The sequence below is a fragment of the Lycium barbarum genome, chromosome 6 (assembly GCF_019175385.1).
Source record: "Lycium barbarum isolate Lr01 chromosome 6, ASM1917538v2, whole genome shotgun sequence".
Classification (NCBI taxonomy): domain Eukaryota; kingdom Viridiplantae; phylum Streptophyta; class Magnoliopsida; order Solanales; family Solanaceae; genus Lycium; species Lycium barbarum.
Genome location: NC_083342.1, coordinates 75966542 through 76038630, shown reverse-complemented (window position 1 = coordinate 76038630; position 72089 = coordinate 75966542). Strand labels below are relative to the sequence as shown.

Here is a 72089-nt window from a genome sequence, read left to right as displayed (position 1 = left end):
GGTTTGAATGCGAACGAAACGTCGTTTAAATGTTAGAAAGGGATTGTGAGCGTCAAAATACGTATTGAATTCCCTTGTAGACTAGTTTTAGCTCTTCATATCTTGATATAGGATAAGTGTTTTTGGGCAGCAAGTACAAGTTAGAATACAACTAAACGCTAAAGGTATGTAAAGCCTATTCCTTCTTTCTTTTGGCATGTCCTAGACGTAAGTATGAAACGATATGAACCTTGGGGTAAATTCTATTCTCTAGTTCCATGCATGACTTATGATTCTATATTTCATTAAGGCTATTGTCGTGTGCCTACAATATGAGTGACTAATGAATAATGCATGAAAGTTCCTATTCTTAAAGAATTGCACAACTAGAGACATACTTGACTTTCAAAAGCTACACCATGTTAAAGTGATATACGTACATGAAATCTGAAACATTCCTTGTAATAGTTTGTTGTGAGACTTAAAATGAACTGAATATGAATATTATTTTGACACTTTAGAGTTGGTTAGTTGCTTATCCATTGAGTCTCAAAAAGATAAATTGCATATATGTGGTTGCCTGTTATTCTGCTCGTGCCTACCGCTATATCCTTCACTGAGTCCCGGGCCAGGATACGTTTTCATGCGCATGTTTACTATATTATTCACCGAGTCCCTCATTAAAGGGCCGGGACACGTTATATATATATAATATGATGGTATGATGATATGATAATGATATGATGACAAGATGATATGATGATAAGATGATGATATGATGATATGATGATATGGAGATGGTGGCTAGGAGGGCATATATTCCTTATTACCGAGTCCCTCATTAAAGGGCCGGGACACGTACATGTTTATGATTATGATGCTATGATTTTAATTACCGAGTCCCTCATTAAAGGGCCGGGACACGTAATATATGTTATATACAGAATGATTATGCTATGCAGCTTTGATTACAAAACTCTATAATGACATTGATATGAGAATGATACAGATGAAATATGTTCAAAGGCAAGTTTTATGAAATTTTGGTTGTTGCATTGAATCCTATATACCTCGTCTCAATATAAGTCTATTACTATGTTTCAAGCTTTACATGCTCAGTACATATTCCGTACTGACCCCCTTTCTTCGGGGGGCTGCGTTCATGCCCGCAGGTACAGACGCTCGTTTCGGAGATCCGCCAGCCTAGGACACTTATTCAGCTATTTTGGACTACTCCTTTGTTCCGGAGCTAGCTTGTGGTATAACTCCCTTATGTTGTACTCATATGTGTTTAATTGGGTAGGGCGGGGCCCTGTCCCGCCATATGATACAGCCATTACTCTTAGAGGTCTGTGGACATCTGTGTGGGTCTGTTTGTAGTTGTTGATGCGTTTTACGTGTTATATCCCGTATTTTTGAACCTCGGAGCATCTGCTGGGGTGGGGCCCACATACCGAGATTTTTTTTGGAACATCTGAAAGGTCATATGAATCACATATGTAAAGTTAAACACAACTCATGAAGTACCTTTGGACCAAATCAAAGTGGAAACCCTCCAAACGAATATTTTTGAGAAAACGTTTTCGGGTGACCTGAATTTGGGGGGCAAACACTGTATTGTAAGTTTGGAATTTCGAAAATACCTTGAAATAGAAGTTGTAGATAATTGAATTAGCTTTCCATCCATAGGTCGTGGGTTCCCAGGTGACGTCGGTACAAGGAGATATGAACGTTTTAAGGTCGAAAGGTCAGTGGGCTAGGCGCAACTCGGGACCAACCGAATTGGCCCAAAAAAATGAAAAAAAAAAAAATTCAGGCCCAAGTGAGGAGCCATTCGGCCATGGTCCATAAAAAGGATCCAAGCCCATGGAATTAAGTCATGTGGTCAATGAATAAAAGACCACTTAATCATCCAAATTCCATAGAACTTTCAAGAGAAAGAATAGGAGGAAAAACAAGAGAAAAACAAGAACAAAAAGAGGGCATTTCGGGTTTGGCCATAGAAAAATCACCCCTCAAAATCTTGCCTCTAAAATTATTTTCTTGTTGAATTCCTACTAAATTAAGTGTCCTCTACAACTTGGTGTAATTGTTTTGGAAGAAGGAGCACTTATTTCTTCAAGTTGACAACTTGTTCAAGTGAAGAAGTTTGTAGAAAAAGGTAAGAATCAATTCCTTTTTCTTATGTTATGAAGGTTTGTTTATGTTGTGGTATGTGGAAATGAGTAGAAATTATGGAAATAAGGAAGTTTGCAAAGTGGGTATGTATATATATATGTAGCCATGGGTGTATATATGTTGTATACATATATGAGTTGAATTTTATGTTGCATTCTAGTTGTGGTTATGATGGAAATTATATTGGGAATGAAAGTTGAATGAATTTTGGTTGAAGTTGGAATATAGATGATTATGTCACTTTAGAATAATTTTGTGATATTATGGAAATGAAGTTGTTAAGATGTGAATTATGATTATGGTTGATGAATTTGGAAGTTGGAAATTTGTTATGAAGTTGTATGCCAAAGATTTGATGTTTTGCATAAGTTATGATTTTGGCGGAAGATTGTATATCATGTATATCGAGTGTATATCTTAAGGAAAACGATATGAAATGTTTCTAGAACTATATGGTGATGATCATGATGGTTGTTGAATATGAAATTATTGATCTTAGTTGAAAGTTGGGTTGAATTGAAGATTATGTCAACTTGTGAGAAAAATGACTAGTTGAAGGATATTTGTGTTTTTAATGTTCATTGTTGATATTGTTGTTGTCGTTTGGGTTGTTGTTGATGATTTATAGCCGAGTTGAATTCTCGGGGTGTCATATGTATAGGGGAAGTGCTGCCGAAATTTCGGTAGCCAAATATGCTTAAAGTTGAAATAATGGCATTAATAATTCACAATTGGTAAACTTGACCAATTGCAGTTTTTCGACGAAACGGGAAGTGAGTTTGGAAAGGCTTAAGGAGCTCGAAAGGTATGTAAAGCAACCCCAATTCTTCCCTTGGCATGCCCCTAGTGTGTTAGGGTCGGATCCGGGCCTCGAAGGACCTCTTGGCCCTCGGAATCCGCAAGACAAAATTTCAGTTTTTCCTTCAGTAGAATTGAACTATTTTGATACGCTTTTTCTGAAATTATGCAATTTTGCTCTAAATTATTCAGAAAGTCATAGAATGTTTGTATAACCTTTTTAGGTGATACTATATGCTTAGAGGGCACAATTTGAGCCCGCCGCCTTGTTTGTCCCAAGGCGGGCCCGCTATTTACGGTTTTGCCCCTAATGTGTTAAAGCTTCCTTTTTAAGCGATTTTTGAAAGAAATGTTTTAATTACCCTACTAATCGCTTAACGAATATTATTTTAAATATTCTGTTAAATATTATAAATTATTTTGACACTCGGAATGACTTCGGGAAAGTTATACTTCTGTAATTTATTATGATATCCGAAATACATTTATTATGATTCCGTCCGACCCCATTGGATTTGTTTGTCGTTGATACGCTTCATCGAGTCTTTGAAAACATTTATTATATTTTTAAATTGCATTAGTCTCTCACTACTCCATTCGTGGATGTCCCAATGTTTCCCACACTGAGCCCGGGCCAGGATATGTTGTCAAGCGTAATTCTCTGCATTGTTCGCCGCGCCCCGATGTGAGGGGGCAGGTATACGCGTACATGGGTCTGTGGAGTATGATGTGCCATGTCCGCCTATTCTGATCTGATCTGTTATGGCCATTCTGATATGACATTTTATGATACGGGGCCACGCCCCCTTTTCTGATTCCTCTGTATTGTGGCACCAGTGTCGGGAGGGTGACCACGTTCTGTCTGCCGAGTCCCGTGGCAGGGATCGGATATGATATGACATATGTTTCTGTACACATTCTGTCTGATTTGGAAATATGCATTTGACACTCTGGATTTTGTACCCATTTTCTGTAATCATTATGATTTGACTTCTGTGATTCCGCTTTACATATTCAGTACATATTTCGTACTGACCCCCTTTCTTCGGGGGCTGCGTTTTCATGCCACGCAGGTACGGACGACAGGTTTGCTGATCCGCACGTTTAGGATCCCATTTCTGCTATTTTAGGGCGCTCTCTTCTACAGAGCCCATCTTTTGGTACAGTCTGTCACTGTTATCTGGATATGTACTTTGTTCAGGGTATGACGGGGCCCTGTCCCGTCTTATGATTATGATATGTTCTGTAGAGGTCTGTGGATACATCTGTGTGGGTTCTGTACATATGTTTGGGATACTTTGTTCTATGATGGCCTTATCGGCCTATGTGTGCCAAGTCTGCTTTTTGTGATAAATTCTGTGGCATCCACTAATATTATTATAATATTATTCTGATAATATGCTAATTTGGGTATCGGGTACGTATAGGTGCCCAGCTAGGGCACTGGTCGCGGCCCACGGGGTTGGGTCGTGACATTACGACTATGACTTATGTTTGGGGCGTACCCATTCGTAATGGCAGCCTTGTCGGCTTGCATATATATGTATGTTTGGTATTTTGCATATCGTGGCAGCCTTGTCGGCTTGCGTAGGAATATATACATGTTGTTGTTTAAAAAGTGCAACTCCTCAGGAGACAGGTGCCTAAGACATACAAAACTTGGCAGCTTTAAAATAACACTCTACCTTTTTATACAAATGAGATCATGACATGCTGATTATAAATTATTATAGTTAACAGATAATATGAGTGTCCAACTCGGGCACTAGTCATTGCCTACGGGGTTGGGTCGTGACACCTCAGGTGTGGGATTAGGATGCGTATTGATGCAGAATGGAAAAGTTATTGCATATGCTTTGAGACAGTTGCGAAAACGTGAACAGAATTATCCCACTCATGATCTTGAGCTAGCTGCGGTTATTCATGCATTGAAAATATGGAGACACTACTTAGATGGTGTGCACGTGGACATCTTTACGGATCAAAAAAGCCTTCAATATATTTTCAAACAGAAAGAGTTGAACCTGCGGCAAAGGAGATGGTTAGAATTACTGAAGGATTATGATGTGAACATCCTATATCATCCAGAAAAGGCGAATATAGTAGCAGATGCATTTAGCCGCCGATCGATGGGTAGTTTATGTGGAGTTCCTTCGGAAAAGCGAGAAATGGTTCGTGAGGTCCATCGGTTAGCAAGTCTCGTCGTACGGCCCATTGATTCAGGAGATGCAAGTATTAGCATCAATAACCCCACAGTTTCTTCATTGAATCTAGAAGTGAAGGAACAACAATATGAAGATCCTCAGTTAAGCCACTATCGAGATCTATCTCAGGAAAAGGAAAAGTCTCCATTCGAAGTTTCCATAGAAGGGGTTCTTAGATATCGAGGTCGGCTATGTGTACCGAATGTGGCAAACTTGCGCCAACGGATTTTAGAGGAAGCACACTATTCCCGGTATTCTATTCATCCAGGTGCAACTAAGATGTACCATGATCTTAAATCGATATATTAGTGGGATGGCATGAAGCGAGACATAGCAGAATTTGTAGCACAATGCCCAAATTGCCAGCAAGTGAAGGCTGAGCATCAAAAGCCAGGAGGCTTATTGCAAGCAATGGAAATTCCTACGTGGAAATGGGAAGAAATTAACATGGATTTTGTGGTAGGATTACCCCGTACGCGAGGGAAGTGTGACTCTATATGGGTGATCGTGGATAGACTCACGAAAGCAGCTCATTTTCTCCTCGTTAGAACCACATATTCAGCGGAAGATTATGCTAAATTGTATCTCAAGGAGATTGTACGACTTCACGGTATTCCTTTGGCCATTATCACAGACAGAGGGGCACAGTTCACAGCCAAGTTCTGGAAGTCCTTTCAAGAAGGTCTAGGTACTCAAGTTAAGCTCAGCACGGCATTCCATCCGCAGACCGACGGACAAGCCGAGCGTACTATTCAGACCTTGGAAGATATGCTACAAGCGTGTGTGCTGGACTTTGGTGGTAGCTGGGATGAGAATTTGCCTCTTATTGAATTTGCCTATAATAACAGCTATCATTCCAGTATTCAAATGGCCCCGTATTAAGCCTTATATGGAAGGAAATGCAGATCTCCAATTGGATGGTTTGAAACCGGAGAAGTACAATTGATAGGCCCCGACTTCATCCAACAAGCAGTTGAAAAGTTTAAGGTGATTCGAGACCGACTGATAACAGCTCAAAGTCGCCAAAAGTCTTATGCAGATAATCGCCGACGAGACTTGGAATTTCAAGTGGGCGATTGGGTGTTCCTGAAGGTATCGCCGATGAGGGGAGTGATGAGATTTGGTAAAAGGGGGAAATTGAGTCCAAGATACGTCGGACCTTATAAAATTACCTGCAAGGTGGGTCGAGTAGCCTACGAATTGGACTTGCCTTCAGAGCTCGAATCCGTGCATCCAGTATTCCATGTTTCGATGCTCCGCAAGTGTATTGGAGACCCAACGAGAATAGTTCCGGTTGATGATGTGCAAGTAACAGAGACGCTAACATACGAGGAAATTCCCATTTCCATTTTGGATAGACAAGTACGAAGGCTTCGGAATAAAGAGGTTGCTTCAGTCAAAGTTCTATGGCGGAACAATAATCGGGAAGAAATGACTTGGGAAGCGGAGGAGAAGATGAAATCTATGTACCCCCATTTGTTCCAATCCCCAGAAGAGATTCAAGATGAGACGTCGATGGTGTAAGGTATGTATGTTTTAATTTTATGTTTTTGGTCGTGTGTGGCCATAAATGTGTTGATATTGTGATATAGCCCTGTGAGGCGAAGATATTGTGGGTTGTTGTAATGGAAAGGTAGTGTCCAAATTACAAAGGAAACTCTGGCAAAAAATTTCTAGAATTCCCAAGTGTCGAACATTCGAGGACGAATGTTCCAAAAGGGGGGGAGAATGTTACACCTCGGAAATTTCTCCGTACTTGTATGATGAGTGGAATGATGAAGAGTTTGAGTGAATGATGTTTTATTAAGTCGGGAATGGCTAATTAAGAATTTTTGGAAAATGAGAAAGTCGCGGAAATTTTTCTGTCCAGTGGTCGTATATGGCACTATACGGCCCGTAAAGTGATTTACGGACCGTATAGTGCAATCGTCCTCCAGCTTGTCAAAAATCACAACTTTCTGTAAATGTTGAATATGGTTAAATACGACCCAGTTTACGGCCCGTAAACTGGTTTACGGACCGTAAACTAGGTCGTGAACTGCCATGTTCCTCAGCCAAACTTTCTGTTTCTGGGATGATTAAAAATGACCATGGAGGACGGACTGTAAACCACAATACGGTCCGTAAACTGCAATTTACGACCACTGTTCATCCCGACAATTTTTCACTAAAGACCAGATTTTGAATTATTAAAAGAGAACTTAAGCCTCAATTCACGTCATTTCCTTCCACACAACTCAAGAACATTCTAGAACTCTCCAAATATTTCCTCCACAAGAATTCAAGAGAATCAAAGGAGATATCAAGATTATCAACACCAAATTCATAAAAATAAGTGTAAGAACACATCAAAGGATCATCTAAGTCAAGAAATCCCACAAAGGGTGGAACTAGGGTTTTGGTTAATTGAAGTATTTCAACTTAAGGATCTTTCAACCATCATCCAAGGTAAGTTTCATGATTATTCCATGTTTTTTGAAGTATTGGAAAGCTTCGACACTTGAAATGTAGAAGAACATAGAAATGGGTCATTATTGAGTGAATAGTGACATAAATGAATGATAGTGGAATTGAACTATGAATATTGAAGTGTTGTGAGTACTAATACATTATAAATGATGTTTATATCATGAAACAAGCATTAAATGCATGAAAACGCAAGGATGAGCTAGAAGTAGACATAAGGGAAAATTGGAGGAAAATGGTGGATTTTGCCAAATGTACGTAAATGACGATTGTCGATGACGATATTGCGAGTAATATTATGAATGTTGGGAGTTGATATAAAACATGAGAAAAATGGTATGAGCAAAGGAAGCGTTGTCCGACTTTTCCTAGAATTAGCGATGCTTTCTTGTAGTTAGTTTACTAATGTTGATACGGATTCTCTTATGAAGGTAACGACGTGAGATCGACGGAGAACAAGTGAGCGATATCTTAGCTAAACGACAAAGGTATGTGAGGCTAGTCCTTCTTTCTAATGGCATGAATCTTTTAGCTTGAATCCCTATTCCTTTCATGAGTTCTTACATTCTAAGAAGTTAAAAGCTTATGCCTATGAATGTCTATATGAGATAAGTATTTTATGATAAGCATATTACTATGAGCATTTACATTGAGCATGTCATGAGCATTTCACACCGGGCCTAGTTGGCCGGGCAGACACTGCTTCGGTAAGCGGCGATACGGATACACCACGACCTACGGGCGTGGGCAGACGCCACTAGTAGGCGGCATGAGATGGTACCCCGGACGCGGGAGGCCTGGACGCGGACTAATATTATTGATTATCACACTGTTCCGACATGGACGGGCAGCTTGCATATGATGCATACATGTCATGATGATGAGTATGAGTAAGATAGCATGCATTACTTCATTTATGATTATCAGTCAGATCCGGATGTCTCATGTTGACGTTACCCTCATATTATTGATGTTTCCTTTCATTAATTATGCCTCTCATACTCGGTACAATATTCGTACTGACGTCCTTTCTTCGGACGCTGTGTTCATGCCCACAGGTAGACAGGGAGGAGAGCTTGGCCCAGGTCCTCAGTAACTGTTAGCTGATAGATAGCACTCCATTGCTCGGAGGTGCTTATGGCTATTCTTTTGATGGACATTCATATATGCATATTTTGGGCATGACGGAGTCTTGTTCCGTCTATGTATTCATTATGTTAGTAGAGGCTCGTAGATACGCAGTGTGGGTTAGATGGTCTCACAAGAGGTTTTCATATGTATGTATATTATTTTGATGGCCAGGAGGCAAATGTATATAAAGTACTTATGTTTCGATTAAATATGATTTTCCTACAATTGGTATGTAAAATTGATAAAAGAGTATTAAATGAGCGAGACAAGCAGTAGAGTAAGCGGTGCTCGGTAATCGCTCTGGGTACCCGTCGCGGCCCCTAGCTGGGTCGTGACATATACGGATCGGGCTTCACGTTCCGCAACAATATATATATGGATCGGGCTGCACGTTTCGCAGCAATATATTTATAGATCGGGCCCGAACGTTCCTCGGCACTAATATATTATATTTATGGATCGGGCCAAACGTTCCTCGGTACTAATATATTATATTTGTGGATCGGGTCGAACGTTCCTCAGCACTAATATATTATATTTATGGATCGGGCCGAACGTTCCTCGGCACTAATATATTATATTTATGGATCGGGTCGTACGTTCCTCGGCACTATTATATTGATATATGGATCGGGTTGTACGTCCCACAGCACTATCAGTTATATGCATATATGATGTATGATGTCAGTATACATGACGACTCCATCCACCACGTCCCTCACTAGAGGGCCGGGATCTGTTATATGTATATGTATATGATGACATATGATGTCGGCACGCATGATCTGTGTTTGGAAAGTAAGTATTTTGGTACTCTGGAGGATTTACTCATTTTCTTTACCTCTTCTGACATATGACATCGGTATGCATTATTTACGTTCGGAAAATAAGCACCTTGGTATTCTGGCTAATGTACTTACTTTTTGTACGTTGTTCCGGTTATGTTTATGTTTTCTGTATTTCATGCCTTACATACTCAGTACATATTCCGTACTGACCCCCTTTCTTTGGGGGCTGCGTTTCATGCCACGCAGGTACATCCAGATGAGTAGAAGACTTTGCTAGAAGGTGTTTCAGCGGGATTGGCGAGCTCCATTTCCTTCAGGAGTGTTGCCGAGTCAGAGTATATGTGTTATGATTTCTGATTGATGTTAGAGACTTTGCAGACAGAGTCGTGGGTATAGAAAGTCAGTCTTGTAAGCGGCTCTGTAAGCCAACGTACCATTATGCATATTGTTACAGATTCTGTATGATTACAGATTTTGCTTGACTTGAGAACGACGGAAGGAATGTTTTTGAGAGCCTTTACTATGTAATTCAGTGTTATTTGATTTAAGAGTTCTAAGAGATTATATGTGTAATAAAGAGTCAGCGGGTTCGCTCGGCCCTAAATAAGGGTCGGGTGCCCATCATGCCCTGATCAAGATTAGGGTGTGACAAATTGGTATCAGAGCAGGTCGTCCTAGGGGTTGTCTGCAAAGTCGTGTCCAGTAGAGTCCTGTTTATGGGTGTAAAGTCGGCCACATTTATAAACAGGAGGCTGCAGGGCATCTAGGGATTGTTGACCTTCTTTCTGTCTTAGATCGTGCGATAGAGCCAAGTCTTAGGAAATGAGATTCCCTATATAAGCCTTACATACGACGGAAGAAGGTGAGTGATGATATGGAAAGTCATAGAGGTAAGTTTTGATATATTTGTTCTGTTACCTGAAATTGGGAGCCCTGGGTGGCTGGAATATGTCGTACACATATGTATGCCCTGTGAGGCATTGTTAGTATTTGTTGCGTGCAGATTTTGGATAGTGAGAATTGTAAAGGAGACTCCGCCAAAATTTGTCAAAATCGGGTCATTTAACTTGGTACACCTAACAGGAAGAAGCGTGGAAAGGAAATATCGTAAATAGACAATAAGTGGGATGCGTTGTTTTAGAGGAGTTATGGATTTGGCATGGCATGAAGAACGATTGCGAGAAAGACGATTAGCAGTCCGAAGGATTAGAATGGGTTACATTCGAGGTTTAGTAGGAGTAAGGTTTATTGGGCGATTCAAGGAAAGTCGACAATCAGTTTTGCCGTAGGTTATTATATAAGAGTGGCGAGCGGAAGTCCAAAGAGGTGGATAATCGAGTATTTATAAGTAATGGCGATGAAGGTGTGCTCCCTACTATCAGGAATCTGGAACTCTAGGACGAAAAGTAGTTATACACATAGTAAATGAAACGAAATAGTAAAATCTCGCACCCCCCTTCGGAGTGGTTTTGAAAATCTAAATAGTTAAATCTCGCACCCCCTTCGGAGTGGTTTTGAAAATCTAAATAGTAAAATCTCGCACCCCCCTTCGGAGTGGTTTTGAAAATCTAAATAGTAAAATCTCGCACCCCCCTTCGGAGTGGTTTTAAAAATCTAACTTTATGTTTCCTTTAGTATAAAACTGATTTTTCTCGAAATTATTAGTGAAACCATATGCACAACTCAATTGACATAACATAAACGGAGTCCATATGTTATATAGCACGCTCAGACATAAGTTGAGGCCATAGCACACTCAGAGATAAGCTGAGGCCATAGCACACTCGGACTTAAGCCGAGGCCATATGTTATATAGCACGCTCAGTCGCGTCATGAAATCATCTAAAAAAAACTATTATGGATGTCATGTATGAAATCAAACCCTTTTCATTTGTCTCCTTCGAGACTCACAAATTTAAATGTAAAATGCATAGGTAAGAGAAAGACCTTTTGAATGTCCCCTTCGGGATTTAGATCGCACTATGAAGTCGCACAACTTGAGAATGCCCCTTCGGGCATAAGAGGTCAAAGAACTCAGGATATCCTACATCTAGGAATGGATTCATTATGGATATCGGTACGCTACGTTTCCAAAACAATCCGAGTTAGCATATGAAAGTTAGGAACGATATTCATTATAGAAACCTCTACGAACGTTTTTAAAGCAATCCGAGACTGTCTACGAAAGTTAGGGACATTAATACTTATAGAACTCTTTTAAAAAAACAAGAACTCTTTATGCTTTGCTCGTTATTCAATCATATGATAATCTCGACTATACTAAGCATACTCACATCAAGAAGTGAATAAGAATCGTAAACAAGCTCGGAATCAAGAATAGAGTTACCCCAAGATACGTATCATAACTTACTTAGCTCTAGGACATGCCAAAAGAAAGAAAGGGTAAGCCTTACATACCTTGCCCGCTTCCTACGCTAATCCGAACTTAAGTCTTTGGCTTCACAAGATCTACAACAATATTGGTATATACCAAACATTAGCCATAAACACTTAAGAGTCCAATTCTAAACCAACACTTTATTTACAGAAATTTCGGCAGCATTTCCCCTGTAAATACAACTAACCCCGAGAATCCAACTCGGCTAAATCATCAACAACAAATCCGAGAATTCAACTCGGCCAAATTATCAACAACAATACCAACAGTCATTCTAACAATATCAACAATCAATTTAAAACGCATTCTAATATTAGTGACTTCTTTCTACAAACTTCGACGGCGTTTCATTTATGTTCAATTCATAATTGCTCACATATTTAAGTACTAATCCGAAACCATTCAAACAATATTCAAGAACACTTCAAACAATCTGCATAACATACAAGATAGTCTAACCAATATTCCACTCCACCCGAAACCTTCCAAATGCAACAAGAACAATAACAACACATTTCCTTCCTTCAAATTCATGAACTACACCAACAATTCACACACTAACAACACTATTTTCCATAAATACAAGAAACTACATTCAAATCACATTAGCTTCTAAAACAACTCTCCAACACTTACAACTTCAACTAGAATCATCAAACTTTCATTATCAACATAGAATCCACAACAACAACAACCAAAACACTAGATAAAATAATTGGTTCATCATTCCTACATAACACACATATGCACGGCCACCACTCCAACACACTAAATTCATGGTTTCCATCCATTTCCACACACTACAACATGTACAAAACATTCATAACATATGAAAAAGAAGATTACTTCACTTTGCTAGGGACCTTCCAATTGGTTGTTTAACTAGAAGAAATTATTTTTTTGTGATCAATTTTTCTTGCCCCTTGTTCGGCTAGGCCTTTGGCCGAATGCCTTCTCTTTTTTTTTTTTCAAGTTTCTTCTACAAGCTTCCTAATTGATGAAGATGATAAATATAATGAATTAGTCATCTTCTATTTAATTATATAATGGATCCATGTGGGCCAAGGCCCACTCCCTATTACACGGCCACTTGGCCCATTTATTTCAAGAATTTCAAGTTTCCTTAAATCACTCTTAACCCCAAACTTTCCTTAATATTTCCATGAGCCACCTTGTGAATTTCCCTTTTTACCCCTAGCCTTTCTTAATATTTCCACATCAAAAAAATTCATAAACAACTTGTGTATTAAACAAGATCAAAATATAGCCTTGTCCTTAACTTCTTACAATTGTCTTGATTTATCTGAATGTACAAAATGCGGGATATAACATCCTCCCCCCCTTTAGAACATTCGTCCTCGAATGTTCAACTGATCTTATGGGGTCTTATAACACTTCGGGTAGATCTCTTTTATAGCTATCGCATACAGCTCATTCGTCAATCCACATATCCGCTTTGGAAATTCAGATTACCTGTAGGCATAGGGAATAAGTGGGGGTACTTCTTCTTCATATTTTCTTCGGCTTTCCAGGTCATTTCCTCTCTATTATTGTTTCGCCACGGTATCTTAACTGAAGCCACGTCTTTGGTACGCAATCTTCACTTGTCGATCCAGTGTGGCTATAAGATACTCCTTTATTTTCATGTCCGCCTCGTCCTATGCGACCTCTTAAGGTTTCCAGCCATTCCGTATACTCTAATTTCCCTTAGACTACTCTAGCTTCCCATTTGTCTCTTATGTCTAAATCTATAGGATTTCTTGCACACTTCCCAGGGGGTCACCCATCCTAATATTTCTCTCAACTTAGCACGCTTAACCTCGAAACTTCGATGAAATTCAGTGCATTAATGCCGATATAATCGCATCCACCTCACCGCATGGCCTTCATTACATGATCTGGAGCAAGTCGAAGTCTTACAGATTCCGAGACATTTTCGTAATACGTCCTTCCCTTTACAATTACTATTTTACCCTTTTCAATCTTCAATATTCACTTTCACTTTCATCCCCCCAACTTGACATTTCAATCATATTTCAATATTCTTACCTTATCCAACATGCCTCTTCCGCACCGTTACTTACCACTGTACATTGTAACTGTTAATGTCATCGGTCGCTTTCTTCTGTCGATGTCGTCCTTTAGCTGAAATCAAAGGTTAGTACAAGGGACTTCATTTCCTACGACTGGGCTCTATCGCACGATCTTAGATATGAAAGAAAGAATAACACCCTATTAATGTCTCGTAGCCTCCTGTTTATAGATGTGGTGCACAACACACCGATAAGCAAGACTCTACTAGACACGACTTTGCAGACAACCCCTAGGACGTCCTGCTCTGATACCACTTTGTCACACCCTCATCTTGATAGGGCATGATAGGCACCCGACTCTCATCAGAGTCGAGCGAACCCTTAAACGTTCGCTTTACCAAAACCTGTCATTTCAAAAACTTTTAAAAACATGAAACTTTTTCACATAGAGATCCTTATCCTTATAACGATCATGTAAATTTCAATCAAATAAGTACTTTAACCCAATTGAAATCATCTAAAATACATGCTCTTTTAACGTACACAAATGATTCGCACTTCTTGATGCCCTATCCACAGGACACTGTCTGCAAAGTCTCTAACATATACAAAATACCATGACATAAGTACTTTGACCCGGCAACACTCCGAACTGAGATGGAGCTCGCCAATCCCGCGGGAACACCTTCTAGCAAAGTCTTCTACTCATCTGGGTGTACCTGCATGGCATGAAACACAGCCCCCGAAGAAAGGGGGTCAGTACGGAATATGTACTGAATATGTAAAGCATTACTGAATCACAAACAAGGAGAAGCATAACAGTAAACAAGTTTAGAAGCAACCCGGGAGTAACCTGGAACAGCATTCTGAACCAAGTCTTGTGGCCTTTACCCAAATTCTAGCATGCACAATATAATTACCGCATATGCAAATTCTAGAATACACAATATAAATTTGGTATCACAATAGTCCCTTCGGACGGCCGCTTCCGGCATAATAATGATGATGGCCCCTTCGGGCATGACGGTCCCGACATAATAATAATGCTGGCCCCTTCGGGCATGCCTCTTCCGACATAATAATAATGCTGGCCCCTTCGGGCATGCCGCTTCCGGCATAATAATGATGATGGCCCCTTCGGGAATGACGGTCCCGACATAATAATAATGATGGCCCCTTCGGGCATGCCTCTTCCGACATAATAATAATGATGGCCCCTTCGGGCATGCCGCTTCCGGCATAATAAAAATGATGGCCCCTTCGGGCATGCCGCTTTCGGCATAATAATAATGATGGCCCCTTCGGGCATAATAATAATGATGGCCCCTTCGGGCATGCCGTTTCCGACATAATAATAATGATGGCCCCTTTGGGCATGCCGCTTCCGGCATAATAATAATGATGGCGTCAACACAACCTAATCCACGAATATCAATACAAAGAAGTGATGTTATGGAGTGTAAACATAAATCGTAAATGAAACGAAATAGTAAAATCTCGCACCCCTCTTCGGAGTGGTTTTGAAAATCTAAATAGTAAAATCTCGCACCCCCTTCGGAGTGGTTTTGAAAATCTAAATAGTAAAATCTCGCACCCCCCTTCGGAGTGGTTTTGAAAATCTAAATAGTAAAATCTCGCACTCCCCTTCGGAGTAGTTTTAAAAATCTAACTTTATGTTTCCTTTAGTATAAAACTAATTTTTCTCGAAATTATTAGTGAAACCATATGCACAACTCAATTGGCGTAACATAAACTGAGGCCTAGCACGCTCAGACATAAGTTGAGGCCATAGCACACTCAGAGATAAACTGAGGCCATAGCACACTCGGACTTAAGCCGAGGCCATATGTTATATAGCACGCTCAGTCGCGTCATGAAATCATCTAAAAAAAAACTATTATGGACGTTGTCACGACCCAACCCCGTAGGCCGTGACTAGTGCCCGAATTGGACACTCATGTCACTTGTTAACTATAATCATTTATAACTAGTATGTCATGAACTTATTTGTATAAAAAGGTATGGTGTTGTTTTAAAGCTGTCAAAATATTTTTTTTGTATGTCGTAGGCACCTGTCTCCTGAGGAGTTACAATTTTTAAACAACAACATATATTTTTCTACGCAAGCCGACAAGGCTGCCACGATATGCAACATACCAAACATACATATATATGCAAGCCGACAAGGCTGCCATTACGAATGGGTACGCCCCAAACATATGTCATAATCATAAAACGCGTCAACAACCATAAACAGACCCACACAAATGTCCACAGACCTCTAAGAGTAATGACCGTATCATATGGCGGGACAGGGCCCCGCCGTACCCAAATAAACTCATATGAATTCAACATAAGGGAGTTATACCACAAGCTAGGCTCCGGAACAAAGGAGCAGTCAAAATAGCTGAATAAGTGTCCTAAGCTGGCGGATCTCCGAAATGAACGTCTGTACCTGCGGGCATGAACGCAGCCCCCCGAAGAAAGGGGGTCAGTACGGAATATGTACTGATCATGTAAAGCATGAAACATAGTGATAGACTCATACTGAGATAAGATGTATGGGACTCAATGCAACTAACAGAATTTCATAAAGACTTGCCTTTGAACATACTTCATCTGTATCATTCTCATATCAATGTCCATATAGTGTTTTGTAATCAAAGCTGCATAATCATTCTGTATATAACATATATACGTGTCCCGGCCCTCTAGTGAGGGGCTCGGTAATTAAAATCATAGTATCATAAACATGCACATAGACGTGTCCCGGCCCTTTCGTAAGGGACTCGGTAATAAGGAATATATATGCCCTCCTGGCCACCATCTCCATATCATCATATCATCACATCATCATATCATCATATATATATAACGTGTCCCGACCCTCTAGTGAGAGACTCGGTGAATATAGTCATAGCATCATAAACATAAACATGTACGTGTCCCGGCCCTTTAATGAGGGACTCGGTAATAATATGGTAGATGTGCGCACGAGAACGTGTCCTGGCCCGGGACTCAGTGAAGGATATAGCGATAAGCACGAGCAGAATAATAAGCAACCACATATATGCAATGCATCTTTTGAGACTCAATAGATAAGCAACTAACCAGCTCTAAAGTATTGGGATAATAATCATATTCAATTCTTTTCAACTCTCATTATAAGCCATAGCAAGGAATGTTTCAGCTTTCATGTACATGTATCAATTTTCATGATGTAGCTTTTGAAAATCAAGTATACTTCTATTCATGCCATTCTTTTAAGAGTAGGAACTTCTATACATCATTCATTAGTCAATCATGTAGTAGGCTCGTGACAATAGCATTAAGGAAATATAGAATCATAAGTCATGCATGGAACTAGAGAATAGAATTTACCCCAAGGTTCATATCGTTTCATACTTACGTCTAGGACATGCCAAGAAAAGAAGGAATAAGCTTTACATACCTTTAGCGTTTAGTCGTATAATAACTTGTACTTGCTGCCCAATGGTACTTATCCTATATCAAGATATCACAAGCTATGATTAGTTTACGAGGGAATTCGATACGTATTTTGACACTCACAATCCCTTTCTAACATTTAGACGACGTTTCGTTCGCATTCAAACCAACTAGTGCTACAAGCTAATATTGCTAGTCATTCTTTCATGTATCAATCCAAACTTGTATAAACATGATTTAAGGGACTTTGGACAGTCCATACATCATTCAAAACTGTCCCATACTCACGGCCAAACAGCACACACAACACTACAATTTCTATTTCGCAATTTTCCAACTTCAATTACAACGACAACAACACGTTTACAACATTACTTATGCGATTATCGGAACTGTTTCAGCATCATCTTTATTCTTATAACAGCCCACAAACCATTTCAATTTCAACTTGAATCATTAAACTTCACTTTCACTACACGTTCATAGCAACAATCAATATTCAACATTCACTAATTTGCTTCTAACCTTAAAACAGTCCACTGTTTTGGACTGCTTGCGTACTTCAATTTGATTTGTTTCTTTAACACCTAAATTCACATATTCAACATACATACAATATACCACAATGTTCATAACAACAACAATCAAAACTTGGCACAAAACAGTCCATAATTTCCCCTAAAACAGCCCCTTTACACGGCTTCAACACAACTATAACAACTTCATGATTTTCATCCATTCATCCAAACCACAACACATTCAATCCATTTCCAATACATGTACAAGGAGATTAAACATGATTCCATTAAAGCCTACAACACATGGCTCATTTAAACTTTTTAGAAAACAGTCCATTACCACAACATGTCCAAAACAGTCCAATAACATGTCCAAAACAGTCCCTAAACAATGTTCGGAATTCTTGCAAACATTTACGAACATACTAAGCAAACCACCTATGATTCTTACACATTATTTCATGCCTTCTTTTCATATATTTTCAGTAGGTTATGACCAGCTATCCACACGACAAATACAACATCAATTCGTACACAACTAAACTACATCGTCATTTCTATAATCCTTACAACAACTCACAAACGATTTTAGTTTCAACTCCAACCATTAAACACCTTCATTTCCATCATGAAATTCATGATAATAACAATCAAAATATCAAGTAAAAACAGTTCACTAACTCCCTCACAAAACAGTCCAATACCAACATACAACATCATAAACCAACTTCTACAATCTTTGTTCATTTACATATGTTGACACCCATTCAATTCACCAACAATACATACAAAATGAAACCAACCATGGCTTCCCCAACACTCACGGCTCACTCTCTACTTCAACTACAACAACAATCCAACAACAACCTTCATGAACTATACATTCAAATCATCATGCAACACAAGAACAATAAACATTCTTACCTTACAACTTGTTCTTCACTTTGGCCGAATCTTCAACCCTATTGAGGTGCTACACCCCCTTGTTTCTTTCCAACAACTACTACACGTTCTTGTACACTAGATGAGGAGTTGATTTGAGGAAGAAAACTGATTTTTTTTGGTGGTGGAGGAGCTGCCATAGCCGTGGCTCTCTTTCTCTAGTTGGAGAAGATGAGAGCTTCTCTCTCTTGTTCAATTTGTGGCATTGGGGAAAATGAGTTGGCATGCAACTTTTGGTCAACAAAGTTGGATATTTTTCTGCCCAAGGGGTCTTGCACGTTCCCCCAACTGAGCATGGGCAAAAATCTGATTTTTGCCTTGTGTTTGTGGGGCCCACACGGCCACAATTGAAAAATTGTGAACATTTAAGTCTTAATCCCCGCTCATCCAACTTGCATCGTCCATATCTCATACCCCGATATCGTTTTGACAAGCGGTTTGTTTCATTGAAAACTAGACTCGATGAACTTCATTTTAGGCTTTTGAAACACCTTAAAACTCCTCATATACTAGGAGATATGCCTCCTACAATATAGACTAAAATCGAGTCCGAGATTTTATTGAAGTTGTTCCGATTCATTTCGTTTAACTTCTAATCCTCTTCCACCCTCATGTAACCTCTTATGCATACATATACACACTTGTATACATCAATAAATATCCATATACACATCTCGAAAGGTCCAGAGAATCACAATAACCTTAAACATAATTAGAGAACTCACACAGCTTCGACGAAACTCCAATCGCAAAAGTATGTTCATATATTTTGTCCATCTTCTATATCATTACTAATAATCTCAAATACTTTAAAAGGTCACTCGCATTACCTCATATACATACTCATAACGCGATTTCAAATCCTTTAGGTTACCATGTCACCTCGAGATACTTAAGACAACCATATATATAACGATATTCTTACTAACTCGATTAACTTTCCTTGAACCTTCTTAACTCATTCTTTCTTGTTTTAACACAGTAGCACGGATTATTATGGAGTGTAACAGACGTCATGTATGAAATCAAACCCTTTTCATTTGTCTCCTTCGAGACTCGCAAATTTAAATGTAAAATGCATAGGTAAGAGAAAGACCATATGAATGTCCCCTTCGGGATTTAGACCGCACTATGAAGTCGCACAACTTGAGAATGCCCCTTCGGGCTTAAGAGGTCAAAGAACTCAGGATATCCTACATCTAGGAATGGATTCATTATGGATATCGTTACGCTACGTTTCCAAAACAATCCGAGTTAGCATATGAAAGTTAGGAACGATATTCATTATAGAAACCTCTACGAACGTTTTTAAAGCAATCCGAGACTGTCTACGAAAGTTAGGGACATTAATACTTATAGAACTCTTTTAAAAAACAAGAACTCTTTATGCTTTGCTCGTTATTCAATCATATGATAATCTCGACTATACTAAGCATACTCACATCAAGAAGTGAATAAGAATCGTAAACAAGCTCGGAATCAAGAATAGAGTTACCCCAAGATACGTATCATAACTTACTTAGCTCTAGGACATGCCAAAAGAAAGAAAGGGTAAGCCTTACATACCTTGCCCGCTTCCTACGCTAATCCGAACTTAAGTCTTTGGCTTCACAAGATCTACAACAATATTGGTATATACCAAACATTAGCCATAAACACTTAAGAGTCCAATTCTAAACCAACACTTTATTTACAGAAATTTCGGCAGCATTTCCCCTGTAAATACAACTAACCCCGAGAATCCAACTCGGCTAAATCATCAACAACAAATCCGAGAATTCAACTCGGCCAAATTATCAACAACAATACCAACAGTCATTCTAACAATATCAACAATCAATTCAAAACGCATTCTAATATTAGTGACTTCTTTCTACAAACTTCAACGGCGTTTCATTTATGTTCAATTCATAATTGCTCACATTTTCAAGTACTAATCTGAAACCATTCAAACAATATTCAAGAACACTTCAAACAATCCGCATAACATTCAAGATAGTCTAACCAATATTCCACTCCACCCGAAACCTTCCAAATGCAACAAGAACAATAACAACACATTTCCTTCCTTCAAATTCATGAACTACACCAACAATTCACACACTAACAACACTATTTTCCATAAATACAAGAAACTACATTCAAATCACATTAGCTTCTAAAACAACTCTCCAACACTTACAACTTCAACTAGAATCATCAAACTTTCATTATCAACATAGAATCCACAACAACAACAACTAAAACACTAGATAAAATAATTGGTTCATCATTCCTACATAACACACATATGCACGGCCACCACTCCAACACACTAAATTCATGGTTTCCATCCATTTCCACACACTACAACATGTACAAAACATTCATAACATATGAAAAAGAAGATTAAATCTTACCTCTTCCACTTAACTCCACACTTGGCTAGGATTTGTAGCTTGCAAGAATAGATGTTTTACTTGCTCCAATGACTACTTCACTTTGCTAGGGACCTTCCAATTGGTTGTTTAGCTAGAAGAAATTATTTTTTTGTGATCAATTTTTCTTGCCCCTTGTTCGGCTAGGCCTTTGGCCGAATGCCTTCTCTTTTTTTTTTTCAAGTTTCTTCTACAAGCTTCCTAATTGATGAAGATGATAAATATAATGAATTAGTCATCTTCTATTTAATTATATAATGGATCCATGTGGGCCAAGGCCCACTCCCTATTACACGGCCACTTGGCCCATTTATTTCAAGAATTTCAAGTTTCCATAAATCACACTTAACCCCAAACTTTCCTTAATGTTTCCACGAGCCACCTTGTGAATTTTCCTTTTTACCCCTAGTCTTTCTTAATATTTCCACATCAAAAAATTTCATAAACAACTTGTGTATTAAACACGATCAAAATATAGCCTTGTCCTTAACTTCTTGCAATTGTCTTGATTTATCTGAATGTACAAAATGCGGGATATAACAATCTTAATTGTTGACTTCCAAGTTCGAGAAGTAGAAGTGTGACGATTGGGTATACTTTAAGGTATGTTAAGGCTATCCTTTCTTTATTTTGGCATGACCTTATGACATGAACCGAACAAGTAAGCGAGCGTCCATATTAATCCACTCTTAGCAGCACTAGGAGTACTTCAGTCTTTGATGTTCCAGTATTCTGTCTATGATGGTTCCTTCTGTTCATGGGTCTTGAGATTTCTTATATTGACGATGTTAGCTCAAAGAAAGTTCATCGGAGATAGTACGACCTCATGTCATTGCGAGAGTTCTATGTATTCATTTCATTTATGCATTGCGTGCATATTCATATGCACATTGACCCGTGACCAGAAGGCGTTATATACACACTGTTATATTATTATATATGGATCGGGTCGTACGTTCCTCGGCACTATTATATTATTATATATGGATCGGGTCGTACGTTTCTCGGCACTATTATATTATTATATATGGATCGGGCCGTACGTTCCTCGGCACTATTATATGATATATGGATCGAGTTGTACGTTCCACAGCACTATCAGTTAAACTATGACCTATATATACATGAGCATGATTATCACTGAGAGCATGCATATTATACAGATACTTACAGATACTAGTTCATACAAATACATGCAGATAGCCATTTCAGTGTATGAGTTCAGACTTTATTCATGATTCTCATATATATACGTGTTATTCTTTTGCCTTCCATACTCAGTACATTATCTGTACTGTCTCCCCGTTGCTCGAGGGGCTGCGTTCATGCTCGCAGGTTCAGGTAGACTGACAGGTGGTCCAGCTTAGTGGGACTTCCATTCAGCAGTGGTCAGTACGCTCCATTGATCTGGAGTTGCAGTCTATTTTGGTATGCTAGCCCTTTTGAGATGTATAGGCATATGGGTATGACGGGGCCCTGTCCCGTGCTTTCTATAACTTTCATTCCAGTAGAGGTCTGTAGACAGTTGTATGTATTAGTCAGATGATGTAACCTTATCAGCTCCCATTCTTTTGTGTACAGTATATGTAGCGGCCTAGCTGGCTTGCACTGTTCTTCAGTATGTATGTGTGTATACAGATTGTACAGAGTGTTTGATGTTTCCTTTTTATGAGATCAGTTTATGCCATTTATGGGCCCTTGATGTTCAATATGGTTCAAATATGTGTTTAGGGGTGTTTGGTCGCTAGAGGTCAGACACTCGTCACGACTCATTGGTTTGGGTCGTTACATGTACTTATAGATCGAGTAACCTAGGTCTCTGATACCAACTTGTCACGTCCCAAATCGGTAACGTACGGGCACCTACCATTTCCCACCTTGGTAGACGAACCCTTTCCCAAATAATTCATTCAACCACAATTAAGTAATTAAGACAATCGAAATATAAATCTCAAACGCAGATAATAATAAGGATAAGAAACTAAGTGCGGAAATAATACAACAAACCCATGGAATCTAGTCTAAGGCTATAAAAGAGCCACTACTACAAATACTACAAGTCTGAATGCGAATACAAGTCTGAAAATGGAATACTGTCTCAGAATATCAAAATAAGACAAGCAAATAAGAAAAGGCATCCAAGCTGCGGATCCGTCCATGTGCTCACTCTGGATGCTCGTCAGCAAAACCTCGGGAAATCAGCCACAAGGAGAGGAATTTGACCCTGTCATGTACCCTGCACTAATAAAAGAATGCAGTAAGGTAGTATCAGTACAAACACTATGTACTGGTAGGTATCATAGGCCGACAACAATTAGCAAACATATATAAAGAAAGAGACTAAAAGATACGCATGCTCACAATCAAGTATCAATCAACACAGTCCATGAAGTATCACAAGTACCGAAAGATCAACAACCGAATCATAGCCTATAGCGAAGCACCTAAACACAAATCTGCCAAGTTTCCCATAATTCCTCAAAGTAATCACAACCACAAGTACAATCCACAAATCCAATCAATAGATGCAAATGAGATGATAATGATGAATGCATATGCAATGCAATGATACACACACACTCCGGGCGGAATACCTCCACGCCTCGGTAGTCATAACCCATGAGGGGCCCGTGAAGTCCATGTACCTGCTGCGGCGCACAGCCCGATCCAATATATATATATATATATATATATATGACGGGCAACCCGATCCAATATATGCATAAAATATGTTGTGGCGACCAACCCGACCCAATATAAGTATAGTATATGTTACGGCTCGCAACCCGATCCAAATATATGAGTATGAATGCATGAATGATATCAATGCCAATGAGAATCTTTCAATATCAATGGTACCACACATGGACATGTATCACGAGAATCTATCAATATCAATGGTGCCACACATGGACACATATCACAATAATGCAACTCAACATCAAACCTAGTATCACAAACGTGGAAACAAGCCAATAGATCACAATAACGCAACAAGCCACAATCAAACAACAGTACCAACCTAAGTAATTCATCCTAACTTCATACCCGAAGGCGTAACATGCTTTCTCCAACAATCACTAACTCTGCATACGCTTCGCTAACCGAAGTCTAACCATCAGGTAAGTCGTAACCTACCTGGTAGCCGAGATGAGCCACGAACAATTACACCTTTTCTTTTCCTTTACGGAGCGCCTACAAATACTCGAATTCTAACCATAATCGAATTCTAAGTTAGAAAATAGGAATAAAAATACCCATATTGCTAGGCTATCCTTTGAATCAAAATCAACTATGGAAAAATGGGAAAACAGGCCACTAAAACGGGTATTTTGAAAGTGAAATTGGTGACCCAACGTTCTAGAAGTTCAATTCCACTATACAATTGCTAGATTAACTCAAGAATAGGTCAATTACATCATTCAAGTCAAAACCCCCAATTTGGGTATAAACCCTAACTTTCAAACCTTTAATCTCATCAACAATAATAGAAGATTCAAGCCTATTAGTTACGAAATCATCAAATTCCATACTTAGATTAGTCAAATCTACCAACAATTCTCATTAAGGAAGACTTTAACTCAAACAATGAAATAGACATCAAAACTGTCACGACCCGACTAGGGGCATGACGGGTACCCGAGGCTGACCACCGAGCACCACTCATTCTATTACTCATCATACTCATCCTGCATTCATTCATTATTCTCATGCTTTTAATCATAGGAAAGCCCTTTTTCACTTTGAAACATATTTACCTTTATATACATAAGCCTTTCGGCTTCCAAAATAGTATACATATACAATGAGGAAATCGTGAGACCATACTGCCCACACATACGTATCTACGAGCCTCTACTAGAGTACTAGACATCTGGATGGGACAGGACCCCATCGTGCCCAAAACATATATATATATATATATATATATATATATATATATATACAATAAATAACAAATTAATGGCACCTCCGGAACAATGGAGTGCTCTCAAAGTCTGCTGATAGCTCCTACGAATCTGGATCACCTCTCTGCCTACCTGTGGGCATGAACACAGCATCCAAGAAGAAAAGGACGTCAGTATGAGCATTGTACTGAGTATGTAAGGCATGCATAAAATGAGCATAATAAAGAAATCATGAAACTTAAGGTGAAGATATAACCTGCTTAGCTTTTAAGAGTAAATGCATTTTAAACATATCACATATATCAACATCATTAACCCGCGTCCGGGGAACCATCGTACGCCACCCACTAGTGGTGATCATGTCCGGCCTTCTAGGCTCGGTGTACTCACAAGCAGCCCGCATTAGAGGTGACATGCCCAACCATTCAGGCACGGTGGAACCATAAGCAACCCGCCTTAGCGGTGACATGTTCGTCCATCGAGGCACAGTGGAATTGTGTCATCATGAATTCATCATAAACTTATCATCATCAGACATTCGTTATAGAACATGCATTAGAGCTTAAAGACAATCTATAACTATATCCGGGTGACATAAGGTCGAGAACCCCCGATTACATTATGGAGTGATCATATTCATGACATATCTCTTATCTTTACCTCATAAGGAGCTTTTTATCGACGTAGACTCATAGTTCATGGAATATAAGAAAGTCATGGAGAGATTGGGGAATACATGTCATAGGGATCATGCCTTAGAAAAGAAGGGACTAGCCTTACATACCTCGTATCTCTTTAACTTGCGATTCTACCATCAAGAGAGTGTGTACTAACATTAGATAATCGATAGCTTAAGTACACTTGACTAAAGCTAGAGAAAATTGGGCAGCATTTCCTTTGTTTATACAAGTTTCTCCATATTATATATCAACTCTCAAACGTCTATAAGAACACTCATAATCCTCAATCTTCGTCAACCGTACATCATTCAATTCTCCTATTATGTTTCTCCCGTGTTCTTAATATCATTTATAACACGATTCTATTCATAATACATCAAGAGTCATGATTCATGTCAACTACTATTTAAGAATACCATTATTATCACATTTGAGCTCTATATTCTATTTTTTTCCCATAATCCAAGTCTTTCAACCCCTCAATATTCTCAATAATAGGAAATAAACATAAAACTCATCTTAAACACTTGGGAACAAGCCTTGAGTCACTCTACTCCATTAGAATGAAATTCTCCTCTTGCATGCCAAAGAAATTCTACTCTCCACAAACCCTAATAGGCTTCCTAGTATGTGAATCTCTGAAATAGTAGTTTTTTATCTTGATTTCTTGGTATAGATTGTTGCAGAAATAGAGAGAGGGTTTTTGAGGGTTCTAGAGAGATGTAGAGTCTGTTTTGGGGAGAAATAATGAATTAAAACGTGGGAGCTTATATTTATAACCAGGGCTGGAAACTTCCAGATCCCCGAGTCGACGAGTAGGGTCGACCGCTCGTCGACGTGTCGACGACCCGTCGACATGTGCCGTCGATTCTCTGCCTAAGATGTCTGATTGCATAACCTCATCGACGGTGCCAGGCGACGGCTCGTCAACGGTCCGTCCCTTGGGCCGTCGACGCTGACTAGTTTCACTAGTTTTCTGAGCTGCTTCGTTTTGCTCTGATTCGATTCGTTTCACTTCTAATTCCCTCATAATGTCAAGAATACATACTTATACTCCTATACACATACAAAGTAAAATATCTCGTGACCAAAGCTCTGGTGCAGACTACCGAACCGAAGGTGTACACCACCAATAAGCCAAAATCTTCTTGCAATAAAACGGGAGGTGTAACAAAAACCCATTTTTCCTCTTAAGTTCTATAGAGATTCTAGCATGGATTCAATCTTAGGGAAAGATAAATGAATGGATTAAAGGTTAGGGAACTTAGCCACAAGAGAAATTAGCCAAGAACTCTCCAAATCGCCTCAATGGATGTTTATAACCAAATAATGAAATGATAGGAAATGAAGGGTTTCAACTAAGCATTAAATAAGTAACTGGTCCCGTCACTCGCTGCAGCGGATGGACTGGCCGCTACAGCGGGCTCACCACAGCAGCCCTCGATTCGCTGCCACGAGTCCACCATAGCGGATCCCTGCCTGCTGTGGTGACTCACCACTTAACAATTACCCTCACCATAGAGGACCAAGGCCTCGCCACAGCGGGTCCGCTGCAGCGTATCTGGTGCCGCTACGGCGGACACCAGAAACCAGAAAATCCTGGTTTTCCACAAACCCAATCCTGAAATCCGATAATCACCCGAGACCTCACAGATACAAGTCAAACATGCAGACATACATAGAAACACGCTACGAGCTCACTCGCAATCTCAAAATTCCCAACGGAGGTCTGTTTGATCGGGTCAACACCCAATGGACAAATACTACTTTTCTAACCAATAATCTGAAACGCTCCCAAGTGCCTTGGGAACCGAACATCACACCAAGTCACAATCGACCATCCGGACCTCTTAGAATCGACAAATTCCCGAAAGAGGTCTGTTTACCCAAAAGTCAGCTATTGGTCAAATGTTTTTCACTTTAAGGCTCTATATTACAAAAGTCATCATAAATATCGCCCGACCACCTCGGGAACCCTATCACCCCTCCCCGCGGGTTAAAATCATACTAATGGGGCTTGGGAAAAGGTAAACAGGGGTAAATAGGTCAAAAGTGCTATAACGACCAAACGGTCATTACAAAAGGGGACAGGGGAAAAAGGAAATTACGGTTAGAGGGCATCTATGCTTAACAAATAAATTATCAACAAGCTCAAAGAGGAAATACAACCATGTATATAAACATACATACATATATATGTATCAAATGTATTCACTATACTCAGCAAAATAAATAAACAAAATCAAAGGCCCAAAACAAACAAGGGTTTAAGGAAAAAACAGGCCCAAATACGAGAGTCATAAAGAAACAAGCCCAGTCTGGGAATGACTAAAGGAGACAGACCCATTTTAGTGATAAGGGAAAGACGAAAAAGGGAAAGCAAGCCCAAAAACCATCACAGCAAACACTTAAGTCAAAATCACAACGAATAACTTGTCGATATACATGATATACCCTCCTATATATACTGAAGTATATGCAGGCCGTATATATCTTGTATATCCTGTATATACCAACATTAACACTAGCTTAGAACAAAGAAAAGGGGATGGGTAAAGTAAAGGAATACTGCACCAAATACAAATGACATGTATATATCATGGTGGGTTTTTCATATATTTTTGACCCACATATTCATTGAACAAAGGCATTTCAATATACTCTACATATATAGCAATGGCGTAAAGCAGCCTCTCATATATGGCATGTCTCTAGCAAGTTTTTGGTTAATGTTTAGTATCATAATGGGCATTTTATAGTTCCAGACCTCAACTAGCATGTTCATGTTATCCTAGGATGAATGCAGTAAAAGACATCTTTTTACATAACTTGTATCAACATGATCTCAACAGTACAATCAATAAGAAAGAAACAGAGAGGAATAACAAAAGAGGGATGTGGGATAAGCTTAGGGGGTAATGAACATTCTAAGTTACGCACAAAGTGATATTCAAGTAGGTGAAATGGACTTGCATTTCCTTCATAGGTGTATAAGACTCAAACAGCTTAGGCAACTAGTCAACAAGTCTAAATCATGTCATTCATTCAACATCTATGCAAAGCAGGTTGAGCCCTAATGAGACTCAATCATACAAGACTAATCAAAACAAAACACACATCAATCAAAATAAATGAAAGACACATATAGTCAGGGCAGAGATCACAACATAGTATACAGGTCAGCTTTCAAACATAAACAGACAACACAGGATCGTGGGGGAATGCCTAACCTTCCTCAAACAACATAACATCCTTACTAAATCCCTCTAACAGCATATATGCACATTCGAGAATAGGGGAGCCAAGTGAACCTAGGGACAGTCAACTAATGGGACCCACAATCTAGAAAAGGCATTTTAAAATTATGTCCAAGTTACTCCATTGTTAAATCATTTGAAGTGAGCATGTGATGAGTGTGGACTGAACTAAGCAAATACCAAAGATGCAACTATGACTCATGTCAAATAGGAATTAGTTAAGATAGGTATATAATATGCTCAAATAGGTTAAACAGATCCATAACCACATGAATAAGCATGATTAAGTGTAAAACAAATTCTAACCACAGCAATGGACCAACAAATATCCCTATATGCAAAGTCAGACAATATAGGGACTAGACAAGGCCCGTAATCATGCACGAGTAATCATGCAAGTAACACAAAGAATGGACTTAGCATATGCTTAGTTGACACAATAACTAAACAAGACTAAACAGCCTCTAAAAAAAGAGTTCAAGCCTATATGTTTGACTAAATCCCATCTGGATCTGAACAACATGCTCAAAGACTTGAACAAAACATACATGCTCATTCAAACAACCATTCTATTGTAGATAGTCCATATCAATCTAAACACACTTAATCATGGAATACAAAAACTACTAAAGAGTACATTAATCATCATATGATTGAAGTAAAATGGACAGACATAATGGACTGCATTGAAACCAGATTAGGCTGAAATCATCTAAAGGCAAACACTGGATAAGCATGATTGATCTAGGCAGGCTTACAACAGCAGAATTTTATATCCAAATAAGTATTCCATTTAAACAAGCCAATATCACTCCCCAAATCCAACAGTGAACACATACTAGATATAAAAATGGGTTAACAGGTCTGTTACATGTAATTATATGCATAAATGTAGTCTAAACAAGTATAGTTACCCTTTTAATCACATAGGTGAGTCGATATATGCATGACAATTAAGATTCAGGTCACATTTAAATCAGTCAAACTTCATAAACATGGAGGAAAACTACCTTAGATATGTTCCACATACACAAATTAGTCTACAGGGGCTACTGATTTATACTATAGGAGATTAACTAGACTATATCACACTGAAACTAAACTACAATCTAAAATCAAACTAGACTAATTAGACACAAATATCAGCAGGCACATACTAAACACATAACTAAAATAAACACATTAACTAGCTTAATACACATACGAAACATAAGAAAGCAGAAAAGAAAAAAAGGAGAAGTATTTACCTCTTCTTTGTGCAACCTTAGTCGAAAATGGATTTGGAAGACTTAGTCCCTCCACCTCCGATGCTCAGCCACAAAAGAAAATAAATTTTAGACTTTGAACCTAATTAGTTAAAGATTTCAGCAAATTGCTAAATTCCTAGTTAAATTAGGTGTTTTTGCTCTGAATTGACACTTGTGTGTGTGTGTGTATTGTGAATTGGGGGTTCTTTATATAGAATCCAAATTGGGATGAAACCCCAACTTAGTCGATGTGGGACTAAATGAATTTTGGGAATAATCCCTTCCTATCAACACTCAATGGTCACGATTTAAACAAAAACTACACAAAGGGTCAGATTTGAAGGGCTTTTGGTGAATCCCGTTGGTTTTGGATGAATCAATGGGAACTAAGAATTCAAATCGGTTGAGACAAATCCTATTAATGGATTTACTCACCTTGACCGTGAAATCAGAAAAAGTAGAAAAGGGGAAGGGTTTTACCTTGTTTTGGTTGAAACGCAGTGGAGAGGGGTGGTTTCAATTAATGCGTTACCACATTTGGCCATGCGAGGCCTGCGCAAAGCAAAAGCGCGTGAATCCCTTGCCATCCTTGGCCTTTGCTGATCGAAGCAAAGAGAAAATGGTGGCAGCTACCTAGGGTTTCATACCCTTTTCCCTAGTTAGACCAGATGAGGTCTGTTTGGGTTGAATTCACGCTTATATGCGTGATTGGGCCAGGTCAGCTCCTTTTGGACTGGGCCTGGCCGGAAAATTTAAGGGGAGGAGGGCTTGGACTGAATATACAAGTGTATACGCAGTATACATGTGTATACCTCGTATTCACATGCACATATAGAGGGGTAAAACGCAAGTTTATGAAATGGTCCAAATTGGAAGCAATGACAATTAAAAACTTTCAATTATAGCCGACTTAATATTAATTAATCAATTAATCATTTTTTAAGACACGACCAAATGTGTAAAAGAACTTAAATTGCAAATATAACCTTAATTAACTTAAATCACGAAATTGGCTATTTCAATCATGACCATAATTAACTAACAATTGATTATTTCAATTGCAGCCGCAACAAACCATATAACAGGCAATTTTCAAATATAACAACAATTGAGCACCTAATTAATCATGATTAATTTTAAATTGCAAATGCAAGCTATGATCATGTATAATTTGAATTGAGACGTAAAATGATTATTTATTTAATTAATGAAATTTCTTGAAATAAACGGAGTAAAATATTTTCCATTTTGATATTTGATAATTTAAACAATTAGTTGAGTAATTGTTTTGAATTATTTTCTAATTAATCTTGACAAATACTTTGATATTAATAGTAAAATATGTAAATTACTTTTAGATGAGTTACAATATATATTTGAAGTTATTTTTGCCAAATGAAATGGCAAAATATTATCGAAATAATTTCGTAAAAATCATTTTGGTTTATAAATTACATTTTCACTCCACTTGAGATCCAAGAACTCTGGGCAATTAAATAAAATTATTGGAGGTCAAAAATTAGGTGTCACACCCACATCTTGTCCTCTACCGATGCCACTCCCACTTTATCCCAGATATCTTCATTTCTAATCTTATCTCTCCTAGTGTGCCCACACATCCATCGCAGCATTCTGATTTCCGCAACTTTCATCTTATAAACGTGCCTCGCATTTTGCACCAAGCTTAAATCCTACCAAATACCGACCTAAATTCAATATATTTTCTAACAGTGTAGAATAAAATGTAACAATCTTTTGGTTTGGGTCCTATGACTTAAAGTGGTGCATGCTAATATTTCTCTCAAGGTTTTAACTAGATTAAGTCGTTAGAGCTACTGTACATGTTCATGATAATGTAGTCAAGTGGCCATGAGTTTGACATTTATCAAATACACTAGATCTTGTTAACACACTTATTTTTTATAATGTCAAAAAGGGGGAAATTCAGTTCAGATACAGATCACGTGCCAACATCAGATATATCAGGCACAGACATTACATTGACCACAAGAAGATTGAAGATGGGTCAAAGAATATTGAAAGCTGCTTATATACATACTCCAGTTGCCATTTAGGAATATATTGTAAAAGAATTGGTTCTTATTTATAATGAACTCAGTCCTATTAGAAGATACTGGATGAGGAGTTACAAGGGAGGAAAACAAATGGAGATATAAGGTTGAAAAACAAATGTCCTGAGCAAGAACCTGGTCCTTACGCATATTCATAGGACGTGTATCATTTTACACTTTCCATATAGCCTAGCCGCCTAAAAGGTTTCAAAGAGTGAAAGGTTAGTCCCTCAATGAAATTACATATGCCATCAAAAAATTACCTAGTCTTGCGGGTGAACTACAGTGAGCTTACACACCTCGTGTAGTGAGCCTTAGTTGTATCAACACGAAGTTGTAGTCTTAGAACAACATGGAGCTGGTTCTAAAGTGGAAGATTGTCAACATAGAAGCACAGCCCAAGGGGAAAGATTTGATCCAGAGCTGAAGAAGATTGAAGAAAGTCGATCAAAGGGCACATGAAGATATATGAAGCTGTTATGTGTTTGTCATCATCAAAGTGGGAGAAATTATTGACTAGTTGTTGGCTCAATGACAGATTATGAAGTTACAATGAAATTTTGATAATTTGACAAATAATGTACCCAATGACAATCAAGGGGGACATAAGGAAGGATTCATTAAAGAACAGATATCCAAACACAGCTCCAATGGATTCAGTCAAGCAGTCATATCAACTACGGAATTGTTCAAATGAACTGATCCTTACTATCACGCAACAGGAGACTGGAAAGCTATTTCATGCCAACGTTAGAGAAGATAGAATATTGACTGACTCCTATTTGATGAAGAGTTGGATTTCAAGTAATGGTAATATTTTCATAAAGTACCATAAGTTGATCAACATGGAATTAGCATTGAAGTAGAAGACTTCGCCGACGCGGATACAAGGAAAGAAGGAAGATCCAAGTCAAACAAGGTTTGGTTTTCGCATACAATTATGAAACCAAAACTTGGTTGGATTCAACTATTCAAAGGCGGAAACTACTTCTATATAATCACAACATGAACAAGCTTTGACGCTAGACCACAACCACAAATCAAAACATTCTAACGGGAGGTTTAGTTAGCGCAGTCAACACTTTGTCTTAAGAGAGTCAACTTCAAGACGACGTAGACAGAGATTGTCAAGAATTATCATTAAGTTCCTTAGTTTGTCTAGGTTAGGTTCTATTGTGGTTACATCTATTTACTTTTGCAAGTATTGTGTAATAGGTATTCATTAGTTAAATTGTTGTCATAAGCGAATTGTTCAAAGAACAGGTCCTTAGGTTAATTGTTACCTTTACAAGTCTCCTGATTTAGTAGAGAGATTCAAATAAATCCTATAAGAGATAGATCATGATTTTTTACTCCCTTGAGCAAGGAGTTTTTCACATGAAAATTCTTGTGTTGATTTTATATTTCGCTGCATTACCTTCGTACGCAATTACTCTAAGAACCAGATTCTTACAGTGCATATGAGTAGCATGATCCTAACAAATTACATAAGTCTACTTTATTATTTTCAAGTCCATTTCATCTTGAGGCCCAAACTCATGCTGTGTGTCAAGTGACGTGGCATGTCCAGTCAAATTCAAGGCCAACAAGATGATGTCATGTGCTAAAATGATGTTGTGATCCAAGTCAAAATATTAACCAAACAAAGATAGCCAAATGTCCAAAATAACATGTCTACATCTTTATCACATAGAAATTTATTTTGTGTCTCACACAACTAACATGAGTTATGTGCAAAGGCACACCCAAAATTTGAGGACAACGGAACCACCATTACCTTAACATATACATCAAGGAAACTTCCCGTGAGTTATAATGTCGTGTCGAACTAGTCAATGGTGGCGTGAACAATGACAAAAGGATAGTCGGTTGAGCACCCTCTGTGAAAATACGAGTATATAGATCAAATATGGGTTCTATACTAAATTTTAACACTTTTGTAACAATTGAAAGTGATAGTTAGCGGTCAAGGGTATTCAAAATATCCATACTTTTGCAGGTTCGATTCTCATGTCTCACATTTGCATTATTGTTTTCCAAACAAAATAGGTGCAAAAATGGATGTTTATGATGGCCACAGCCGAGCCATTTAATTAATTTTAAATAAAAAACAAAATAACGGAAAGTTACATTTGAGCTTTGACCTAAGGGTAACCCGGAACCAGCGACTTCAGCCAGTGCCCCCATTTCAGCTTTGTTTATTAGGGTGCCTAATTAAAAATATAATAGTTTTCACGATATATCCACATATGTACACGATTTTTTCTTGAAGTTAATGGGTCACCGCACCCCTAGCTTACACGTGGGTTCGCTTGTGTAAAGACTTCTTTTTGTCACATAAATTAGTGGACCCACAAATTAGTGAACCCAAACATATAAAATTTGGATCCACCAACTTGTGAAACAAAAACGAACCTCACACAACTAATGTTAGTTGTGCAAGACACATAATAAAATGTTTCTACAGTTTTTACGATAATTTGATGACTCACATGAGTCGATAAAAATCATGCAAGAGAGTTCATATGTAATAGAACAACCTACCACCTTTCAACTATAAATTGGGCTATTAATTTGAAGTAAATTAGCACTGGAGAAAGCATTTCGAAGTAGGTAAAGGCATCCGCAAACAGTGAGATCCAACATCAACTACGTAGTTCTTTAACAAGAAAGCAGCGGTCAACCGAGTTCTTCCCAATGATCAACCTGAAATGACAAAGTGCTGCCCAACATTCTTGATGATCAAATATATCGTAAGGAGGTACCCATCATCCTATGTTCGAGAAGGACGCTGGTTCAACCCTCGAATCATGGAAGAAAGAATCAAGAAAATACATAGAACTTCGAAAATTTGTTGGAAACACACCCTGGAAACTCGGTTCAGAAAACCATAAAATATCATTTATAGACATACCAGTTCAGCAAAGATACAAAACAGTTTCTATAAGGCGTGATCACTTATAGACATACCTGTTCACCAAAGATACATAAAGAAGGTAGAAATACACTACAAACAATCATTTCTTTTTCTCTTTTCCTTTCCGCTACTAAAAAAGTTATAAGTTCTTTCCGCTTATGTTTTCCAGCTTGCACACTTCACATTAATATGAACTAAATACACATTATATTACATTAGAAAGTGCTAAACAGTGAAGTACTTTTTGGTATAAATGAAAGAATAGAATAAGACACTGCTTTGGGTGAGCACGGCGAGATATGAACATGCTGAGACAATACTTACAAGTATTAGAAGTTACGTGTAAGTAAAAACATCAAAGTCAGCATCCTGCTGCTTTCAAGAACTTGTCGTAGGGGCTTGACGGTGGCAGCCTAAAGGACTGTTGTCCATACTCCCGAGAACACGAGAGATAGTTTTGTGCATGAGTTGATTCAACTGTTGATAATTGTAGATCCTGGTGAAGCACCATATCCTGAACAAAGGCAAGAGGAACAGCTTAAAATCCTAATAATATTTCAGGATCTCAAGGAAAACATTTCATATATCACAACAGAAATAAATAAAGCGGTATCCCTATTTTGACAGAACGTTCTCTTCTTTTTCCATGTCAGGAGCAGTGTCACCTGTAGAACCTCCTGATCAAAGTTAAACGATATATAGAAACTATTACTGAGGAAATGATCTTAATCTTCCATGTAGCTAATGCGTATTTACCTGGGCACTGATGTACAACGGAATGTTTAGATAGTTTTAGGCAAATTGGCTAACCTGGATTCAGCAATAGCAAAGCTATTCCAGTTTTTGTACTCCTAGTTCAGCTAAATGAAAATTCCAGATTAGTAGGATCAAAATGATCCAACTTTCAGCCAAGCGGATTTAGATTCAATCAAGGGAGATGTCAAGTAGATTTGCATGATCTCAACGTATAGCTTTAATGTAGTGGGTGGTAGGGTTAGGCTAATTATAAACTTGAGATAAAAATAGCTCTCCCGTAAAGAAGTAATGTACAGCATACAAGGTCCCTATAAAATACATATATGCTAGATAAAGTCCTAATACAATGATATATTGAAAGGCTAACTCATACCTTTAGCAAAAGCAGAATTGATCAAAAGCTAGATAGAAGTAAATCCACATAGTTCAGAACAAGAAAATTAGACCAAATCAATTTTCTTAAGGTTGGATGTAATAAGTTTTCTTATTTTTGAAGTCTCAAATACTTGAATTTCTAGTACCTCCAAAGACAACAAGGTTATGGAAGCTCTGAAAATCTCTATAAACATCAAGAAGATTAGAGGGACATTGGCTATTGAAAATCACTATAGACTATACACCTCTATCATAATTTCATTATCCAATATTCAACTTAGTTATTCTTAAGAAGTCAAACTTTGGTACCTTTCTTCAGAAAAGGGTCAGTGAAGTACCCCAACAAACTTAGTCAAATGATCCATCATCTAGTGTTGTCTGGTAACACCAAACCTTTTTCCAAAAATCTTTCGATTTGCCATTGCAAAAGAATTACCTTTATTCATTTTTGATGAACTCAACACACCGTCACTGTTAAGGTAGTACAAGATTTATTATTAATTGGTTGATTTGATTTGATTTTGTAATTATACACTTACCAAACCGTATTCACTTGTAATTTCTGTACATTCTCTCTAATTCTACATGGAATCAGAGGCGTCAGTCATAGAAAATTCTAAAATCCTTTTTCTTTCCTTTCTTTTTCTCACAATAAAGAGTATAAGCCTCTGTGAAGGAACAATCCTCCCGATTTGAAATAATTTCAATTTGGAGGTTTGAAGTTATTTCTAAGCATCACCCTCGATCCAAAAGATCCGCAGAGCTCCAATGACCTCAGGCCGAGAAGCCCATCGGTATTGGCAACCACACACAGATCAGTTTCACTAGAACTGCATACACGCGTTGGCACGTGAGACAAATTCCAACGTCTTCTCTCGCCAGATTCAGCATTAGCCGACTCGCCATACATCAGCTCATCCAGAGTGGGGTCCCCAACATCTATTTCACACTGGCACTACTTCAAATCATAAATCCGAGGCTGCAAAGATGTTATTCCTGCATATATAGTGGTATAGCAAATCTGATATCACACTTTCGGCTCCTCTAGTAGTATTCCAGCACTCTCCAGTTATATATCACGCCTGATATTCATTTTTTTTTGGCATTTCTAGACGTATCCTGGCATTTCAACGGTATCACTTTCTTGGTATATCTTTGGGACTCTACTATTGGATTCTCAGCTATAGATCTCCTTGGAAACCTCAATCTGACCCAAAAAAAGGTTACTCTCGAATACATGTGACATTAGACCTCACTTTTCCTCCAATTGAAGTTCTCCCACTATTACCACAGTGACATATCATGGACTTCTTCAATTAGATTAAGATTTATGGATCAGATATATGATCAAGTATTTTTCTTTTTCTTTTTTTTTTTGAGAAAGGTAACATATATGATGATCAAGTATATAATGATCACTTGTTTAAGAATGCTAGTGAGATTGTTGCCACTGAAAGAACAGAGTTTTTTAATAAACTTGGAGCTTATGATATATCCACTCCAGCTTGAGGGGAGTGTTAAAGATAGCACAAGATGCGCCATTATTTAGAGTTGATTTGATTTTGTAATTATAAAACTTACCACAATGTATACACATGTAATACAATAAATTCCCAACCAAGCTTGAGGGAATCAAGACTTTCATTCTGAATTTTCTAATTCTTCAATCTAAAAAGACTTGGTGACAGAGAAGAAATTAGCAAAATGGAAAGCTCAGTATCTTTCTTTAGTGGGCAGGCTCACTCTAATAAATTCAGTCCTAGATTCTTTGCCCACTTATGTGATGTCTTTGTTTCCTATCCCTACCAAGGTGATCAAGAGGCTAAACAAACTGACAAGAGAGTTCTTGTGGCACGGTAACAAAGAAGGAAAAGGCTATAATCTGGTTAAATGGAAGGTAGTCGAAAAAAGCAAGAAAAAGGGGGGGATGGGCATTAGGAACTTAAGGCTACACAACAATTGTCTTATGATGAAGTGGTTATGGAGGTTTAATGAGGAAGAACATTCACTATGGAGAGAGGTTGTTCAAAGTAATATGAACAACACAATCATTGGTGTACATATGAAGTCAACAACACTTATGGTGTGGGAGTTTGGAAAACTATCAGAGCTTTGTGGAACATGCTGAAAGAAGATACATGTCATAGAGTGGGCAATGGCTCTAAGATACTGTTCTGGAATGATGTTTGGATAAATGGAACTTCACTTAAGGATGCTTTCCCTGATCTGTTCTCCATTTGTTCAAATCCGAATGCTACAATTGGTGATTGCTGGACACCTCAAGGTTGGAACCTGCTTTTCAGGAGACATCTGAATGATTGGGAGGTGGAAAGAGTGGCAGAACTTCTGAAGGATATTGGTTTGTTCACTGGTACAACCAATATACCGGATGCTATTAGATGGAGACACAACTCTGATGGAGCCTTTTATGTTAAGAGGTTGTACAGGAAAAGAAACATGGTTGCTAGTGAAGGGAGGCCAGGTTTATGGAAGAATGTTTGGGAAAGTATAGCACCTACAAAGGTGAGATGCTTCACTTGGTTGGTTGTAAGAAGGGCATGCCTAACTCAAGAGGTGCTTCAGAGAAAAGGCCGAACTGTTGTGCTCAGATGTTTTCTATGTATGCAGACAAGAGAAACAAACAGCCATCTCTTTCTTCATTGTAGATTTACAGAGCAATTATGGTCAATGTTCTTAAGTCTCGCAGAAGTCAAATGGACAATGCCTGAACATACTGCTGATTTATTGACCTGTTGGATCAGAAGAGGGGGAAGCAAGAGCCAGAAAAAATGGTGGAAGGTAATCCCCACATTCATTTGGTGGACAGTATGGAAAGAAAGAAATGTGAGATGTTTTGAAGATACATCAAATTCTATTCAGAAAGTGAAGGAGAATTGTATTGTATCTTTCTATTTTTGGTGTAAAGAACAATGTATAGAGAATGTAGATGACCTTGTAGATTTACTAGGAGCACTGTAAGTTTATCTTTATCTTTAAAATCTTTTTCTTTACTCTCCGTTTTTGGAGGTCGCCAGCATACCCTTAATGCTGAGGAATACAACAGTACCAGTCTCTTAAAAAAAAAAAAAAGACTTGGTGAGTGAAAGGTGCGATAATGACCAGCTGAACCAAGGTCCACCCATGCAAGATAGAAAAGATCTACTAAGCCAGACAACTTTTTCACAAACTTAAGGCAAATTACGAATCCAAACCACCAGTTTTAAGCCTCCTAATTTCGTTGAACAGATTCCCCGTTTACATTAAAGAAGTATATGTTCATGGAGGGTGAAAAAGTACTTTTGAGAGTCTCCCCTATGAAGGGTGTGATGCGTTTTGGGAAGAAAGGCAAGTTGAGACAGAGATTCATAGGCGCGTTTGAGGTTTTGGAGCATAGGCATGACAACAGTACATCCTATTTCATGTATCCATGTTGCGGAGGTATATTGAGGATAAGTCCCACGTGTTGAAGTTGGATATGGTACAGCTTGAGGAGAATTTGACCTACGAGGAGTCGTTGGCTATTTTGGACAGGCAGCTGGGAAACCTGAGGTAAAAGGAGATAGCTTCGGTGAAAGTGCATTGGAAGCACCATCCAATACAGGAAGCTACTTGGGAGACGGAGTCAGACACACAGCAGATATCGGCAGTTGTTCGACAGCTCGGTATAATTTTAAACCCGTTCGAGGATGAATATTTGTTTAAGAGGGGGGGAGAATATAACATCCCAACCCCTCATTTTGAGTATTTGCACCCCGTACCTTAGCTTTGAGACTTCACATAGGTCTATATAATGTTTTAGAGCTTGTTGCGATGATCGGGTTGGGACCCGAGGGCTCAACTTATATGCTGGCAGGTAAGTTTAATGGAATACTATAAATCCTTTGACTTTTGTACTGTAACTTTTTTCTTGGGAAGACTAATCATCAAACAAAGCTGCATCACAGGATATTGTAGCACTCAGAGCTCTATTTATCAATTAACAACTATATAGCTATTCAGTTTACCAAAAAAGTTCAAAAAATTACATTATGATAAGTAAATATATCATTCAAGCACAAAAAGAAGCTTGGATAAACTAACTGATAGAGGGACAAACAGAGTGATTCTCACCATCTTTGGTAAAGAAGCGTTCTTCCTGTCATTTTCATTATAGGACAGTAATGCCTTGGTTTCCAGTTGCGTCTTGAAACTCTGGAGGGCTGACATCTTGTGTTGTTTACCAGTAACAAGGGCCTCACACTGATTTTTCACTTGATCATAGGGTATCGGTGTAGAGGAAGCTGGGACGCTTGCAACTTGTCGGGCAGTTTCCAGAACCTACATGTGCAAGAGATAGTGTTATACAGGAACATGCTACTGATCTTATAGTTCATAGCACCACAGCCAATTTGACAATGTTCAACAAAAAGAAATACTAAGTAATTATGCATGTAGAATTACATGTCACATGAGCTAATCAATTTCATTAACTAAGAGATCCACAGAAGTGAAATGCTCCTAAGTCATCGTTGTTTACAGGAACTTATGTTCTACAGCATTAAAATCAGCCTCTCCTTTTCTTAATTATATTTTCTTATTTTTTGATAAAGTAATAAAGTTTTATCGAACGTTTGGGAAAAAACACTTGTATCCAAGAAGTATATCAAAAGGTAAAAACGTACAAATATGGTCATCTACAAATGACACCCGATCTTCTATACATAAAGGAACCTCATGGGTGCTCCAAAAAAAAATAATAGAGCCTTCCTCACATGTGCAAAATCATTCTCTACCACTTCAAAAATATTCCTATTTCTCTCTCTCCAAACGACCCAACATAAGTGCAACCTTCCAAGCCACGTGTCTTCTCCTCATCTTCCAAATTTCCAGCTCAAAAATACATCTTTCATAGTGCTTGGCATTACCTAATGTATTCCAAACCATCTCAAGATTTCCACCATAACCGAGAAGCTAGCCAATAATGTGGAAGAAGATGATCCAAGTCTTCACCTAAGCCTTACACATAAAATCACCCATTGACGTATGTACTTTTCATCTAGCTCAAATTCTCGGCCATCGAGGCCACCCTTCTTGCTGCTAACCAAGTGAAGAAAAGACATGGTTCTCGGTGCTGTAGGGATCCAACCAAAATATATGGAAAGGCAATCCCTCCCAAGTGTAGAAGAACTTCTCATAATATGACTATGGGGATCTGTGGTGTGCTTTGTTTGTGAAGAAATTCAATCAGGCATTGGAATTCTATCCTTTCCCGGTCTTAAGGGTTCCCCATTTTCTTATGTATTTCTCTTGTAAAGCATACACACTTTTAAAGGTGACGGCATGTCTCTCACATATATGACATCAGTTGCCTCTTTTAAATGTTTCTTTTGTTACTTGACTTTGGTGACATGAGGGATCAACAAAAGGATGTACACTATCACAAAAACTGTCAGGAGTTCTAAATTCCTACGGCCGACTCTTTCTGGCCCCTGTTAACACGTGAAATTGTGGCATGTGAAATTGTAAACTATGTTGATATGCTATATAAGGGAGTTAATTACTATACAAAGGGAAGGAGATGCAATTAAGAGAGTTACACTTGAAGGAACTCCAGTTGGCAGGAAAAAGAAAAAGAAAGAAAGGATCACATGGGCATCCTATGATCAAGGGAAGTCAAAATGAGGACAAATCTTTTTCTGACCGAAGGAAAGCTGATGCCAATATAGAGGGGAAAAAAGTTAAAAGTGTATTTTTCAGACTACGGTAAATCTGATTTATTTTCCTTTAGTTCCACGGTAATTGAAGAGTTACAGGAATGTAGCTTAAGAGCTATCAGAGTGCAAATTATTTGATTAGTTTGTAATGCTTAGGGTTTTTTTTTTTTTGTAGTTTTAGGACTTTCTCTTGATTAAAAAGAAGAAAGTGGCAATCGTAGAAGACAAGTTTGCAGGTTGACCGCCTTTATGATTAAATATAGCCCTTTGGCTCTCAAGTTCATTTCAAGAACTTTTAGGGTTTTGCTAAAGATTACTCTCTTTCTAGGCTTGTGTCCCTTGGTTCCCATCAAACTGCGACTTCAACACAATTCGAAGTAGAACAGAGAAGTGGAGAAAGTAGGTTTACAGAGAGCCAGAGACATGATCAAATTTCTTTTCTTTTTTGTGTTCCTTATCTGTCTTCATTATCATCTTATTCTTCTCCATTTCCTATCTTCTTATTTCTCCATCATCACCATCAATCTGATCATCCGCTTCCACTGCACACTCAGAGCATATTCTCCGTGTATCCTGATTGGCACCACTGTCGTGCCTGAACAACACAGATACGACGGGGCTGGGGAGATCATTCGATTTCGTCCCTTTTCGTTACTATGCTTCACTAATGGGAAGGCAAAAGATAGGCTGAACCATGATGCGACGAGTATCCAGCCATATTACTCTATTCTTTGTTCCCCCTTTGTACTCTCATTGCAATGGTGCAAAGATCAAGTGGATTCTCAAAGTTTAAATGTCAATAATATGTAAGTAAATCTATCCATAGGCTAATCTAGCTCATAAACAACTCCACATATATTCCTAAACATGTGCTTCAAAGCAGTTACTCACCGATTCTAAAAGCTGGTTAACACTTAGAATGTCAAGGGAATTGATAGACAGAGATGTCTTTCGACCTGATTGGCTTCCATTAGCATCTGAAATTGCTTCTTCGTCTATGAGGGAAGGAGGTGCCATGACCTGATAGAGTAAAGAAACACAATCAACTCTGTTAGAATGCATATCTGAAAGTCATTCCATTGGGGTGGGTGAAAAAGTTCAAGACATCACAAAAGAAAAATAGTAACCAAATAGACATAAATAAATATATATCTCAAATACAGAAAATGGTTCCTCTACAACCTCATCAAAAGTCTCGAACTCAATCTGAGCAAGTGGAGAGCAGGGGTGAGGCGTTTCCATATACAGAGGAATCCCAAGTGGATAGGCATCGTCCGGTTCAAACCTTTCCAAGAGTTGTTTTCTTATGCTTGCTAACTCATCCTGAAAAACAGTAGCCAAGATTCAACATCCTGTTCTAGAAGAAGATAAGAACAAATTCTGTCCTAAGAAGCTCATTTATTTAATAGCTTAAGATCCATAAGAGGGATTTTTTTGGGTATAACCATCTGGTATCCGGAACCCACTAGCCCGACTAATCCAGATCCAGATTCAGACCGCATAGTGCCCATTAAAGGAGGAAGCGGTTTGCACTCCCTACCAGGAGCTTCTCCATTCCATAGACGTTATATGGAAGAGGAAAAAAGAGAATATATTGACAGCGGATCCATTTCCTGTGAGTTTGCATAAAGAATTCTACAACATGTTTGTAGCTTGAGCATGTTGGAGACCCACATCGTTTGTGGGATGGGGTCTAGATCTCCTTATATGGTCTTAAGGCAATCCTCCCCTTATGAGCTCTTTATCAGAGCAGATTATGCTGCAATCAAATACTCTCATCCTTCATTAGCAGAAAACTCATGGAAGCATTTAAGAGAAGGCTCTTCAATAGCTCTCTTTTAACATTCAAAAGATATAATAACCAGCTTTTTAAGATATATTATTCAGAATCAGGCCTTAGTATGTGACCAATGAATGTTAATTTCATTGATTTCAAGTCACATTTTGAATCATCTTGTGTTGGCACCATAAAGAAATGGATCTTGGGCCTAACTCAACCCCAAAAGCTAGCTCAAGAGGTGTTTCGCAAGCCATATAAAGAGACCACCCATCCCATAATTGACCGATGTGGGACTTCTTCAACATCCCCCCCCAAAACCCAAAAAAACCACGGCCAGGACTGGACATCTTGAGCATGGACAATTTAATATGGGGGCCCATGAACGAGAATTGGGATGGCTCAGATACCATGTAAAGAAATGGATCTTGAGCCTAACTCAACCGCAAAAGCTAGCTCAAGAGATGAGGATTGTCCAAGCCATATAAAGAGACCATCCATCCCATAATTGACCGATGTGGGACTTCTTCAACAGACACAATGTTATCATATCAGTAGGGTAAGGAGCGATTTGGAACCAAACAAGAAGCTATTTCTTCAACCTACTTTTATCTCTACTCTGCTATTTTTTGATAGGTCAATAAATTTCATTGTTACAACACCAACTCGGTCTCATAAAACAATGTACAAGTAGTGTCTATGACTAAACCAAATTCAACCATAATCTTCCATCAAATGTACCAAGCTACCTATACAAGCTGGGTTCTTTACGAAATGTACGAATGTCAGGTGAAAGACTCCTAATGCTTTCTACATCATTCTTGCTGTTTTGAAACAATCTTCTGTCTACTCTATCATAACTGCATTCACCAAACAAATCAAACTAGCTAATAATGACCCAAAAAGATAACATTAACGTGTATAAATCTCAGCCTTGCCAGCAGAAAACTTCCCAGTCCCACCACCTATGAGGTTGTGAACCTGCATCATACATCAAATTTTGAGGAAGAGGAGAAAGTTAATACCTCTAACAATGTTCCGCATTTAGTTGTGAAGTGCAACATAATGATTTCTTTTAATTTCTCATCGTCTAATTCTACTGTTGACAGGGATTGCAAAGCTGCAATGTCATCTTCCTGTGACCCATAACCATATGCTTCACTACCAGATGCTATAGATGCAGCTTGTGGCCTCACATCTTCTCCCAACTTGAGATAAGGATCAACCTATTTAACCAAACATTTATCACAAGATTAAATTTGAACAAACTATATATATCAGAAAAGATGGAGAGCTGATCAAATTCGGCCTAAACAGCAAGACTGGAAGAAATCAACTACTTATTCAGCAAACACAAAGAGCTTTGAAGATTAACCATTTCATCTGTCAGTGATGATTTAACCACAGGACTTAGTTCAGGGAGATTGCCCGCCCTTGCTGAACAGATGAGCATATATGATGCCAAAGTAAATAGAGACCTCCTTCGAAATGGTTGTAAACCTCCTTCAGTAAGCAGTAAATAAAATTATAGTCAATATTTGCACCAAAAGATATTAATGCTGATAAAACCAGAAATTCCGTACTGTAAGATACAGTAGTAAACATCGACAACACAGTCAGGAACTTCTTAAGTGATTGATGTTTTCATCAGGTCGTATTACTGATGTCAATTTATATCTGAACCCCAACTAAATAATTGCACTCCCCAAGTATGTAAGATGGTGGAACTTGATAGTGAACTCAACTCACCTTCTTTGTCCATAGAAATAGTCCTTAGAGAGAAGGCTAACTGGAAAGACCGAACAAGTGCTATGTGACTAGAATTCTGCAATTCGCAAGACCAACTATTATGTGATTGATGAAAACAGTTGCAGAACGGCATAGAAGATGGAGATCAAGCAATATAAGACTTATAACAGTTTGTAGTTTTTATAGCTTTATCAAAGATTTATTTGGAGAAAATAGATTGCAGTAGAAAAAGTGTTTGGATAGATGTAGGTTCTCTTGAAGTATTCTGAATTTTGTGTGAATGGAAAGAATTTCTTGGTAAATAAAAAAAGAAAAGAAAACATTCCTATGGTCAAGGATTTGCCACTAGAATATTGAAAACTGGAACAGCAAAACGTTTATATACAACAAAAAAGATTGGATCTAACCTTTGATCGAGTGAAAAGTAAAGCAATTCTGTACGTATGGGCCATCGCGTCAAAATTGGAAGGTGTGTTATCCGTCATTGTTGCCTGAACCCAGATAGATGAAAGCAGAAGACTCACTTGGTGACTACTCAACCGAAGCGAAGTAAGCTCCTGAAGTATTTCAAACTATTAGACATTTAATTAGCTTAAAAGGAAAACGAATTCATTGATATTTCTTGCAAATAAAAGAAGAGACATTAGTTCTTCCATACTGGTTTCTTGTCAGGGAGCGCATCCATGAAGCCACAGGATTGGCTTCGAGATCGAGAGTCAGCAGATAGATGTGAATGCCGACTGACATCTTCATTTTCTTCTCCCACTAATCCATCTCTAGAACCATTTCCATCTGTATTTCCATCTTGAATAGAGAAACTCTTAATTCTAACCTTCGCCAACTTCCTTGGTGATTGGTCTGGAATACTCTGGGAAGAATTTCTACTATGTAGAGATGACAAGGGACTGACAGGTGGCATAAGCACAGTGGAGAATATATGGTGTGCTCCAGCTCGTGTTTCATGGTCAGTGTGTGACATTGCCAAGAGCAAGTGGAGAAAGAGAGCATCTGGAAAAGCCTGAGGACGATTGAAAGCAGATTACACCATTTAGACAACATAAAAGTTACAAAACCATGAATCAGGAGCTCGACAACAGATTCTAGTTACCTTCCTGTAATATGACACATTAGGAATGCAAGAAACAATTTGTGCCGTGCGATACACAGCCGCAATCGTTGATCTAGCTGCCACAGTGCTCGCTGGGATGTTTTCTAGCACCATGCCCATCATATCAAGTATAGGGCCCACATCAGCAACCTGCTAATGACATAGATGTCATAATAAAAACAACTACCTTCACCTAAAACATAATGCACAGGGTATGCTCATGCAAATAAGCAAATGAAGATCTAAACTTAGAAGCGACAAGAAAAATACAACATTCACCCTATAATAGCACTTGGTTCCTGCACTCTACCAGAGGCAAATAGGATGTTGATGCTTGCAATCAATTGGACTTGGTGATAGCAAGCTGCTTGCTCCCCAGAAACTATAATCAAAGTTGACCAACTCATTATCATCACAGTTTTGACTGAAAACATCAACATCTATTAGCCTTTGAAAAGTGCCAGAAGCAAATACATTTATCGATTGAGTATGCCTTTAGAAGAGTAGTTGCATCAAATCTTACACTGAGTCCAAATTAGAATTCTAAAACTACTTGCTGATATAACAACTTGCTGATATAAATTTAGGAAATGCAAAAGATTTCTATTTCTATGAAAGGCTCATTATGGGGATTGAGTGAAGAAGTAGGCAAAACAAACTGCAAATAAAAGGCTGCTGGATACACAATGCTCATCTTTTAATCACTTGCAGTGATTAGAACTAGCACTCGCCTTGGGTCCAGTATGCAGTGTCAAGGTTATTAAAGCAGGATCAACTTGCACTTGATAAAGAAAAATGTCAAATGCAAGTCTTGTGAAACACATAGGGCTAATAAGCATGCATTTCTGGTCCAAACTATTCTTTATTAACCTTGGAAGCTAAAGCAAAAAGGCACAACTTCAACTCTCCATCTGCAAAGTGAATTGCTTCCTCAAAAACATAGGGAAAAAAACATTGAAAGCATATGGAACAGAATAAAGGGTAGTGGATTGCATGTAACTTAGATGAAGCCAATTTACTCGCAACTTCTTGCTAAATTATAAGGTACATATATAAAAGAAAAGAAAACTTCAGAGTATAATGCACATGCTTGCGGCCAATTGAAAACCAAATTATCAAAGACAAACCTTCTTTGAGAGCTGTAATATGCACTTCTCTAGGGCAGACTGAAGATTGGAGTTAGAATTATTTAATCCGTCTTTCGGACTAGATGCTTCAGTTGAATACTGCATGCACTTCCGTAAATGTTTAATCAGGTCATTAATGACACCAACTATTGTTGCGGAAGCTTGCTCTTTTGCATTTTCTACCAAGTGCGTGACCCCATTAACTATACAGATCTGTATGTCAGGCTGCTTGACAATGTTCTTGTGATCCAAGTGCTTGACCAAGATGGATAGCAACAAATGGAAATTTTCACCTGGGGTCAAAATTTGTATTAGGGAGAATTGAACGAGCAATAGACTGAACAAATCACAAATATAAATCTCAGCAGAAGAAGAGGAACAAGGAGCCCATGAATCACCTGATTCCTCTAACAGGCACTGCAAATACATGAGCACCGAGCAGGCGAGTCCTTTCTCTGAAGCCCAATAGTTTTCAGTGTCAAAACAATGAAAAAGAGGTTCAAGAACCCGCCGTACACTAGTTGCTTCTTTTGTCAGTAAGGCCATGTTATGTAAGCAAACTCTGGCCCAATAAGAGGGGCTCTTGGCTGTCTCGCTGATTAAAGTTAGACAATAATATAAAGTAAGCATAATCCATTACATTGTCAGCCCGAGGAAAAAGAATTTTGCCTTTTTAGGCGTACAATCTTACATTGAGGATGTCAATTTTGTATTTGCATTCATGATAGAGGATGAAACCTTCTTGCTCATATCAGGGAAAGATGAGTATTGATCGTCAGTATTCAACACTCCTTGAACCCACTGTTCTGAAGGTTGAGACTGTTTACCGTCTTGTCCATTTTCTAGGTTCACTGTGAAGTCAATGTAATTCTCCAAAGTGGCAGTGATAATCTACATTATTTTCATGCCAACATTAGAAATATGAATTGGCAATTGGAGTATCTCATGATCTGAAAATTGAATAACTGAGTAACATTGAAATTATCTTACATGATCAAAGTCCATGGAGATGTGAGACTGCTCCCCCATAAACCACACCTAAAAGAAAAAACGGAAAAAAAAAAACAAATGAAACACACGTAAAGAAAAGTCAAAAAAGGAAAGGAATAGACTCCACAGTGTAGCCTAGAGAGAAATTAGATAAATACAAGGAAGCAAATACTGAACCTAATGCTAGATATAATTACTTCCCTGTCTGTTCTCTTCACAAACTTTGAATCATCTCTGGATTAATTAAAGAAACGGAAGCGGTAATCTCTAAGATACTCCTTCAGAAATTAATGTTTAGACCTCATAAAGAAGCTTCTTATCCCAGCTATAGAAGCTGCACTAGAAGTATTGAAACAAACAGGCACCTTTTCTCAATTACCGGGCTAAGTTAAGCTACTGTTTTATACACTTGAAACTTCCCAATTTTATTGGATGTCCCTGAAGGATTAGTTTTATACACTTGAAACTTTTACAGTCACTAGCTATAAATATCTGATGAAAACTGGCAGAATTAGCTGCCCAAACACTACATATAAGTAGATATTTATCATTGAATAAGGTGCTGTCTGCCGTGACAATGAGTTTGGACAGGCACAATGAGAAACTAGTCTTTGAGACGAGTTAAATAACTCCAACACACAAAAGTACAGTGCCACAATAAATGCAGATACATCCTTCAAAGAAGGTACTATCATTGAGTCTATGTCACCAAAATCTAGTAATTCCGAATATCAGTAAACACCCAAATACCTGAAGTGGTTCCAAGTTATGGGTACTTGAGATTTTTGCAAGTATAATTAAATAAATAATAAACAACAAAAGAGAGAGAGAGAGAGAGAGTTTTTACCAAGACAGCCAGAGTTTGCATTCCTGCAGAGCGCAAGCGCAAGGCTCTGTCATCATCTCCAACTTCTTGAGCTAGTTGGCACAGTTTAGGTATGAGGCCTTCTAAGTTGAACATGTAAGTACCATCCATCTGATTAATAAGGAGAAGCAAGAGAGCTTGAATCCACTTTTTAACATAAACCAAATATTTTCCAGGTTCTTCTAAATCCATTTATCAAAGCCACACTCTATTGTCCTCATCTCAGACCACTCCCAAGGGTAAAACCAACCCACCAAACATAAAAGCCCAAACATGCCCCTTGTTTCTTCTAGAGTTAAACCTCTTATAAAAGCCAATAGATGATCAAACACCTTTAAAATCGAAGATAGAAATGCAGTACCATAACTTCTTTTACTCTTTTTTTTGGAGTAGGTGAAATAACTAATATTGCTCTACTCATCCATCAAAAGTATACATCCTTGTCATAGAATTACAATGTACTTGCAGCACTATTATCCTAACAGACATCAGTAAAAGACATAATGATTCATGACCAAATTATCCAGTGGCAGTTATATTGCACGAACTACCCAAGTACATCTTCAGAAACTACGTTCTTGGTACAATTACTTCAAAATAGTCTTTCCTGGGGATGAACCGTACATTTTAACATCTATTTTCCATAGGCAGACAAACCTGGCTATTGATGAAGTCGACAAGAGTGTTGCAACCTAAAATCTGCATTTCATCATGCTGTGTTTGTTCAAAAAGAGTGCGGATAATCCCCAATACACTAGTAGCATATAGTGGCCTGCAGTTGTAAATTTAAACAATTAAACCATTACATTTCATTCTAACTGCATAAAAGTCAAAAGTAACTTAGGTAAATGCTGTATGCAGAACTTCAATTGTATCAGTGCAATAGTGCAAAAGCATATCACATGCATAGATACTGATGTTATATGGGAAGAAACATTTACATAAAAAATTAATTAGTCAACTATAACAGCATAGATAGCCTATCTTCAAGTCGGAAATTTCCGAGGAAACAATTACGCATTATTACTTGAATAGTGTCTAGACATATTTATTTTTTTTGAGAATGGTAACGTTAGTGTCTAGACATATTTGAGATGGCATCTACAGACTACTGGGACTGCAAATTGTTTTTCAGTATTATGATTCATTGCCTAGTTTCAAGAATAACTAGATCTCTATCAGTAACATCAGTAATAAAATAAAGGCAGCAGGAAGCAAGAATATATGTCACCAAGGAAAAGTGGGAAAAGATCTAAAACAATTTCATTGAATAAACTACATCTTAATGAAGCAGAACCAAGAGAGATGTTTTTCTTAATCTTTTTTTTTTTTTCCTTTTTGAAAAGGTATGAAGCAGTTCCCCCATCCTAAACTAGAGTTCTGACCAGCTTGCTCGTGCACTTCCCATTCATTAGTTTTCAGGAGATATTTGACTAGGTCTTTCTCTTTTATTTGCGAGGGCATAGGTATTTCTTAAGGTCAACTATATCAAATGACTTCTGTAAAGTTTCTAGGAACAACTCTTTTGTTTGATTTTCTCCAAAAAGTGTTTTACAACTCCATACTCTTCTAATAAAGGGCAGTCGCTGCACGCAGCCTCCCATGTACACGCATGGTCCAGGCTCATCCCAAGAGGATGTAATGTAGGCAGCCTACCCTAACACAAGCATCAGTGGCTAATTCAACGGCTAGGTCACATGTGTGTGCTTTACCCATTGCTCCAAGGCTCCCTATCAACTCCAAACTCTTTTAATATTCTCAAACAAGTAACAGACAGGAACAATTTATCAGAAGAGGGGTAGATCTAATATGGATTTCCATCAAGCACATAACTCTTGATAACCAGTTGAGATCTATCAATAGCCCCTCTACAAAGGAAGAGGAATTTACTGCTGAGGTTTTCATTCTTTAAGTTCTAAGTTCTTGTGTACCTTTTCTTTCAAGGGTAAATGGAACTTTATAGAACTACGCCATGGGGTTGGAAAACCAACAAAAAAAGCTATTTCTTGTAAAAACGTATGCATATAAGAAATGAAGAGCCTTTGTAGTCCTCTTGCAATTGAAGACAACAAGAAAAACTCTTTCGTCTAGTTTCTTCACTGTTGCCAAAAAGAACTTATCAAGCAGTCTTGTGATGATGCTTCTCCACAAACAGATTTTAGAGAATAAAAATATAGAAGATCCATATTTCTCCAGAATCCGTTTCCTTTTTTCAATTTTTTTTCCTTTTTTTTTTTTTTTGATAAGCAAGATCCATTCCTTTATATCAGCTGTTTATGTTCAACATATGTTGCTCGGACTCTTCAAAAGACCCGTGCCTGTTCCTCCAAAAATACACTACTATTGAAGGATCCGACACGCACCTGGCGACATTTTAGGAGAGTCCGAGCAACATAGTTTCAACTTCAATTGTCACAAATAATTGTAGCCATGCGCCTAAGATCTGGCTTAATCTTCCAATCTAAGCTTAGCACTGAGTAGAGCCTTCATAAACTTATGGTTTGTTCCTATCCTTTCCTTGTCTAATAAATGCCGATAAATCCTAGCCCTAGAAGGACATTCAAACTACACAAGTACTTCTATTAATTGTTCAAACTTACATCTGCTCCTTACATGAAGATAGCAGCTTCCTGTAGATCATGGTAACAACCTTCACTGACCCAAGGTGCTCATTTCGCAAATCTTTGTAACACCTTTGCTCCAGGTATTCAGTAATCTGAATCACATTGATCAGTAATTAGTATACACATATTAAGGAGACTCATGACACCAATAAAGCTTTACAAACATGGAAATTAATGAAACTTCTTAACTCCCAATACTACATAATGAAAATTCTGATACATGGGTGAAAATTCATGGCCACAATTTATCAGGATGAATATGACAAAAGGAGGTTTGTTTTAACACTTTAAAGAATTCACGGAGTGACTGAGCTCAGCTTTCTTACAGAGTAACCCCCTCATGGCTTAATTGAGGGAGCAGACCTAAAAAGACCTCTGTAGTAAAATAAAGCTATGGCAGACACTTCATGAGCGGCTTTTGAACTCTTATCTTAGAACATTACTGCAAATTTTGGAGGCTGAACTCCTACAAACTGCTTTCAATTTGTGATAAAACCATCCTCTCAAGTATGTACTCGTTATGGTTTAATTGCATAACGAAATGCATTTCCCGTTAAGAAAAAATCATTTAAAAGACTTGATTGCTACTTGTGAATGGAGAAGTACAATGTTGCCCACAGGACAGACATGCTTAAAAGTTAAAATACAAGAAGAGCACAAGAGAGAAACATTGAAGTTTTCATGAATCAGTTTTTCAACAAAACTTGAGAGGGTATTCTGTCCCAACTTCAAAAAAGGTTAATGTTTACCTTAGGTATGCGCAATGGGTTTCTGGAAGCATACTCACAAAGTTTTACAATCTTTCTATCATTTGGCCCAGCATCCTGCAATGCATGAGACAAAACAATAAGCATCAGAAGAAAACTGAAAATCCTATATGACATCAAAAGAAATATGGCGTTTGAGAGAAATAAACCTGTGATTTGGGGAAAATCTCTCCAAGGAGCTTCTTGTAGCGTTTAACAGGCTGTCTTGACCTTGCGCGCAATGATGGACAAAAGAAGCAGAGACTGCCGCATGCAGGCACTACTTTCCTTGACATCACCCCCATCTTCACCCCTCTGCAAATCCCTATACACCACTTTCACTTCAATCATCCAACTGTGGAAAGCAAAATTTCTAAAGCTTCTTGACCATATATATACAAATTCTAATATGATTATGCATTGCAGTATAAAATTATTAACTTTCTCTTCTTCTAGACTCTTATTTTTCTTGAGGTCTGCGTAATAAGAAACTACATCAAAAGAAAAAGCATCATGATTTCAAGCCCCTGCATCTCTACCTGCCAAAGTAGGAGGGTAAGGCCTGCGTATACTCTACCCCTAGACCCCACTTATGGGATTACACTTTGTATGTTGTTGTTGATTTCAAGTCCCACCTCTGCAAATCCCTTTCAGTTAAATCATCCAACATTCTAATATCATTATGCATTGCACTATAAATTTTATTAAACTTTTTTTCTTGATTGTCCGTAAATACCCGCAATTAGAAATTACATCAAAGAAAAACATCATGATTTAATCCGATGACCAAATTTTTCCTGCAAATTCCTATATATACAAATTCGTATATGGTCATAAATTTATTAACTTCTTCTTTTAGACTCTTGAGGGTCCGTAAATACCCCAATAAGATATTACATCCAAAGAGCATCAGGATTTCAACACAAAAGGAGATCACAGATAGCAAAAACCCAACAATAATCAAGAAATTGAGCAAAAAAAAAAACCCCACCAGTTGAAAATCCAAAATTTGGCTCTTTTGAGATCTAGATCCACACGCCCAATGAGCTGAAATGAAAAAAGACTCCAAAAAGCCCCTCAAAGATTGATTGAATGTCTTCTTCTTCCTTTTTTCTTTTTTGGCTGCAAATTGAACGAAATTGTCAAGCAATAACTGTTCTACCAATAATTGTGTTCTACTTTTGAAACAATAATTAATAAGATATTTAAGTTTTCCAACAAAAATTATTATTAAGTCAAAGGGGAGGGAAGAGGCTTGTAATTTTGATGAAACTCTCCCCCCCTTTTGAGGTTTTTCAATCCCTGAAAATTATTTACAGCAAAAAAATATATATATAATTGGAGAAATTATCTCAAAAGTAATTTATTCTGTATATTATGTGAAAAGATAAAAAAAACTATTCAGTATCTAAAGAAGCAATCTCTAGAAATAGTGTCACAAACTTACGGGGACAGGTTCAACCTGAACCAAATTAGGGGTTCTTTGTCAGTGAAATAATATGATGTACTTTTTACCCTGGCATAGAAGTCCAACTTGGACCAAATACTATAAGATCCATAAATACCGGCTATCACAAACATAGAGGTCCAACCGGGATCAAATTATATGATATTACAACTAATGTTAATGATGGTGTATATAAATTAAAATTTCATTGATAAGCTCTTGAAAATGAAATTCAAACGTATCGCTGTACATTATGTGAAAAGAAAAAAAAATATTCTTTATCTAAAGAAGGAATCTCTAGAAATAGTGGATGTCACAAACTTACAAGTGTAACGGACAGGTCCAACCTGGACCAAATCAACGATTCTTTGTCAGTGAAATAATATAATGTACTTTTTACTATGGCATAGAAGTCCAACTTGGACCAAATACTATAAGATCCATAAATACCGGCTATCACAAATATAGAGGTCTAACCGAGACCAAATTATATGATATTACAACTAACGTTAATGATGGTGTATATAAATTAAAATTTCATTGATAAGCTCTTGAAAATGAAATTCAAACGTATCGCTGTACATTATGTGAAAAGAAAAAAAAAATTCTTTATCTAAAGAAGGAATCTCTAGAAATAGTGGATGTCACAAACTTACAAGTGTAACGGACAGGTCCAACCTGGACCAAATCAACGCTTCTTTGGCAGTGAAATAATATAATGTACTTTTTACTATGGCATAGAAGTTCAACTTGGACCAAATACTATAAGATCCATAAATACTGGCTATCACAAACATAGAGGTCCAATCGGGACTAAATTATATGATATTACAACTAACATTAATGATGTTGTATATAAATTAAAATTTCATTGATAAGCTCTTGAAAATGAAAGTCAAACGTATCACATTAAGGTTTATCTAAATGAAATAGCTCCTTCAGTATCAGAAAAGTTAACACTGGTCATTGCCTTTTAATAACATATTTGTCAAGAAATAACATCATATAGTTAATCATACACTTTACACTATAGAGATAAAGTGATGAATAACAAAGTACCATTTGTCAAGCAATAACATCATATAGTTAATCATACACTTTATACTCTAGAGAAAAAGTGGTGAATAACAAAGTACTACTATAAATCTGCTCCTATTTAAGAAACGAAAATCATGTACGTAATAACTTTAAGAAATAATAAGATTTCAAAACATAGATATTGTACAATCAAAGTTTGAGGAATTATGCTTCTGATAGACAGTAATTGAAACATCTCATGATCTTAACACATTCATGATTTATACCTACGTACAATCAAATATGAACTATGCTAACGAACCAACAAGTGACTAACATAAAAGGGTTAAAGCCATGTTTAGACTTTAAACCGGTTTATTGTTACACCTCGGAAATTTCATGTTGTTATGTCGTAAGTAGACTAACGCGAGCTTAAGGTTAACATGAAGCTCTTACGACTATAAGAAGGGTACTTGGTAATTTTAGAGTGCATATGATAGGATTTCAAAGTTATAAGAATTGGTGAAACAAAGTTTGATAAGGACAAGTGAAGTATAAGTGGTGCTTAGGAAAGGTTTCGTAAACTATTGCATTAAGGATTGTTTGGTAATGCCTTGGAGAGGAGTTATAAGGATATTTAGATTGTTTAATGAAGTGTTAAACGAGTGCTAAGAAGGTTCCATAAGGGTTGAAGATCAAACGAAATGACAAGACCAGGTTCGGAAAAAGGGTGAGTTATACGACCCATTATACGGTCGGTATAACTTTATACGGTCCGTATAATATAACTTTATACGTTCCATATAATATAACTTTATACGGCCCGTATAATGGTCCGTATAACAGTCACAGTGAAGGGTCATCACTGGATGACTTATACAGTCACTTATACGGACCGTATAAGTGTCTGTATAATTCTGGACGGGCAGCTTTGTACTTTTTATAAATATAAGCCCCAAGTTCATATTTTTCATTTGCCATCTTCTCCACACCTCTCAAGAGCTCTAGAACATTCCATACGCCATACCAACATAAATTCAAGGTGAATCAAAGATCAAACACCAATAATCAAGGAAATCAAGTGCTTGGATGTTCATTAGGGTTGCTAGAAGCCAAGCATCTCTTTGGAATTGAAGTTGGGTTTCTCTCCAAGTAAAGTATTGCCATCCACAGCTCATCCCTACATCATTAAAGGTGAGTTTTATATTCATTTCATGTTTTTAAGAGTATTGAATGGTTGAATAACTTGGATTGGGGAAGGAAATGGAAAATGAAACTCAAATGTAGAAATAAGGGTATTCTTAAATAGTAGCTTGACATGAATTATGATTCTTAACATGCCATGAGTAAAATCTTGTTGTGAATGATGCAAATGGTGTTAAAGAAGTACTATATGAGAACGGATACGATATTGTGCCATAGTTATGGTTATGAATGATTTTGATAGGGAATGTTGAAGATTGAATAATGTCTAGCTTGACGAAGTTGTTGATTATAATATTGTGGGTGTTGTTATTGATGTTTGGGAGTTGTTTATTATGTGGAGGAAGTCATTGAAACAAAGGAGATACTGCCCAATTTTCGTTAGCTCTTAGATTGTTAATTGAGACCAAAGCATGTTTCTGGTTATCTAACCCTAGTACGAATTCTCTTGATTGTAGAATTGTGAATATTGGAGGGAAGCATTTAGTCGATAAAGCTAGAGAGACGTAAAGGTATGTACGGCTAGCCCCCTTCTTCCCAAGGCATGACTCTTACCTTACGATTTCCTCTGTATTTTCATGACTTCTTTATATTCTAAATGTGGAAAGTAAATATTCTTGAGGATTCCTTAAGAGAAAGAGATGAGATGTGTTCCATGATATTGATGATAATGATTCTATTTCTAAAGGCCCCAAAGTCATGAATTAATGCCTTTATGAGGTTTATGAGCTCATCCTATGTTTTCCTTAATGATATTCATTGTTGTTAGTTTCACCTCGTGTTACTAGTTCCTCCAAGGTGAGACATGACGATCATGATTGTTCCATAATATAATCGGAGGTTACCGACCTTATGTCACTCCGATAGGGTTATTGCTTTCACTTGAGCTCTTATGCATGCTTTATGATATGTATATGTATGATTACACCGTGCCTAGTTGGCCGGGCAGTTACCACTACGATAGGCGTAATGGGCAGCTATGATGATGATTACACCATGTCTGTATGGCATGGGCAGACACCACTAGTGGGCGACATGAGATGTTTACCCCGGACGCAGGCTAATGATGATCACACCGTACCTATATGGTCGGGCAGCTTATATGTGTATGATATGATATTATTTTTATTACAAAAGTTAGCATGCATGACTCTGCCTTAAGAGGCAATTAATTACAGGTTATCTCTTTATCTTACATTCTTGTATCTCTTTATCATGTTATTGTGTATGCCTTACATACTCAGTACATTGCTCGTACTGACGTCCTTTCTTTTATGGACGTTGTGTTCATGCCCACAGGTAGATAGGGAGAGGCCCGGATTCATCTTATACAGGAGCACTCCACTCCACAGGAGCTTATACATGAGCACTCCACTCTACAGGAGCTTATACAGGAGCACTCTACTACTCCGGAGGTGCAGCTTATTGATACATTCTTTTATGTACATATTCTCTTATGTCTCAGTACTCTAGTAGAGGCTCGTAGATGCATATGCGTGGGTAGTAGATGTCTCATGAATACCCCAGTGTATATTTTGTATATCATTTTTGGTAACCTCGCAGGCTGATGTGTGTGTATATATATATATATATATATATATGTTTTGTAAATGTTAATGACCATCTTATGAAGAGTTTCGTGTTGAAAATGATATATGTCCGGGTTGGGTACGATAGATAGCATTGTGAGTGGTGCTCGGTAGCCAGCTCCGGGTACCCATCATGGCCCACTAGGTGGGTCATGACAAAAGTGGTATCAGAGCAGTTCCGTCTTAGGGTGTGTCTACGAGCCGTGTCCAGTAGAGTCTTGTTTATGGGTGTGAAGCGCGCCACACTTATAAACAAGAGGCTGCGGGGCATTTAGGAATAATGATCGTCTTTCTTCTTCAATAGATCGTGCGATAGAGCTATAGTATAAGATTCCCCTTTTCTCTAAATGTGCGTTATGATTTCACCGATGACGGTAAAGAGAAAAGCCACAGCCGCCCAGAAGGGCAAGGCTACGACAGAAAGGAGGATGGAAAGGGAGCCACAAACGAATATAGAAGAAGGCGAATCCCATAATGAGGCTCCATCCCATACCTCTCATACTCTGCCTATTCTAGAAGAACGAGAAGGGGTCTTTACTCTAGCTCCTATGCCTCCAGTTTCTCCACCGGGTGCTTCGGGTCAAAAAATGACTGAGGCTATTCAGCTATTGACTCAGTTGGCTGCCGCTCAGGCTCAAAGACAGAGTACGGGCCCAAGTGATCATGCGGCTAATGCAAGGGCTCGTGATTTTATGAGTTTAAATCCTCTAGAATTTTTCGGGTCAAAGCCAGATGAAGACCCGCACGGCTTTATAGATGAGATATTGAGGACGCTGAGGATCATCCATGCTTCGGACACTGAGTCAGTGGAGTTGGCATCTTATAGGTTGCAAGATATAGCGGTTCTATGGTACAACAATTGGATTTCTTCAAGAGGGGAAAATGTGCCTCCCCCGGTTTGGCAAGAGTTCATAAAAGCTTTCCTCCGTCATTATTTGCCACCTGAAGTCCATCAGGCTAGAGCTGATAAATTCTTGAATCTTAAGTAAGGGAATATGAGTGCTCGAGAGTACAGCCTTCACTTTAATTCATTGGCTAGGTATGCCCCGATTATGGTAGCTGAGATGGGAGATAGAGTACATCGATATGTGAGTGGCTTAGGGCCACATTTGTTTAAAGATTGCTTGATAGCTTCACTATATGAGGGGATGGACATTTTCCGTATTCAGGTCCATGCCCAGAACTTAGAGGAGCAACGACAGCCGCACTGGGGTGAGCGTGATATGGATAGAGGGTATGGTAAGAGAGCTAGATCTGGGGGCGTTGGTAGCGAGTACAGAGGGGGTCAGAGGCAGCTATTTTCTCTGTGGGGACCCCTGGTGGGACCCTGTCCCTGGTGGCCCATGCATGCTTGACATGTCATGACATACTCAGGTATTGTACGTGAGAGGGTGCTTAGCCAGCTCGAGAATACACACTGCAGCGCCTCGAACCCGCGACCTTGAAGTCACCTTTACATTCCCCTGAGGGAATCGTCTCTTACCAGATGAGGCTCAATTGGTAAGAGACGATTCCCTCAGGGGAATGTAAAGGTGACTGCAAGGTCGCGGGTTCGAGGCGCTGCAGCGTGTATTCTCGAGCTGGCTAAGCACCCTCTCACGTACAATACCTGAGTATGTCATGACATGTCAAGCATGCATGGGCCACCAGGGCCAGGGTCCCACCAGGGGTCCCCACATTCTCGATACTCAGGCCAGTCTGCGACTAGTGTACCTCCTTGATTTGTGGGCAGGAGCGTTGACCACCCCATTTATTCAGGACCAGGTCAGAGCTCGAGAGTTTCGGGTACCCAGTTTGGAGGTGATTATAGTTGGAGGAGACCACCGATCCCACGATATATCCAGTGCGGTAGATTACATTCAGGTCAGTGTCGTCGAGGCTCGGATGCTTGCTATGCCTGTGGTTAGGTTGGGCATATGATGCGTGATTGTCCATCGATGGGTGGTAGAGTTGGGGCCCAGCCCACAGGATCAGTAGCTGGTTCTTCTTCATCCGTGTGCCCGATAGGGCAGACTCCCTAGACTTCAGCAGGCCGTGGTAGGGGCAGAGGGGGAGCATCAAGTTCAGGTGGCTCCCAGCCCCGCTTTAGCCGGACGCCAGGATCTTGAGTCCTTCCCAGATGTGGTTACAGGTATACTATCCATATTCTCCCATGATGTTTATGCATTGATTGATCCGAGTTCTACATTGTCGTATATTACTCCGTATATTGCTGATCGTATTGGGGTGAAACCCGAGCTAATAAAGCCTTTTGAGGTATCTACTCCTGTTGGTGACCCGGTAATAGCTAGACAAGTGTATAAAAATTGTGTGATTGTGGTATGTGATCGTCAGACTAAAGTTGTTTTGGTTGAGCCGGAAATGTTAGATTTTGATGTGATTATGGGTATGGCTCATTATGCTAATGTAGATTGCAGAACAAAAATAGTTCGATTCCAATTCCCGGGAGAGCCAGTCCTAGAATAGAAGGGTAACACAGCATCTCCAAGAGGTAGGTTTATTTCCTATCTTAAGGCAAGGAAAATGATCGCTAAAGGCTACATTTATCATCTAGTCCGAGTTCATGACATCGAAGTGAAGCCGTAGACTTTTCAATTCGACCCGGTAGTAAATGAGTTTCTGGATGTATTTCCAGATGAACTTCCAGGCCTTCCTCCAGAACGAGAAATTGATTTTTCTATCGATGTGTTGCCGGACATCGAACCCATATCTATTCCCCTTTATAGAATGGCTCCTGTGGAATTGAAGGAGCTAAAGGCACAACTGAAAGATTTGCTCGAGAAGGGATTTTTTAGACCCAGTTCATCGCCGTAGGGAGCACCTGTCTTATTTGTAAGAAAGAAAGATGGTTCTTTACGAATGTGCATCGATTATAGGCAGTTGAACAAGGTGAAGATAAAGAATAAATATCCGCTTCTAAGAATCGACGATTTGTTTGATCAACTGCAGGGTGCTAAGTAGTTTTCCAAGATTGATCTGAGATCGGGGTATCATCAAGTGAGAGTTAGAGAAGAAGATATTCTCAAAACGGCTTTCAGAACCAGATATGGCCATTATGAATTTCGGGTGGTGTCATTTGGGTTGACTAACGCTCTGACAGTATTTATGAATTTGATGAACAATGTATTCAGGCCTTTTCTAGATCTATTCGTGATCGTGTTCATTGATGATATTCTAGTATACTCACGGTTAGAAGCAGAGCGTGTAGATCATCTACGTACTATCCTTGGAATTCTTCGGACTCGTGAGCTATATGCTAAATTTTCAAAATGTGAGTTCTGGTTGAATTCAGTAACTTTTCTGGGCCACATTATATCAGCTGATGGTATTCGCGTAGATACTCAAAAGATTGAGACTGTGAAGACTTGGCCAAGGCCTACAACACTTACAGAGGCCCGTAGCTTTTTGGGATTATCAGGCTATTATAGAAGATTTGTGGAAGGGTTTTCCTCTATTTCAGCACCATTGACGAAGCTAACTCAAAAGTCGGCAAAATTCCAATGGACCGATGCTTGTGAGCGCAGCTTCCAGGAATTGAAAGATAGACTGACTTCAGCCCCAGTCTTGACACTTCCAAAAGGACCAGATGGTTATGTTGTTTATTGTGATGCCTCTGGTGTTGGGTTAGGTTGTGTATTGATGCAGCACGGCAGAGTTATTGCCTATGCTTCCAGGCAGTTGCGGAAACATGAAAAGAATTATCCGACCCATGATCTTGAATTGACTGTGGATATTCATGCGCTAAAAATATGGAGACATTACTTATACGGTGTACATGTTGATATTTATACAAATCACAAGAGTCTCCAATATATTTTCAAGCAGAAAGAGTTAAATCTACGACAGAGGTGGTGGTTAGAACTATTGAAATATTATGATGTGAGTATTTTATATCATCCTGGAAAAGAGAATGTGGTGACTGATGCACTTAGCCGCAAATCAATGGGTAGTCTATGTGATGTCCAGCCGGAGAAGAAAGAATTAGTCCATGAGCTCCATCAGCTAGCTAGCCTAGGAGTTCGCTTAATGGACTCGGGCAATACAGGAGTCACCGTACATAACCCAGCTGTCTCATCTCTAGATATTGATGTGAAAAAGCGCCAATGTGAAGATCCCAAATTGAACCACTATAGAGATACACTTCCTCAGAAGGAGAAGTCACCATTTGAGATTTCCGCAGATGGGGTTCTCTGGTACCGAGGCAGATTGTGTGTCCCGGATGTTGCAGGATTACGTCACCAGATTTTGGAAGATACCTTATGGTTTGTTTGTGTGCATATACGCATATATGTGTAAGATGGGCCGGGTCTAATCCTTTTTGGATTGGGCCTGGCCAAATAAAATTAAAAAAAAAAGGTCTGGGCCCAAATGTATATATATGTGTGTATATGCATGTATATTCATGTGTATACATATACATAGAGGGGTAATTTCGTCAAAATACTGTTATCAATTAATTTAATAAATAGCCAAATTAAAGAGTGCGAAAACTATTTAAATCCCTTTAATTATAGCTGTATTTTAAACTAATTAACCATTTCACAATATGAACAATGTAAAGATGAATTGATTGTTTCAATTGTAACCCTATGTAAAACATAACAAACAATTGGCCATTTCAATTATAGCTGCAATTAAATCATGCGATTAACATAAATTCAATTGTAACCAATTTTGGAAATAAATTGCTATCATAGCAAATAAATCATAAAATTGAGAGGTAATTGATTATCTATTTAATTGACCAAATTTCTTGATTTAGCAGAGTAAAATATTTATCAATTGACCATTAATAGTTTTTATTCAATTAATTAACTAATTGTTCCCACTATTTTTGAATTAAAATCTTGATAAACATGTTTGAAATTCTTAAAATATACCAAATATACAAGATGGCATACACTAATATATTGGATGATATTTTGCCAAATAAGATGGCAAAATGTCACCAAAATAATTTTGTAAAATCATTTTTGTCTTGTAAAATGTACATTTTACTTCGTTTGTGATTCAAGAACTCCGAATATTGGAGGTAAAAAATTAGATGTAAGCACTTTCATCAAGGAAGCTTTCCTAAATTCCCAATTAATAAGGGGGTTATAGTCGCTTGAAGTGAGACCTCGAGCAAACTCACTTGAAAACATTGTTACACCTCAAAACATTTCGCGTTGTTTGCGTCGTGAGTAAACTAACGTAAGCTCGGAGAGGTCATGGAAACCTTATAAGGTTAAGCAATACTCTTAAAAAGTGTTAAGCAAGTGTCTAAAGATTCTGGGATCGAGCAAATCGAAGAAAATAAGTTTGTCAAAAATTTGGGGAAAATTTGGCAGAATTTTGGATAGAAATTTTGGGTCAACTTCAGAGAGGTATATCTCCTGGGATATCAGGAGTTTTGATGTGTTACAAAGACTAAAATGAAGTTCGTCGAGTGTAGTTTCCAACGTAGCAAACCGTTCGTCAATACGACATCGGAGTAGGGAGTTATGGACATTTTAAAACGGACTGTCAGAAGCCTGCGAACCTACGAGAAAATTCTGGAAACTACTTAAAAGACCCACCAATTTCGGCCCATCAGCCCAACCCAATTTGGACTACTATATATACCCTCTTAAGTCACCTAAATCACTTAATTTTTCACCATTTCTATCACACCCCAATCCTGATAGGGTATGATGGGCACCCGACCCCTTACTCAGAGCCGAGCGAACCTACTGGTTCTCGTTATGTTCATAATCTTACTGGACTCTTAAATCACGAAATGAAATTGTTATATCCCGTGTTTTTGCATATTCGGAAAATTTGAAATAATTTTGACTTGTAACGAATGAGGCCATATGTGGACCTTACTTGGTATGAATGTGTCGGCTATGACAACATTGGTGTGGAAATACGGGAGGAGGCCAAGGGCAAAATTGGAATTTCAAAAATGAGTTTCGGGAATTATAAAAACAAGCTTCATGATTAATTGGGCTCAAAAAAATAAGAGAAAAATTAGGCCCAATTCCAAAGGGTTGGCCGGCCAAGTGGCTTGGCCCAAACCCATTTAATTAATCATGTGATTAATTATATATGAGGGATAAGTCTTCAAGAAGCTTCAAGAAATAAGAGCAAAAAAAAAAAAGTTGAGAGCAAAAAGGGCCAAGGGTTTCGGCCAAGAGGAAAATAGAAGAAAAAAAATTTAGTTCATCAATCTTTGATTCAAAAATACAAATCTTCTTGTATCTCTACTAAGTTCAAGATTCTCTACAAAGTGGTATAATTATTTTGGCAAGAAAGTGACTTTGGTGGCAAGGAGAAGTTTGGAGGAAAAGGTAAGAATTTATTCCTTTTTATCATATTATGATGGTTTGTTTATGTTGTAGTATGTTGAAATGAGTAGGAACTATGAAAATATGGAAGTTTGCAAAGTGGGTGTGTATGTGTTTATGTGGCCGTGTATGTGCAATGTTGTATAGATAATATGAGTTGAATTTTATGTTGTAATCTAGTTGTGGCTATGGTGGAATTTATATTGGAAGTGAAAGTTGAATGAATTTGGTTGAAATGAGATGTATGTCGTTATGGGGAATTTATGTGATTTTTATATGATTTTCGTATGATTGTGAAAATAAGAATTTAAATGTGAACTTTGGTAATTGTTGACGAATTTGGAAGAAAACAATGTAAGTTGGTAGTATTGTTGCATTCGTTGAAGTTTCGGATGGAATATGGAATTGGTGGAAATACTTGAATTCGTGAATGATGTTTGGAATGTTATTGGAATATGTTTGAATAACCTTGAGTTAGTGAATGAACATGAGAATAATGATATTAGCTTGATATGGTGAAGTTGGAATGGAAAGTGTCGTTTTATGTAAAAAGAGGACTATTTGTGATATAGTGTGTCTTATGATAATTGTTGATGTTGTTGGATTGTTGGGTTGTTGTTGTGGATATATTGGGCCGAGCTAAGTCTCGGGGATGCTATATGTATAGGGGAAATGCTGCCAAAATTTCGGTAGATAAACATGACTTTAAGTTGAACTCTTAGAAGCTATAACTCACAATTGGTAAATATGACCATTTGTAGATTTTGGGCGAAACGGGAATCGAATTTGAGCGAGCGTAAGGCGCAACTAAGGTATGTAAAGCTACCCCTTTTCTTCTCTTGGCATGTCCTAGGTGTACTAGATTCGGATTTAAGCCTCGTAGGTTATTCTGCTCATAGAAAAGCGAGTATGAATTTTGGTACTATTCATTCAGCACAATTGAATTATAGTCCTTAAGTTTTGTTGGAAAACTGTTCAAACATCCATAACCCGTACAGACGTGATCGGCTCGCTTTGAAACCTTCATGGATGACTCCATAGAGTCCAATGTTTGTAATTTATATCCGCCACCTCGACTTGACCCGAGGTGGGCCCACAAGTTCCGAAACTTCCTTCGTTTGTCTCACTTGAGCTATTCTTGTATGATATAAAAGTAAGTATTCTGATATTCTGGATAAGCTACTTACCTTCTGTATTTTTCCTGATATACGATTCTTGTGTGATGCATGATTCTGGCATATGTGATTTATGTTTGGAAAGTAATAAAGTTGGCATTTATATTATTGTGCGCACTATGTGATATTGACCGCTGGATTCTTGACCGCGGTGTGTGCGACATTGACCGCTGGATTCTTGACCGCGGGATGCCGCATTTGTGATGTTGACCGCTGGATTCTTGACCGCGGTGTGTGCGACATTGACCGCTGGATTCTTGACCGCGGCATGCCGCATTTGTGATATTGACCGCTGGACTCCTGACCGCGGTATCTGCGACATTGACCGCTGGACCCCTGACCGCGGTATGTCGGGTTTGGGATGCTAACCACTGGACACTTGGTCGCGGTATGTGTGATAGTGACCGCTGGACTTTTGGCCGCGGTAATTGTGTGTTTGATTTTCTGTGTGTATGAGACGGAAACGTTTTTCAAAAGAAAGCAAAGTATTTTGGCATTTTGATTGCCGTATTTGTCTTCCGGAACCTTTTATGTATGATTTGTACGTCAGATGCAACACTTTGGTATTCTGGCTATTGTGCTCACCTTCTGTACATTTTATTTCGGTTATGTCTTCGTTTTCTGTACTTCATGCTTTGCATACTCAGTACATCTTTCGTACTGACCCCCTTTCTTCGGGGGCTGCGTTTCATGCCCGCAGGTACAGATTCACGTTTTGGTGACCCACTGGCGTAGGATTTCCCTTTTGCGGTTCGGAGTGCTCCCTTTGTTCCGGAGCCGACGTTTTGGGTACATACTCTTCCGATGTATATGTTTATGTTTATTTAGGGTACGGCGGGGCCCTGTCCCGCCATCTGATTCTGTTGTTCCGTGTTAGAGGTCTGTAGACATAGACGTGGGTAATGTACAGTTTTGTTTGGGCGCGTTGTGTGAATTGTGTTTGGGCGGCCCATCCGCCGTGGCAGCCCTATCGGCCGCGTGTATGTATGCTTTGGTAAGTTATGTATAGTATGATAGCCTTGCCGGCTTCTGTGCAGTATATATGATTGTAGGCACCAGTGTGGAGCCACGTCTGATATTTATTTGTGTACGAGTCGTCTGTATGCTGGATCTGGTAAATGAGCGCGTAGGGGTGCCCAGTTCGGGCACTAGTCACGACCTACGAGGATGGGTCGTGACAGAAATGCATAATGAAAGCTTTTAAAAAACATTCTCTTTTGTCGTTCTCAAATCAAGTAAAATGTATAATCATATGAAATTGTAACGTAATGCATAATGATACATCGGATTGCAGAGCCGCTTACAAGACTGACATGCTATATACGTGACTCTGTCTGCAAAGTCTTTAACATAAATCAATATACCATAACACAGATACTCTGACTCGGCAACACTCCGGAAGGAAATGGAGCTCGCCAATCCCGCTGGAACACCTTCTAGCAATATCCTCTACTCACTGTATACACCTGCGTGGCATGAAACGCAGCGTCCACAAGAAGAGACGTCAGTACGAGCAATGTACTGAGTATGTAAGGCATGAACAGTGACATAGTAAGGAATACCGAACATGGAAAAATAATATAATGGACGTATGGGGATAAAGTAATATAAAAGAGATCAACCTGTGCCTCTGAATGCCCTTTTAAGGCGAATGTCATGCGTGCTTAGCTTTTTAAGAACTTTTCCATACATATCCATAGATAACATACATACATATGCATTCACATACACTTACACTTACTATACATACAACTGTCATATCCGTACCCGGCCCTTTCGGGACTCGGTATTATCCGTACCCGGCCCTTTCGGGACTCGGTGTTATCCGTACCTAGCCCTTTCGGGACTCGGTGTTATCCGTACCCGGCTCTTTCGGGACTCGGTGTTATCCGTACCCGGCCCTTTCGAGACTCACTGTTATCCCCAACTGATCTGTGGGATGCAATGCATACATACATACATACATACATACATAAAAAATACATAAATGAAACCAACATCATTAGCATTACCATTGTCACTATATCATTCCTTAAAAGATCAACCATCGCGAGATGAAATCGGCGATGTCACGGGAGTCTCGAGAATCATGAACTTAGGTAGCACTGGAAATAGAATCGTTATCATCGCTATATCTTACCTCGAAGGAACAAGTAACATGAGGTGAGACCATCAACAATAAGTACGGTTAAGGGATTCATAGAATAGCTCAATATTCTCATATCGTCATTGAAATCATAAACTTGGAACCTTTAAACATAAAATCGTTCTCATCATAGTCATCATAATAATATTCTCATTTTTGACATCGTCGTTGTCATTGAAAAACATACTCATCGTTGTTATCATAAGAACTCACATAATCACAACCTTTGGTTTGGAAAATACGAATATTTTGGAAAACATTTATGGGTTATCAGGAAGGAAATCATGCCTTGGAATCCTAGACTTTTAACTTTTGATAACAAGGAAAATATGGAGATATTTATGAAATCATAACGTAAGAATCATGCCTTTGAATGAAAGGGATGAGCCTTAACATACCTGTTCGACCTCCTATTAGCTACGCTTATTTGTCCAAGCTCGCAAGTCTACATTTAAGAGGATTTACACAATCATTAGACTCATCGTTATACGCTTGTCTTGGTCCTTCAAATATATTCATTTATAATCTGCCGAAATTTCGGCAGCATCTCCCCTGTTTATATGACTAGCCCAAAATTACAATTCAGCAACCAATCAACAACAACAACAATACCAACATCAACAACACTATTATCCATACCAATATATTCCATAAACATCCCACACGATGTTTTTCAACATACAACAACAACATACACTTTCTTCCATCCCAATCAAGGAGTATAATCTCATCAACACACCAACAATGTTAGATACCATTTTTATACGCATAAATCATCCCATCCACATGGCCACAACATGCTCAAAGCAACCCATAAACACAACAACTACAACATAACACTTTATGACCTTTCCTCCATAACTATTTTCATTTTTAAGGCTTGCTAGACCTTCAAATAAACTCAACATAAGAGATGGGATGAATAACATACCTTATACTTGAAGAAACTCAGCCACATCAATTTTCTCCAACGCCACACTTAAGTAGAAGCAAGAACAATCACCTTTCACGGACTGATTTGGTGTAATCGTGTTAAATTCTTTATTTATCGGACTATAATGTTTGGGGGAGGTGTGGAGAATTTTCTAGGACCTTTGAGAATGTTATTTGCTGAAAAAAAAAACGGGTTGATGGGGGTATTTATACCCCCACTAGGTCGGTTCCACCGACTTACTCATGTGGGGCCCGCGGAGCCATTTTGGTAGCTTAGAGTCTCGATCTTAAAATGGTCATATCTTTTGATTCCGATGTTTTATGAGGGCCCACGACCTACGGTTGAAAATATCTTTCAATTATATATAACTTTCATTCTTTGTGTTTTTCCAAATTCCAAACTTATAATAGCGTTTTGGCCCCTCCAAGTCAGGTCATCCGAAAACGTATCTTTAAATCATCCTTTTGGAGGGCTTATGCCCATATTTGGCTTAAGGGTCCTTCTTAGGACTTGCTAAACTTCACATGTACTACTCATATATCTCTTCATATGTCCTTTATAAAATCCCGACATGTGGGCCCCACCTTAACTTATGGTTACAAGGGCTATCATCGAGTAACGTGTTAACTGATTTACTCCATAATCTCCAAATGTCATATATATATATATATATATATATATATATATATATATATATATATATATATATATTCTTATGCTCAGATAATATAATATTCATCCCTAATCCTTGTATAACTTTGCTCTCCCTTGAGCTCATACTAAGCCGTCCACAGTCTTGGTAACGCGAAATTTTTCGGGGTGTAACAATTTCTCATCTCCACACCTCTCTAGAACCTCCCACAACATTCATCCAATATCCAAACCCCCCTAAACATATCCCAAATCCTCTAGAACATTCCTCCAACTTCCACAATATGCACACATATTCCTACAAGTCTATATGACTATTTTGGTCATTTTTATTACATTTTTAACATAGCCACAAGTCCTAGAAACCTCTCCAAACATATTCCAACATATTTCCAAGCCCAAACCAAGGATCAAAGTGAAGATTAAAGTGGTTAAGGGTTCCAAGTGAGGTCTACACTTGTCTCCTCTTCTTGAAGATGTTTGGGTAAGTATTTTTAAGGTGGAGTAACCATGGAATTGAAGTGTTCTTGAATTTTGAGGTAAGATTTCATCTTAGTTTCATGTTTATGAGTTTGTTTGGTAATTATGTTAAGATTTGAGGAGAAGAAAATTAGAGGAAAAGTTCAAATATGCATTTGATGATATTTTGAGTTGTGACTTAACTTGAGTTATAATTATTAGTATGTTTTGAGCATAATCTTGTTATGAAGGATAATAATTATATTAAGGAATTGTCGTATACGAGTGTATAAGGGGTTGTATGAAGTTGTTGTTATGGATTGATTATGAAAAGAAGTTTTAGGATTAAATTGAGTATAGTTTGAATGTAATCTTTTGATTATGGAATTGTTGATGTTTTATTGTGCTTTGGGAGTTGTTTTGAGGATTGGAGGGAGTAGAAGATATAGGGGAGATGCTGCCCGAATTTTGTCAGATTCTAAAAAGGGTTTAATTTGAAGACTTAAGATAAGCATACGACAATAAGCCTAACAATAGTATGAATGGTTTTATATGTAGATTGCGAGACCGGAAGTAGGTTGGAAAGTCGAGAAGTGAACTGCCAGGTATGTTAAGGCTGTTCCTTCTTTTCTTGGCATGATTCCATATATGGTAGGAGCGTAAAGAACCTTATGACTAGAGATTTGTCAAAGTAGAGCTTGTCATATTGTGGCATAGTTCCGAGTGTTATGTTGTTCTTTCTGAGGGGCCATATCCCCTCCCTATGTCCTTGAGTTTACAGAGAGACAGAAGAGACATGTTATAGTATCAGTGTTTTTCAGCATGTGCATGATATACATATATATTTTTCTTTAGCCTGGCCACTTGGTCAGTGAGACATTTTCTTTAGCCTGGCCACTTGGTCAGTGAGACAGATTGCTTGGCCAACGGGTCAGTGAGACAGATTACTTGGCCTACGGGTCAGTGAGACAGAGATGCCTGGCCTACGGTTCAGTGAGACAGAATGCCTAGCCTATGGGTCAGTGAGACAGAATGCTTGGCCTACGGGTCAGTGAGACCGAATGCCTGGCCGACGGGTCAGTGAGACAGAATGCCTGGCCTACGGGTCAGTGAGATTTTTCAGTTGCCTGGCCACTTGGTCAGTGATATTTTTCAGTTTCCTGGCCACTTAGTTAGTTAGATATGTAATAGCATTATATTGCATTTCATATGAGGCAGTTCAGGTGAGATATTCAGGGCATTCTTTGGCCTCAAGATTGTATTGTTTTCCGTTCAGTTTCAGTTATCCTTTGCCTTACATACTCAGTACATTATTTCGTACTGACATCTTTTTTGATAGGGCCTTGTCCTGTCCCTTCTACAGCTCGTACTCCATAGAGGTCTGTAGACAGTTGTATGTAGTTGGGATGTTATGTAGCCTTGTCAGCTCTTATTTTTGTTGTACAGCATACGTAGCGGTCTAGTCGGCTTGCACTGTATCCTTAGCACGTATTTATATATATATATATATATATATATATATATATATATATATATATATATATATATATATATATGCGTTGGTTGTGAGTTTTCAATACAGAGTGTATGGTATTATTCTTACAAGAGATGGTATAGCTTAGTTATAAGTTATTTATGGGCCACCAGGCTGCTCGGTGAGATGCAAGTACGAGATTAGGGGTGCTTGGTCAGTAATGGTCGGGCACTCGTCATGACTCCTCGGCTTGGGTCGTGACAGAAGTGGTATCAGAGCAGTTCTGTCCTAGGGTTGTCTACAGATCGTGTCCAGTAGAGTCTTGTTTATGGGTGGGAAGTGCGCCACACTTATAAACAGGAGGCTGCGGGGCATTTAGGAATCATTGACCTTCCTTTCTATCTTAGATCGTATAATAGAGCCGGAGTCTAGGAAAGATCGTTCCTGACTCTCTTTTCCTGTAGGTAAGTGTTGATTGATATAGATGAAGAGGTCA

General features: G+C 38.4%; 1 protein-coding gene and 1 long non-coding RNA gene across 7 annotated transcripts; both read right to left on the bottom strand.

Moving 5' to 3' along the window:
• Positions 1 to 16038: 16038 nt before the first annotated feature.
• Positions 16039 to 19278, bottom strand: LOC132599752 (uncharacterized). The gene is made up of 3 exons (XR_009566990.1): positions 18865 to 19278; positions 17427 to 17479; positions 16039 to 16430 (listed from the first exon to the last, which is right to left on the bottom strand). It is a non-coding gene; the product is annotated as an uncharacterized LOC132599752 (long non-coding RNA).
• Positions 19279 to 35342: 16064 nt separating this feature from the next.
• LOC132644238 (protein SEMI-ROLLED LEAF 2) lies at positions 35343 to 54783 on the bottom strand. Of its 6 annotated transcripts, XM_060360814.1 has the most exons (21): positions 54638 to 54783; positions 54182 to 54312; positions 53361 to 53515; positions 53194 to 53268; positions 52421 to 52536; positions 50478 to 50592; positions 49803 to 49931; positions 48956 to 49003; positions 48657 to 48856; positions 48364 to 48560; positions 47966 to 48258; positions 46839 to 46988; positions 46389 to 46748; positions 46138 to 46302; positions 45731 to 45806; positions 45357 to 45484; positions 45007 to 45207; positions 43387 to 43527; positions 43096 to 43224; positions 40622 to 40828; positions 35343 to 35894 (listed from the first exon to the last, which is right to left on the bottom strand). In XM_060360814.1, the coding sequence occupies exons 3-21, from the start codon at positions 53493 to 53495 to the stop codon at positions 35742 to 35744; spliced, it is 3018 nt and encodes a 1005-aa protein (XP_060216797.1). In that variant the 5' UTR covers positions 53496 to 53515; positions 54182 to 54312; positions 54638 to 54783; the 3' UTR covers positions 35343 to 35741. The 6 variants fall into 6 exon arrangements, with proteins under 6 accessions (XP_060216797.1, XP_060216798.1, XP_060216796.1 ...); XM_060360815.1 differs by lacking the exon at positions 54638 to 54783 and having other exon boundaries at positions 53361 to 53505; positions 54182 to 54596; XM_060360813.1 differs by lacking the exon at positions 54638 to 54783 and having other exon boundaries at positions 53361 to 53545; positions 54182 to 54595.
• Between the last annotated feature and the right edge of the window lie 17306 nt (positions 54784 to 72089).

Bases quoted from the DNA above. Each gene is read 5' to 3' on its own strand.
- LOC132644238 (XM_060360814.1), bottom strand. From the start codon at position 53,495: ATGGGGGTGATGTCAAGGAAAGTAGTGCCTGCATGCGGCAGTCTCTGC. The intron at 46,303-46,388 runs GTATGGAAGAAC...AATGTCTAATAG, and splicing joins CGCTCCCTGACAAGAAACCA to TTTGAAATACTTCAGGAGCT. The intron at 45,807-46,137 runs GTTAGATCCAAT...TGCGAATTGCAG, and splicing joins TACTTTTCACTCGATCAAAG to AATTCTAGTCACATAGCACT.